The following is a 72089-nucleotide window of genomic DNA, read 5'->3' on the forward strand; positions in this document are numbered from 1 at the left end:
CCTGCCCAGGTCGCAGGCACACATCTCCAGACGACTGCTGTGCAGTGCGTTTACCAGGCCAACAGGGTGCGGGGTGGAGGTGGGGGACAGAAAGCATTAGCAGCCATGGCCACGCTAGGGTGAACTATTTATCAGGACATGCAAAAATGAAGCCTTGGAAACACAAGGCCAGGACCATTACCAGACTAGAACTATTTCTCAGCAGGAATGCCACTTAAATGTGATGCCACCGGGGCACTAGATGTGCAGAAACCGAGAAGGGGAAATGGAGCAAGGAGCAAGTGCGGGGACAAGGGTGGGACCGTTCTAATTCCTAACTTTGTCCAAGACTGGCTTTGCCCCCGAGAAGCCCAAGACGGCAGGACCACGGGTCGGATATCACCTCGACGTACAATCTCTCCCAGCCCGGCTCTCGGGTTTTACCGCTCCTTTTTCTCGAAATCCCCTCCAGGGCCGAGTCTAGAACTCCCCCTACGAGCTCATCACGTGCATAGCTCAAACTTTTCAGACTCTGCCGGAGGCCTGCGGTCCAGGGCGCCGGGGTGGTTTTTAGGGTTTTCTTTCTTTCTTATTTCCCTTCTTCTTCTCCACAGTTGATGATTTTCTGCAGAAAAACGGCTGCGGAAAAAGAACCTATTTCATTTCCACTTCCCATCACTGCGATTTCCACATGGATGTGACGTTGGGCCCAGCTCCCGAAATGGCCAGGTGACTCACGAGGGGACACCCCGGGGCGGGGCGCAGGAGTTTCTCGGCCGGCCGGCCAGCGGGCGGGGCGGGGCGGGGCGCGGCGGCCGGGCGGGAGGGGACCGCGCGCGCTGCTCGCCTGTCGCGCCCCCTGGCGGCGGCTGAGCCGGAGGCCAAACTCTCAAGTCACGTGACTGGAAAGTCCCTGATGGAAGGAAATCCCCGGCAACCAGTACAACTGAAAGGGAAAAAAGGAAACTGCGCAGTCTGCAGCCTCCGTGGCGGCCAAGTGCAGAGACCTGCGAGTCCGCGGGGGCGGAGCAGCGAGGGTAGCCGCCAGCGGAGATCACACCCCCGGCAGCCGCGAGTCCAACTCCGGGCTTCCATGGGGCACCGTCTCTGCACGGCCCCGGCTCCGACCCCTGCCAGCGGCGCTTGCCTGTCCTGACCCGGACTTGGGATTTCAGCAGAGAATCGCGCGGCTCGGAGAGGTAAGCGCCGCGCCTCCCGGCGCGTTCTGCCCGCCGCGGCCACGGGCTGCGGGTGCATATTGATTGGGCAGCGATCCCCGTGCTGGCCCCGTCTTCTTGGCATCGGTTTTGCAGCGGTCCTGGAGGAGAATTTATTGGCCGTTTGTTCCCATTCTAGATTTTGAAGTGCTGGGAGTTGTGGTCGCCGCTACAGATGTTGTAGTGACAGCCCTGCATTTCTCCAGCCAACTGTTCCTTTTAGATTATGCAGAGAAAAGCTGCAGCGGACTGGTGGAGAGTTGACTTTCGGGCCCCTTGGTCGGGTGGTCGCTGGTGCTTTACTCCTTTTAGTGTCTTTTTTTTTTTTTTTTTGCAATCAAGCGTTGCATGCCCATGGCCACGTAGACCTTGCAGAAGCACTGTGGCTTCTTCCTGGATTGTGCGGAACCAGCCCAGCAGGGGCTAAGGTGTCACAGGGGCAGCCAAACTGGGCGAGGGTTAGGGACTTCAGTCAGCCGCCTCCCCAGCTTCCAGGGGTCTGTGCAGAGGCATCGGGTCAGGACTCAGGCTCCCTCTTTGTCAGTTGCAGAAGTGTAAGGGAAGTGGGCGTGTAGAAGTGGGTTGCTAGCCTACCTTTGGGGGGCTCCACTTTAGCAGCGATCTGCAGGCCCCTACCCCACAGTCATTGTCAGCCCGGGTCGTCCCACATCCTGCCACCTGGCCTCTCAGGAAAACAGTGGTATTAAATAAGAAGGGAGCTCGGCTCTTTTTGAGTCCCCTTTGTTGTTTTCACTTCTCCCTGCCTCTGATCTTTCCTTGGAAAGCCAGTCTGGTCAGCTGTCTCAGGGCAGCATTTTGGGAAAACCATTCTAGGTTAAAGAGTCTTCTGGACCACAACCCTGATGACTCAGATTATTGGACTTCCAGTGAGTGCTGCAGTCTTATGTATAAGGTGCTGCTTTGATTTTTTTTTTGCCCTTCTTACGATTTTTGAATTTTAGGAGGGGTCGTTCCCAAAATTTGGATTGAGGTACTTGACTAATCCGTCAGATGGACAAAAATGTTTGCCTGGAGTGGAAAAAAATAAAACAAAGGGGAGAAGAGTTTGAGTAATGATTAACTTATATAGAATCTCATTTGTGACAAAAATTGGGAAATGTATTAAGGCAGTGAGGTAATAGATGTAAAAACAAAATGTTAGGGCTAATATTGGGGAGGGGTTGCACATAAGGACATTATAATCATGTATCAGAAAAAATTTATTCTTCAATCTTAAGTGTGGAGAAGCCTGAGAACTGGAAACTTGGGCAGCGGATTTTGATTTCTTTTAAGAAGGCAACTTTGCAGGTTGTGCAAGGCTCAATCTAGCATGAGATCCCACTGGGCTATGGAGTCTTGACGTTTGCATGTCTGGTACACTTTAACAGCTCTCACCATTTTAGGTCTTTGCTGAAAAATCTTTAGGTCCAGAAAAGAAAAATGCAAGAGTCAGTAAAGCAACAAGAGGCAACACCTAGTTTGTTTGAAATCGTTCTTCTCCCAGTCTGTATCCATCTGAGAGCGGCAGTGGTGGGAATTGGAAGGGGCAAGTAGTGGAAAATCTGGCTCCTAGGCAAAGCTCTGCGCCTTCATGGCCACGTCCCTGCTCAGGACCTGTACCTCCATTTCCTTAGCTGCAGATGAAGGTGGTTATGTGACTTCGAGGAAGGGAATAAGGTCATTGTTTGTTTTTAACCCCAGCTTCAAGTGTGGTGATTGACCTTCATTAGGTGGTCAGGTAGCATTTGTTGGCTGCATGGATGAATGAATGACCTAGTGAAAGAGACTTTGCTGTGTCATAAAGGAATAGTGTATGTGGTATTTTTGTCCCTTCATTGTGTCTGTAATCCTGCGTTGTGACTTTGCCCAATTCGATCAGCCAGGAATGTCTAGCATTATAGGAGAGAGCACCATTTGACCCAGAGAATGATTTCTCCCAGGCTTCCCTGAGCGATCAAGTGAAGCATCCTAGTCCAAAGCTACCACCATTAAAACTCCTCAGGAGCCACCCTCAGGTCATCTCATCCAACCTTTCTCCTGTGAGTGGGCCACAGGAATTTAGATCACCTTATTGATGGCTTTAAGAGCCTAGACCCATCCAGAAGTGGTTTCCCTAATGTCTGGGTTTCTTGCCCTCCCTCTTGCACAGGTTTAACTTTTTATCACCTGGCAAATAGTATGATGCAGGAGTCGCCTAAATAATTGCTGCGAAACTCCCTAGAGAATATCTTTGTGCTCTGAAACCATTTCTTGTCTTGTTGGAAGTTGTGATGTGTGTTGAGGCTCCCGATTAAGGGCTGTAGTGAACAGGAGCTGCACCCTGGAGGAATACTACATTATATTAATTTATATCATCCCACGCTATTGTCATGGGTCATAGATTCTGTCCTTGTCCCCACACTTCTTTCATTTGTCTTGGGTTGTCTCTTGGCTGAAACTTCTTTCCTTGTCTGCTTCCAGATTTTCATTTCCTCCACCAACTGAATATTCTTAATGATTTCTGGGTGTAGGGCAGGGTGGAAGTGCATCTGTTGGTACCTGGAGAGTACTAATAAAATTTGATTGTGCCAGGTATGATGGCACCTCAGTGTCTGTAGCTAGTTGAGATGCTGAGCTAGGAGAATCATTTGAGCCCAGAAGTTTAAGACCAGCCTGGGCAACATAGCAAGACCCCATCTCTAAAGAAAAAAAACAAACAAACAAAAAATAAAAATTTTAAATACTAAGTAAAAGTTTGGTTGGCAGTTGATTTGAAATAATTGAGCTCCAGTGTGTGTTATTAAAAGTGTAGAGTTTGTTTCTGTTGTTGTTATTCTATTTCTTATTGTATTGTTGTAAAGTCTAAATGATTGAGGCTAAAGAAGAAACACCAACCAGCAGCCTAGATGATAACATAAGATTGCAGGATTTTCTGTAAAATATTTATTGTCATTCCAGCATAGGGAGGGAGTGATAAATCAAGACTTTACTGGAGAGCTAGGATTGCTTGGTGGTGGTCTTAAGGGAAGAGCTCTTATTGTGCCCTTAATTGGCATTCAGTACTCCCCAAAGCCAGCAGCTGCTCCAGTGTGGCATCAGAATGCAGTGACAGCTTAAGTCAGTGTTGAGGAGCAGTCCCTGTTGCTGATAGACAGGCTTGGCTCCCTGACAGACGATACTGAAAACACAGGTTATCCCCCTCCTCCTCAGTACCCACTCCCCGCCTTCCTTCTCTTGTTTAGACTAATCTTTAAAAGTGATGTAACTTAAAACAGTCCAGTGTGAGTTAATCTTTGGGGCCAGCTAGTATCCTGGGAGTAGAGGTGACTAAGATCTTGTGCCTACAAATTAGGGTAATGACAAATCAAACACTGGGGTTTCCTGCAGGCAGGTATATAGGAGTGGGGTCAAAGTCAAGCTAACGGAATGGGTTTTTTCCCCCTCCTCGTCAGGTATTGGAGAGCACAATGGCTGAACAACTCCTTCCCCAGGCCTTGTATTTGAGCAATATGCGGAAAGCTGTGAAGATACGAGAGAGAACTCCAGAAGATGTTTTTAAACCTACCAATGGGATCATTCATCATTTTAGAACCATGCACCGGTACACGCTGGAAATGTTTAGAACTTGCCAGTTTTGCCCTCAATTTCGGGAGATCATCCACAAAGCCCTCATCGACAGAAACATCCAGGCTTCCCTGGAAAGCCAGAAGAAGCTCAATTGGTGTCGAGAAGTCAGGAAGCTGGTGGCTCTGAAAACAAATGGTAAGACTTGCTCTTTTGTGCTTCTTTTTTTTTTTTTTAAGACAGAGTCTTGCTTTGTCGCCCTTGGTAGAGTGCTGTTGTGTCATAGCTCACAGCAAAATCAAACTCTTAGGCTCCATTTGTCCAGAGGATGGTTTCCACTGCTGGGTCTTCCATTCATGCAGTTTTTTTTATAGTGCTAGCCCAAACTCATCTTGCTCAGATTTAGCATAGACATCTAAGTATAGAATCTCATGTTTATTAGAGATATTTTCTAATTGTATCTATTAGAGCACAGAGCACATTAGGGTTTAGGGAATGTATTTCTAGACACCATGCCCCAGTTAAGTGATTTGTTTCTAACTCTTGTGACTATTTAATCATCTGTAAAATCCCTTTCTCTGGCCAGTAATGGAAATGTTAAAAGGCTTGAAGTTGGAAAGGAAAGCATGGTGTGAAAACTATTACTGTTGTTTGCCATTGTCATTAGAAAATGCTTGTGATGTTCTTACACCTCTTGAATTGGTGGCATTTTATGGGTTAACCAGTGAATGGCAGTTAACGATGTGGGGCTCCTTTTGTCTCCCCCTCCCTTGCCTAGGTTCTGTTGCTTGGGGTCCTATAATATGAAATAGAAAGATATTGGAGATTTTTAGCACAAACTGTAGACCCCTCTACTTCATTACTTTAAGGGATTCCTAGTCCCTGAAATTCTTCCTGTCTGTGCCTTTCTGTCCGATGGACTTGATTGCTAGGAGCTATATCCTGTTCCAGGCTCTACTGTTTGATATTTTATCATTTGTCTTGAGCAAGAGTGCGGACATCAACAGGAGCATCTGAGCATACTGCTGCATGCAGGTGCAAAACTCTGCTCTGTGGAGGTAGAGAATTATTAGGATAAGCAAGTAGACTGTACAAAAGCCATTAAATGTTCATAGTTTGGGTCAGAGCAGGAATCTCAGCCCTTATCCCTGACAGTACTAAACCATCTGGATCAAAATAATACGCCCAAGAGCAGAAAATCCTTGTTGACAATGATTATGATAAGAAAATTAACTTAATTAACTAAATTGGTGCATTAACGTTGGCTGTTTTTGACTTGGATAACTTAGAATGATTGTGGGGGGTTTTGTTTTGATTCTAAGGGTTCTTGTACATCACCTCAACATCTAGTGTGAAACAGAGACTCTTAGAAACATAAGTAGAAAGGGGTAGCTGCTGTCTGCAGTGTTCTTGGCATTAAGTTAAGTGATGTGGGAAAATAGGTAGTTGGCGTTAAGTCATCCTCAAGCATTTTATGTGCCCGACAATTTGAGGTTTTAACCCTCTACCACTTTGTTACAAAAAAGAGTCAACTTCGGGAGATTTGGAAACAGAGATTCTCCTGAATTAGAAATATGGTAGAAAGTGGAAAACCTTGTTATCGTTAACAAAATTAACTGACATTTTACTGTATTTCCTCCAGAAAGCAAATACTATATTTCCATAAGAAAAAAAATGGAGTATAAATAGGAAACACTTATTTTGCAAACGTATGTCATTTAAGTCAATAGGGAGTCACACTACAAATTAAACTACAAAAACAAATTCATTTTAATAACATTTTCTGAGATATTTATTAATATTTTCTAAAGAGTTTTAGGCTCAGAATCCTTTTTTTCCCCCACTTTTGAGAAAATTCCTTAAAATTTTGAAAAAGGAAGAACAGACATTTAAGGGAGAGAGGGAAAAACAAATGATTTTTTTTCTTTAATTTTTTTTAGTAACTTTTTTTTTTAAGTCCCCCCCCACCCCATGTCCAAAAGAGGGTTCTTCAAAGGCAGTGGTGTGTTTGGGGAGGGGGTGATTCACAAGTTTGCATTTGAGGATATGAGACTGTGGTGAATGAGGAAGGGAGTAGGTGGCATAAAATTGAAACTTCATGTGAAAAATTCCAGCGTCTATTGGCTGCAGCGATTTCACTTGTATAATGAGTAGCCCTATCCCTGCTCACCCTGGCCACGCCCACTTGGAAAGTCCAGGGTGCCCTTCGCAGTTTAAATGTCTACACACCAGAACAAAAAGTACAATAGCTGTTGCTCAATTGCTAGTCAAATAACTTAGCACTGGGGAATTCCAGATGTTACTTAGGGAATTTTATACTGGTGCATCTCAATAAAGAACTGAAAGTAAGCACAAGAAGAAAAAAAGCCTTATCTTTGCTCTAGATTTTGCAAAGGGGAAATTTCAACAGAATGCAATCGTTGCCACACTTCTGCCAACACACCAGGCTTGAGTGACATTTTTTGTTCATTTTGTTCAAATACTTAGTTTTTTCACGTGTGTAAATTGAAGGGAATACTGCCTTGGATATATATTTGAGGTTTTGTTGTTTTGTTTTTTTTTTAACAATTTGACCATAATTAAAATTTAATAACATTTCAAAATCACCTTATTGTTCTACATACGGAATAGGGTAAGAAACAGTTTAACTTTTCTTTATAAAAACTATTTTGTACTTGTTAAAGGGATTAAAAAGTTAACTTTATTTTTTGTTTTAAACATTCCCCCAGAATGCTTATCGTTTGGAGGTTGAACAAAATGCAATCTATTAAATTACGAGTTTTAACCTGGAAAAGTCACAACTAAATAGAATAAATTAGACCTATTTTCTTCTTGTGTTTGTTTTTCTCAAAATGCCAGCCCTAAACACTAATTTATTTTCAAAGTTAGACATCCAGGTACGGTTTAACTTCTAAAAAAGACTTTACAATTGGTGATAAGCAGTTTCTCAGAAGGCATGTTCAGGGGGCTTGGAGCTGGTAGGCCACAGCTAATTGGATGTTGTCAAGCCCACTCTACAAAGCAGGAGAGGAAACTCCCAGGTTCCAAAGGCTAACGTGGAATGGCCAAGTCATTTGCTGCTGAGTCATAGCCAGACCGTCCCTGTCTGGTAGATGAAGCCCGGCCTGCTTCCTGGTCTGTGCATGCTGGCCTGGATGTTCATCTGCAGGGTTCCAGAGCTAGTGCCACTACCTTCGCCAGCAGTCCAGGGAATGCTGGAAAGGGATGGGCTTTAGATGCCATAATCCAGTGTTATCATTTCACAAAAAAGAAAAAATGCCTAGAGAGCATAAGGAATTTCCCTCAAGGTCACGTGAAGGACTTAAGGGCAGACTGAGCTTAGAACCAAGGCCAAGGTTCTCTGGCTGTGGTGTTCTTGTGAAATGTTATCAAGTGTCCCCTTGACTGAAATGTTAAAGCACCGTAAATTGTTTAGCCCCCTATGATAGCAGTAGGGACAGTTTATTCTAAAAACCTTTGGGAGACTGACCTTAAATGCAGATCACTTGACTTGGCATCTCTTCCCTTCCCTTCTGCCCTCAGGGGATGGCAACTGCCTCATGCATGCTGTTTCTCAGTACTTGTGGGGCATTCCGGACACAGACTTGGTCCTCAGGAAGGCACTCTTCAGCACGCTTAAGGAGACGGACACGCAAAACTTTAAATTCCGCTGGCAACTGGAGTCTCTCAGATCTCAAGAATTTGTGGAAACGGGGCTTTGCTATGACACTCGGGTATGTCTTGTTCCCTCCCAAGCATCTCTTGACAGAGCTCTATGTGGTGGGTAAAGGGTGTCCCAGGCCAGTTCCTGCCCTCAGGGATCATATGACAGACTAGGTTACATGAATGTGGCTAAGCTAGATGGACTGGATGGAAGATACCAGAAACCTCCTGTGGGATCAACCTGAGGCTTTGGCCACTGCTCTCTTCACTTTAGCTGAGGGTCTTCCAAATGGGGCCTTTTCCTTAGGCATTTTTGTTGTATTTCGGTTCTTTGGCCCCAGCATGATTTGCAGAGCCAGTCAATACAATTAAGACACCTGCCTCGCTTGCCTCAGTCACGAGCTTGGAATTCTTGTGTTTGTTTGGATGAGGAGCTTCCATGTTGGGCCTCATGAGGGAGTTTTTTGAAAGCAGGTGCTGTCCCCAACCTCCCCCACTTTTGACTTTGCCTTATCGTGGAAAAAAGTAAAGGAAGAGAATCAAAACGGTGGGGGGGGGGAAGGGTGATCATTTGAATGATGGTTTCAAGAAAGGGGAAAAATCAGCTGAGTTATATAAATGAATAATTGTCAGGTGATGTCAGAATGACTTTTTAACGCAGAGTGCATTCAACCTTTCTCCCCTTAGAACTGGAATGACGAATGGGACAACCTTATCAAGATGGCTTCCACAGACACGCCAGGGGCCCAAGGTGGACTTCAGTATAATTCACTGGAAGAAATACACATATTTGTCCTTTGTAACATCCTCAGAAGGCCAATCATTGTCATTTCAGGTGAGATGCCTGCAGATCACTTATTTTCATTGAAGTGCTTTTCCGCTTTCGTGCTTGGGCTCTCAGGAAAGACCCGCACTATCAAAGTTACAGGTAACAGTAGCTAAATGGCATTTGCAAAAGTCACACGAGGACCTTATTTTTCTTTTCTCCTTCCTTGAACAGACAAAATGCTAAGAAGTTTGGAATCGGGCTCAAATTTCGCCCCTTTGAGACTGGGTGGAATTTACCTGCCCCTCCACTGGCCTGCCCAGGAGTGCTATAGGTACCCCATCGTCCTCGGCTACGACAGCCAGCATTTTGTACCCCTAGTGACCCTGAAGGACAGTGGACCTGGTAAGAAAACTGCCTCAGTTTACACTCCCAGATGTCAGTTTGCTCTTTTGTTCCTTATTGAAATAGTCTTATTTAAGAATACTATTTTTTACTTAAATATATCATTCTATCATTTTCGTGTTTAGTAACAGGAATACAATCATAATACCCCCATGTCCTTTTGTGTATAACTTGGAAAGTACTTTCAATGTGTTAATTGAAAGTAGAGGGTATATTTATATATATCACTACTACTACTAATATAAACACTTGATAAATCGAGGCACACAGAGCCCGTAATATAGTGTCGGGTATGGAGCAGGTAAATGTTGAGTTAGCTGTTATTTAATAGCTTCATGTAGAGTTGGCCCTATGCTAATAAGTGCTTTAGGCATTTTTTTTTGGCATATTTATTTTATTGCATTTCATCCTCATAGCATTCCTGTGATATGGAAGCATTGTAGCCTTATTTTACAGTTGAAGCTAGGAGAGGTTAAGCAACCTGTCCAACATCACATAACTTGATGGTGACAAAGCCAGAATTCAGAACTCAATTCTGGAGCATGGGGATTTAAACCATAAGATCCTCTGCCTCCAGGCTGGTTAATATTCTGTGACCTTCCTGGAAGCAAGTCATTTTATATTAGAGTCTGGCACATTTTGCTTTCTCATTCAAGTTTACAGCTACATATTGCTTTTCTGCATTTTCAAAATTTAGTTATTTTATGTCAGACCTTACATAAGACCACATTTAGTAGGATACTGTTTTACTTATGTAGTTGTTTTTTTTTCCTGTCTCAGAAATCCGAGCTGTTCCACTTGTTAACAGAGACCGAGGAAGATTTGAAGACTTAAAAGTTCACTTTTTGACAGATCATGAAAAGGAGATGAAGGAAAAGCTCTTAAGAGAGCACTTGATGCTGATAGAGATTCCAGTCCAAGGTTGGGACCATGGCACGACCCACCTCATCAATGCTGCAAAGTAAGAAGTTGGTGTTTAGCTCTTTTCTTTTGTCTCCCCACTTCAGTCACATTAGTGGCTGCCACCCCACAGTTCAACAAAAAAGGTTATCTGCAGCCAGCTTCCGCCCATGTGAAATAAATTCAGAGTCTTGCGCAGGCGTGGTTGGAGAGAAATGCATAAGGGAATACTAACTTGGATTTCAAGTGGAAATAAGGAATTTATCCAGAACAGTTTTTCTGGATATCTAGGTACTAGAATTAGAGTCAGCATTATGGTTTTTCAAGGATAGTTTTTTTTCCCTAATTGCTGGAATACCTATTAAAAAGACTAGCAGGTGAAGCCCATGACTTTACCATGCGGAAATGGGAGGAGAGCCCAAGAATACACCTTGTGCAGAAATCCAATCTTTATGTTAAAGGCATGCCTATTTCTGAGCCCTGTAAATGGATAGGAGATGACAGTGAAGACATAAGAGAATCAGCTTCTCAAAGTGGAGGTCAGCAAATTGCAGAGTTGAAAGCAAATAGGCAGCTCATCTGGATGCACCTGCCTCGCAGTCCCCTGGCAGTGAGGGCGAGTGCAGACGGGGCGCAAATTTGAAGTCAATAACAGCAAAATATGGAACACAAGGTTCCAAAGTCATTTGCAGTATAGACTAACCTCAAATGAATGGCCTGAATTTTACTAGAAATTAGATCTCTTAGAAGTTAGAAAATAAGAGTGACTTTTTCTTTAGAACTATCTGTAATTTGGGGTGTACCAAATGGATTAAATGAGTCTCTGATTTTAAAAATAATAGAGTCTTCTTAGGAGACTAACATCATTCAGCTCCAGCTCATGTTAGGACATGTGTTGTACTACAGTATGTTAGAAGTACAAGCTGTTTATGAAAGCCCCGCATTTCAATGAATGGCTATGGAGTTCTCAGAGTGAGTTCTGTGAGCTAATGCTATAAAAATCTTGTGTCGTCTCATGTTTCTCCCTTTGGTCTGCAGGTTGGATGAAGCTAACTTACCAAAAGAAATCAATCTGGTAGATGATTACTTTGAACTTGTTCAGCATGAGTATAAGAACTGGCAGGAAAACAAGGAGCACGGGAGGAAAGAGCTGCATGCTCAGAATCCTTCGGAGCCCGCCATGCCCCAGCTTTCTCTCATGGATGTAAAATGTGAAACACCGAACTGTCCTTTCTTCATGTCCGTAAACACTCAGCCTTTATGCCATGAATGCGCAGAGAGGCGGCAAAAGAATCAAAACAAACTCCCAAAGCTGAACTCCAAGCCAGGCACCAACGGGCTCCCTGGTGTGGCCCTCGGGGCCTCCCGGGGAGAGGCCTGCGAGCCCCTGAACTGGAACCCAGAGGAGCCAGCTGGGGGCCCGCATTCAGCCCCGCCAACAGCACCCAGCCTTTTCCTGTTCAGTGAGACCACCGCTATGAAGTGCAGGAGCCCCGGCTGCCCATTCACGCTGAACGTGCAGCACAATGGACTTTGTGAGCGCTGCCACAATGCCCGGCAGCGTCACGCCAGCCACACTGCAGACCACACCAGGCATTTAGATCCCAGCAAGTGCCGCGCCTGCCTGCAGGACGTCACCAGGACGTTTAATGGGATCTGCAGCACTTGCTTCAAAAGGACTACGGCAGAGCCCTCCCCCAGCCTCAACTCTAGTGTCCTTCCCTCCTGTCATCAGCGGTCCAAGTCAGACCCCTCACAGCTCACGCGGAGTCCCTCCCCACATGCGTGCCACAGAGCTGGAATTGACACCCCATCTGGCTGCCTCGCTTCAGCTGCACGGACTCCAGGGGACAGAACAGGGCCGAGCAAGTGCAGAAAAGCTGGCTGCATGTATTTTGGGACTCCAGAAAACAAGGGCTTTTGCACACTGTGTTTCATCGAGTACAGAGAAAACAAACGTGAGTAAAATGGTCCTCATGCAGCAGCTACTGTCTGGGGCAGGGGGTGGTTCCTGAACTGTAAGGAAAGGGGCCTATCTGAGCAGTCAGGGAGAGGGGTCGGAATCCACCGTGTCTTTCTCCCAGCTGGCACACGGGGACAGTCACAGTGGCTTTGACAGCCACACATGGAGGCAAAAAGCACTATATGATTGCAGCAGCTCCTGGATCTCTTGTCTCAAAAGCCAGAAGTGCCCTGGACATACAGGTCGCAGAATTTGCCTTAGTATCTGGCATTTATAAGACCGAGTTTAACCTCGATTTCTTTGGCAACTTTGGTATACTAGAAAAATTTCAAAATCTGAAGAGGAGTAGCTGGAGAGAGGAAAGTTTCCACTGACATTGTAAGAAAACATTTATGGTTTTGTAAATCTCTAATTGAAAGGAAGGGTGGCAGTTAATGTCTGCTGTGGTCAGTGCTCCATGTTCAAAGTGAGAGGTTTATAAAGCCAAAGATGCTTCACGAGTATTTTAATAATTTCTTTGCTGAATTTATAACAGGCTAGTCTCATACATATACTTAAAGCTGACTTAGGCTGTATTTGGGACTGGCTGATTTCTCCAGTGGCAGTGTCTCTATATCTGCAGGGTGACCCATGTGTGGTACTCACTAGCATCAACTCTCTTATAGATTTTGTCACTGCCTCAGGAAAAGCCAGTCCCAAGCCCTCCAGGTTCCAGAACACCGTGCCATGCCTGGGCAGGGAATGTGGTACCCTCGGAAGCACCATGTTTGAAGGCTACTGTCAGAAGTGTTTCATTGAAGCTCAGAACCAGAGATTTCACGAAGCCAAAAGGACCGAAGAGCAACTGGTGAGATATTTTAAGGCATTTCCCTCCTCCTGTGTGTTGGGGCCTCCTCGCCAGAGCAGTTTCTTCTGACTGTGACAAGCAGGTTTTCTTCCCTGCTGGGTTCTGTCTCCTCACAGTGATTAATTATTTAAGAAAGTCTCCTGGGAGAACCTGGGGGAAAAGTCCATGTCACTGTGGCTCCCCAGGTGGGAAGTACTACTGTCAAGTTCATGTACTTTAGAATTTATTTTAGAGAGGAAATAAAATCAGCCATAGCATAAAAACTCTTTATCCTGCAGAAAGCCAGATGGTGGTCAGAGGCTTCTTTGATAAGTGGTAGAAGCAGAGACATCTAGAAAGCAAACTTTCTTAAATAATTTCTTATCATGAGGAACAAGCAGGCAGAGCTTCCCCAGTGCCTCCCATTATGGCCCATGAGACAAGCCAATTTTGAGCAGATGCTGCTCCTGTTGTCTGAAGAATGGTAAATAAGTGCTAAGCCAGGATTGCAGGCCTCCACGTTACCTGGTTAGTTCCCCCTCGGCCTCCCTGGGGCCAGGTTGGCTTTCACTGGGACAGGAAGGAGCCCTTCTTGGGGAGCTCCAGCTCACAGGCTGCGCATGCACCCTGTTAACCTGCTTAGGCAGATAAAGCTCTTTGTAGAATGCACACTGTCTAATGAGTTCTTATTGTACGGTCCCTGAGAAACATGAGCAACAGTTCTGTCTGTTCCTTTCAGAGATCCAGCCAGCGCAGAGACGTGTCTCGAGCCACACAGAGCACCTCAAGGCCCAAGTGTGCCCGGGCTTCCTGCAAGAACATCCTGGCCTGCCGCAACGAGGAGCTCTGCATGGAGTGCCAGCACCTGCCCCACCGGGCTGAGCCTGCTGCCGAGGACCCCCCTAAGCAGCGCTGCCGGGCCCCCGCCTGTGATCACTTCGGCAACACCAAGTGCAACGGCTACTGCAACGAGTGCTTTCAGTTCAAGCAGATGTATGGCTGACCGTGGCGGTGGCCAGCCCCTGCCAGGAGAGGGGCCTCAAGTTGCCAGACAGCGTGGTGCTGTCCTCGAACCCTCAGCCGCCACTGGAGGGTCAGTCCCCACAGTGATGGGCTCGAGGGTGTCATTGATCAGGGGAGGAAAGATAAGCATTGTGCTGTGATGCTGGAGTTCGGTAACTGGGGAATTGTTCTCAGGGGGCCTTAGAAAACAAAGCTTGTGACTGGCTGTGGTTGATGTCACACTCAGCCCATGCAGGAGGCCGGAAGTGTCTTTGGACTTGGAACGTGAGTTAGGACGGCCTGTGGTCTGTGCACTGCCAGGACTGCTCTGTCATCTTGGGAGAGAAGGGAAAAGACATGCTGTTGGGCAGGTTGGGGATCCCAGAGCCATTTCACCTGCCCTCCTTCAGCATTTCGTGGAGCTGTGAAGCTGAATCCTTACGGCTCCGAGGCCCTCTGCAAGAAGCTCAAGGAAGCTCAGGGAAAATGGACACGTTTAGAGAGTGTCAGCCATTAATGGTGTTTTTCTATCCGTCTAGTCCCTTTCCTGGGGACCCAGCAGAAAAGCAGAACCCCCGCGGACTGTGATTCTGAGGCAGCTGAGTCAATTATGTTCCCTGAAAAGAAAACAAGCTGCTCTTTACCATGTGCACCTTTTAAAAATCAGAATTATTTTAGTGAGAAGACATGTAACTCAGGGTTATCACTGTCTTCACTCCTTAAAAGAGTGGCCTGAACTGAGATGTGTGTAAAAAAGTGTATATATATATATATATATATATATATATGCTATGCCCTTATATTATGTGTGAGGGTTTTTTTAAATTATACTGAAATGCTGCTGTAAATAGGAAAACTGAATAATAATAAACCTATTTTCTGGTTGTTGTTGAGACAATGTCTATATACACAACTTATATGAACTCAACCAGCTGCCTGTTGAAGGGGAGCTGTCCAGTACTTCACTTTATTTATTTTATTGCAAGCGTCAAGGTTATTTAAATGAAGATATTTTTTTCTACTCTGGGGAAAATGCTGAAGCATCTCCTTGAGGCACCATTTTTGCTCTGGGTCAGCTTAGAGAACCAGAGAAGTCCCTGACCACAGTGAGGGAGTTGGCCTTTTTGATCCACCTTGCTGGCCTCCCCGGGAAAGAAGCAACGGCATCAAGGGTAAATTAATTAAAGTCTCACTAAAGGGTGAATTAATTAATTTCTCTTTGTGAAACTCCACCACGTGGTAATAAATAATTGTCTGTGTTCTGTAGATGCCTGTGCATACATACCCTACCTCCTTGGAGAGAAGATGAGAGATGGAGTGGAGGCGAGACTGGGAGCGGCCATGGGGAAAGCTGTGGCCTTCCATGATGGCTTTATTTGCTGTGTTAATGCAATGTCCTGGGAGGCTGGGCAGTGACCTGGCGTCCTGGGCTCCCCAGCATTGGGACAGCAAAACCCAGTAAGCAGGAATCTGAGGAGATGTCTCTCTGTCGTTAGCCGGCAGCTTCCCTCTGTACGTCGTGTTGCTGTCTTACTTTTGCTCTGGACTAAAAGGGGAAATGCGGTTTCCCAGGAAGAAAGCCTGTTATTCTTTCAGTCCAGACTTAAGACCCGAAACTGTTTGTGATACGTCACTCGACATCACCTTTACTCATGTTATCAGGTTTTCTAGTTGGAGCTCTCAATATTGTTTTCCCCGACGCCTATATAATTGCTTTCCAGAGGTGTCAAATAAACGTCAGTGTTTTCATCTGCATCTCTACAAGCGGATCCCCATAATGCTTTGTGTCTGTCAAGATTTTCATTCTTAATGTGAAAGATGTGGAATTATTTATACTTATTATAGAATATATTTGAAATTTGCACATTTAGTTGCCTCCAATAGAAAATTCTGTACTTTTTGTTGGTCTTCTTCAAGTTTTCCTAAATAAATGTAACTTTTCACAAGAGTCAAAATTTTAAAAATAAATTATTTAAGTACAAATTTTGGTGTTTTCTATGGATGAATGCTGAAAAAGATAGGCCCAAATAGTAAGACCGTGCTTCCTGAGCAATGTTATTTTTTGACACACACCCAGGCAATGGGTACATCTGTCATCCACGGTAGCTTTTTTTTTAAGGGAGAAGTAACTTCTTTTTTTTTGTTTGTTTGTTTGGTTTTTTTTTTTGGTTGCAGTTTTTGGCTGGGGTTGGGTTTGAACCCACCACCTTCGGCATATGGGGCCGGCACCCTACTCGTTGAGCCACAGGTGCCACCCCATCCACAGTAGCTTTTTAAAAAATAACTGCCTGAGGGCAGGGGTGTATACGCAACCACAGGCCTCTGGTTCAACAGTGGGGACGCTGAGGCCTAGGTGGGAGTAGAAGAGAGATGTTAGGACCCTGGGCTCCTCCGAAGGTTCCTCCCCTGAGCATTTATAAAGTGAAGAAAGAGAAAGCAAGGAGAAGAAAAGAGAAATAGGTGGGCAGGAAGGAAGACTGTTAAGATGTCCCAGACATATCAAAGTGGCTTGGCTCTGAAATTATAACGCCTCCCACCTGCAAGCCTTTGTACCCAGCTTCCTTCCGATACGAATGTCCACAGACAGGGTTAATTCAGGAGAGCTGGGAAGCTCCCAGAATCCCAGAAGCTCTTAGTTTCTTAAGCTCCCCAGGTGATTCTCATGCTCAGCCAGATTTTAGATTTTAGTTGTTTATAAACTATTTATAATCTTTGTAACTTGTAGAAAACTTTCATATGCAAAAAAGTAGAAAATAGTATAATCCTCCCCCCCCTCCGCCGTCTACCTTCTAGTTTCAACAATTATCAACATATTGCCAAATGCTATTTTATCAATTACTCCCCTTTTTTTGGTTTCATCTCTTACAAACCCCCCCCACCTTCTTTGTGCTGGACTATTTGAAAGCAAATCCCAGGTACTGCGTATTGTGTCCTCAGAGCCACAAATAACTCCAGCATCTCTAATTAATAAGATGGTCTTTTTACATAACTACTATTATTACACCCAACTGAATTCTTTTATTCTTTAATATCATCTAAAGCCCAAGCATGTATCTCTTAGATTGTCTCCTACAGGACAAAGCCCTATTGCTTTTAAATGTTAGAGCTCTTTTATTCTGCGATACTCTCTTTTAATTTTTCATGCTGTTAATTTGTGAGAACAATTGGGTCATTTGTTCCATAGACTCTCCCACATTCTGGATTTGGCTAATCTTGATCTCATGGTGTTATTTAACTTGTTCTTCTACACGTCCCGTTAGGTTCCATGAGGCAAAAGTCATTGGCAGACGGCACCGTGTTTCCTATTGTGTCCCATCCTGGATGAGCCCCGTGAATGATGCTGGCCTGGAGGAATCACAAAGTTTCAAAATCGATCTCCTTTTTTCCCCATTTTCCCTCTCATCCCTCACCCAGCATGAAGAAATTAGAATTTTTCAATCTGCATGATGAACATAAGCATTTGACCATAAGTCATGAGGATTCCTAAAATAGGAAGTGACTTATAATTAGCAAATTATCTCTGACTCAGAAGACCGGCCCCTACACAGGGAAATCGAGCAGGTTTAGAGGACATGGAGGGAGCCAGTTAGAGCTAGGCTCCCACCTAGGGCAGGGGAGGTCCCATCAAGTACACACACAAGTTTATGTTGCAGTGGGCACATACATTTTTTTCTGAACTGGAACCCATGGCTTTCCTCGGAGTCTAAAAGAAATTGACAATTTTCCAAAAAGGCAAAGAGTCTCGGGATTAGAGGGCTGAAAAAAAAAGCTTGGAAGGAACTGGCTTTGCTTCAGCTTGCCCAGATAGTCACTGCCAAAGCTGCAGAATGCTGCCCTTGTACCACCCAGAGGGGAAGCTCAGATCACTCAAACTTGAACCCATTGGATTTCATGCCCACCTCTTCTTTCCGTGCTGTCATCTTCCTAGCCATGTCTGGACTTCCCCCCCTACCTCCCACATTTAAACTCTTAAATGCAAGTCCAAAATGTCTCTCAAACCTGCCTGCCCGCCCCCACTATCCTGCTGCTCCAGCCTGGGCCCAGCCTCCCTCCAACCCTTTGCTCCCAGGTGCTCTTTTGCAGCCTGCTCTCTTGCTATACCTTTCCTGGTTATCTGTGCACATCAGTCACAGACCCGGGCATGCTCTTCCTATAATAACGATTCCCTGATGGCTTTCCGGTGCTCCCAAATTCCAAAGAGGGTGCATGTGACCCGGCAAGGGAAAAAGAAAATAGACCTCTGAGTTTATTTTTTAATCTAAAAACTATGATAGAAATCACATTTTGCTAATATTTGATATATGAATTTATGCGAGTGCTCTCCCACTTTGTCAGCATTAGTGGTTCCCTGTCACTCCGTGCACTATCAGCAGGGGATGAGGGAGGGCAAGGAGGGGGTGCCGGGGGTGCCAGAGGTGCTTTGGCTTTGGCTCACCCATCCATTCAGAGGCAATGTAGATGTGCTGTCTATGAACTCTTTTATCTGCACGCACAAACTTAGAAACCAGATTTTCTAGTCTTTAAAAAATTACCCAAATGAAGGGTTTCAAAGCGTTTTGAATGCATTTGTTGGAAATATTAGCTTATCTGTATGCCTTCCCAACTAATTGACATCAAAGAAGACAGGAACTTACTAAATGAGTTTCAACAAAAACTTTTGCATACTTGATAACTGAGAGTTAAATGCAATTAATCATAAATCAGGAGGCACACCCAATGTTTTTTTCTATCTTCTTGAGACATCTTTTTCAGCTCTGTCATTAACACAAAGGATTTGTTATGGAATGGCTTTATCACAGAAGTTTGGAATGGTTTTTATCACAAAAGTGTTAGATAATTTTTTAACAAAAAGCACATTTATTAACTTTATTATTTTTTCTTACCGAGGTCAAAAGGTGTTTTTACCATTAATAAAACATTGATTTTGAAATATTGCTTACTTTATTTCTATCTCATTATTTTAAGATTCTCATTTTGTGTAATTTTTAATGCTCAATATAATAGTGCATTAGAATTGATTTAAAATAATAAATTGTGAATGCATGTTCCAAAATATTTTTAAATGGTATCACAGCAAAAGGATTTGGAGTCCAATTTCCAACATGTTATGCAATGCTCCTTATAATTTGAACCAACTGAAGTATTCATTCTTGTCTCCTGCCTCTACATACATACACATGTGTATACATACACACCCATAGGTATGTTGTATATGATGGCTTCCTAGTCTCTAGGAAAGGACATCTTTCTGGTCTCAGGACTCTCAAAAATTAGTTAGGACCCCCAAGAAATTTTGCTTATGTGTATTACATCTGTTTACATTAATTATTGTAAAAATTAAAACTGGGAAAATGTCAAAGCACAGAAGACACAAGCAAAAACTCCACCGGGACAGTGACATCATCTCCTGTCACAGAGCCTCTGGGAAACACCACTGCACGTACGCTCTGGACAACCTTTCTGCCATCCACGTGCCTTCTTTTCTCTCCCTTTACCAGAATCCAGTAGAGTTCCTGCTTTCTGTACTGCACTCTCCCAGATATCCTGGAAAGCATTTGATATTCTGTGAAAGAAATATTTAGGTTTAAATCCCAGCCCCATTACCTCTTAATTATTCAACCTTGACCAAGTTGCCACAGGTCTCTGAGTCTCAAGCTCATCATCTGTAAAATGCTCAGTAATGTGTTAAAATATACATTAGGGAACTTTTCCACTTCACCCTACCAGAAAATGCTCTTTTTATCAATAGCACAGCTAAGGCTCTCAACCTGGGACATGTTTTATAGAATCACCCAGAGGATGCCAGTACAGTGGTGCCAGTACACGGAGGTTCTCATCTGTAAGTGGCCCAGGATGACCCTCTCAGATATGAAATTATTTTTTAAGTTTATATCTTTAAGTGAATCTCATATGTAGACAAGGTCTGGAATCACAAGTATTCCAAAGAGTACGTTTTCACAAAGGCAATTGGGGGGAAGGGAACACAATTACAGCACACACCTGGGTCATCAGAAAGGGGAGGTGGCTTCTTCTGCAGGTCACCAACTCTTCATCTGCACCTGCACTGGGTAACATTTATTTCCATCGTGAATGTACTTTGGCATCAAAGTGGCACAAAGCCTCACTATCCCAAAGGCAACATCAGATTATCTGAGATCAGAAATATGTTCCTGCATTGACAATTTACAAAGACCCAGTAATTACCGAAGAGATGCAAACACCTGCACTCTCTGGTTAGTGCCTCCTCTTCTAAGAGACACACTTTGTGGGAATGTTTACTGCCCAGATGCCTGATGAGCCTGGAATCAGATTTAGGGGACCTAGCATGGGGAGCTTGGTCTGTCTTCAGGTCTCAGTAGGTCTTATTCAGCAAGAATCCTTCCCAGTACTAGCGCCACATATAATGCCTGGAATGGGCCCTGCCAATGTCCGCCTTTGAGACCCACCCTATTCTTTGTGTAACCATGACCCAGGATTCTGTTAACTCACAGACTGTCTCTTCTGGTGACTTTGTTACTGAACTGATTTATTATTTAATCTCCTCAGAGGAAAATCTTGTTTCCATGTTACTACCTCCCCAGAAGTCAGTAACTTTGGAAATCTTTAGTTTGTTAGAATGAAATTTGACATGTATAGTTTCAAATATTGCTGGGATGCTTTATTACAGTAAGAAGGACATCCAGCTACCGTCAGACTATGCAGTCATCAGAAGTGGTAGCATAATTTAAGTCTGAAGAAGCACCACAAACCCAAGCATGAGTTTCCCAGTATTTAGAAACTCGGAGTCCTGACACGGCTAAGAAATGAGAGTCGGTCTCTCTTGCACGGTCCCATTCACCCACCTCTTGCTTTTAAAATAGTACTTATCGGTGTGTCTGGGTATTCTATCATCTTTCCGTCCTATGATTCAGTGAAATTCTGCTCGGGTTTTAGAGACCTGAACTTTACTCAAGGGCCTACCCATGAAACCTTTCAAGTTCAGGCTGTCCCACACCCCCTCACACCAACAGATTTATGAGGGTGAAATCAATGAGCATGTTGGTTAAATACTAAACTAGTTTCCTGAATATATAATGCTTCTCTGTGAATTCCAGTTTTATAGATTTTCCAGTAGAATAATGAGTCAGGAAATAGAAAATAGCTAGCATAATCACACATTTCATGATCCTCTTTAGAAGGCTTAAACTTTAAAATGATTTAAACTTAAGGTCAGAACATTTAAATATGTCCGGTGGTAGTTTTATCCCTTCTGGAAGATTTAAAGATAGTAATAAATTTGTGGTTCTTAAATGAGATACTTTGAAGTAAAAACAATTATCACAGGTATTACAAAGGAACAGTCCCTTTTACAGTAGGAAAAAAATAAACAGGAGCAGTTTCAAAGAGTAGAGAGGAAATTACTGACACAGAGGCCTCTGGCTCTATCCGAAGGTCAACTCCATGGGCCCAGCACAAGCTGCCCTCAGGGCCTACAGAATAATTTGTGGGTCTGTGAAAAATGTGCCATAATTATTTAACCACAGAGTTTAGAAGCATATTACTTGGACCATCTTTCTGCTTCTTTTGTTCTCTATGTATAATTTTGTATTTTAAGAAAAGGACAAATTGGTATTTGACATCTGAGTAAAGACACTAATGTCTCTTCCACTACTGAAATATGATCAAAGATTATACTCAATAATCAGAAAATTTGCTAACAGTTGTTACGATAATGTAGTACACCTGTATTCCAGAGCATCGGGTAAATAGATGATTCTACTATAAAATATTATTTAATGCAAATGAAATAAAATGTACAGAAAAAAAATTTTAAATTAAAAAAATTTTAATTAAAAAAAAAAAGGAGAAGAAGGGTTAAAATTCTGTTCATTTGGAACCTTTTGAACCTGACAGCTGTTGTAAAACCCTCAGACCCATCACTAGAGTTCTTCTCACCTGCTCCACCCAAACAACTTTGTAGCTGTTCCTCTCATTTTCACTCATAAGCTTTATAAATCATCCTCTACAGTGCAGTTGGGGCATCTTTTTAAATGTCCATGTAACCATGTTCTCCCCTGGGGGCACGTTGAATACCCTAGATCTGGAGAAGTTCAGGGTCAAGGACTTGAAGTCCAGGTCCCTACATTCTAAGCAGCACTTCACTGACCATAGGACTTGTTCTTAATGGCCCTCGACAGACTCCCAACTCAGTCCAAGTGCCCTAGTGTGGCCCACAGGCCCATTGTGATGTGGGCCTGTGGTTCTCTGCCTCCGTGTACACCCACTGAATCCAAGAATGCCACAACTCCTGACCCAGAGTTTGGTAGCTGCTTTTCCTAGGTGCTCCCATTAAACCCTGTGCAACTTTTGTCACTATTTTGCAATTATTAACTTGTTTGTCATTAATTTCTTAGAGAAGTTTTACTTTTCTGTGTCTGAAATGCTTAACCCAAGGTCTGAAGGGTTAAGATGGTATTTGAAGTGTAAGGTGTTTATTAGGGATCAGAATTTCATGTTTTTCCCATTGTCAGCCCTTTCTACCTCCAACTATGGATGGAAAAGGGTTTTTTTATTTGTTTGTTTTTTTGAGACAAAGTCTCAAGCTGTCACCCGGGGTAGAGTACGTGGCGTCACAGCTCACAGCAACCTCAAACTCTTGGGCTTAAGCAATTCTCATGCCTCAGCCTCCCCAGTAGCAGGGACTACAGGTGCCTGCCACAACACCCAACTATTTGTTGTTGTTGTTGTTGTTGGCAGTTGTCATTGTTGTTTAGCAGGCCCAGGCTAGGTTTGAACCCACCAGCCTGGGTACGCCCTACCCACTGAAATACAGGCGCTGCCTGGAAAGTTTTTTAACATATGGGTAGTTCTCTTTTGTGATCACCACTGATAGATCTCAACTGGGAGTCATGTCACCTTTGACTGGAAGGCTAATTCAGCATGACCATACTAATTTGCAAGATGTACAAATATTCTTGTGAAGATCCAACTTTATTATAAAGAGGATTTGGGGGACATTGAATTTCTTAGACAAGGTAGTGCCTTAAATGCTAACAGCTAGTTGACCCACACAAGGTAATTCTAACATTTAAGAGCACGGCCAGGCATGATGACGCCAGCCTATAATCCTAGTACTCTGGGAGGATTGCTTGGGCGGGTGGATTGCTTGAGCTCAGCAGTTCGAGATTAGCCTGAGCATAAGCAAGATCCTGTTTCTACTAAAAATAGAGTAGTGGTACATGCTGTAGTCCCACCTACTCAGGAGGCTGAGGCAAGAGGATTGCTCAAGCTCAAGAGTGTGAGCTTGCTATGAGCTATGATTCCACAGCACTCTACTCAGGGTGACAGAGTGAGGCTGCATCTCAAAAAAAAAAAGATATAGATTTAAAGAGTAACACTTTGAAGATTTCCTTTCCTCCCTACTCAGGATATTCTATTCTTCACTTGTTTCAAAATATCTCACCTTCCCCCAACTCAAATTTCTTTTTTATGTTTTAACAACAGCTGTTGAGTACCTTTTACATGGCAAGCCTTGGGTATACAACATAACCAAGACACAGCCGTGCCTTCCAGAGCTCCCGTCTAGAGAAAGAAACAAAGGTCAATGTCACGATTACCCCATGGGGACAACATGACAACTGGTCAAAATTTGATTAGGAAGAAAGAAAAAAACCTCTACCTTAGCAAGTCTAAGTGGAAAAGGATTTAAAATAGGAAATGTGACACTAGGATAAGTGGGAGAATTCTGAAGGCAGAGCAAGCCCAGAAAAAATTGCCACTGACTTTCAAAATGTGTGAAACTAAAGGAATAACACTTTCTTCCTAAACCCACTACCTATATCGGTCACCAGAGGATAATGACCCTTCTTATTCTTTTTCTTTCCAAATCTCTGGTGAGTTCATCTCAGATGGGAACTCTAGACAAACACTCTGCTAGAAATGGCGTTTCCAGGCCTTCAGCCCTGACAGAGGAAGGAGTGCTCAGAAAGCTTCACGCAGGTGGTGGCAGCTAACACTGCCCAGATCGGGGTAACTTCCCCACTTTGAAGTAGCCAAGTCATCTCAGATCTGCAGGAACACTGTAAGGATATGTATTTTGACATAGCTAGAAGAGAAGATTTAAAATGTTCCCCCCAAACAAAGAAATGATGAACGTCTGAGCTGATGGAGAGCCTAATTACCCTGATTGGATCAGTATACATTGTATGCCTGTACAAAATAGCGCGTGTATCCCATAAATACGTGCAATTATTCTGTTTCAGTATAAAATTACATAAAATTAAATCTTAAAGGAAGGAAATGTTGCACAGAGATTTCCCCTTGATAAGTCTGTGCCTAGCTAAGAAGCATATTCTCACATACGGAGTTGGCCTTACCTACAAGAAACCAGGAGAAATTTAAAGGAGGGTTCTCAAAGATCTTTTACACCTATGGATTTTTTATACTACTAACTGAAGAATATCTAATATTTATACCTCTTGAGTAATTATCTGGGGATTAAAGTGTTGTCTTGGGAGGTCTTAACACATTAATCCTTTATGCTAGAAAATTGGCTGCTTCCTGAAATGAATTGTAAGGTCTGCTCAAAGTGTCAAAGTGAAGGTTAGCCAACCCTCTCAAGCTCTATCGAGTGGAAAGAACACTGAAATAAGAGACAAGGTTTGCGTTCAAGTCTATTGATCAACTATATGAACATAAATCCATCATTAGACTTCTTAAAGCCAATTTTCTCTTCAGTGAAATGGAAATTGATTATGGCAAGCATTCACTCCAACCTCACAGAGTTATTTTAAGATTCAAAACTATAATAGGGGCTGGGCTTAGCGGCTCACACCTGTAATCCTAGCACTTTGGGAGGCCAAGGCAGGAAGCTTACTTGAGGTCAGGAGTTCAAGACCAGCCTAGGCAACATAACAAGACTCCATCTCTACAAAAGAACACAAAAATTAGCTGGGTGCCACCTGTAAGTCCTGCTACTAGGGAGGAGGCAGGAGGATAGTATAAGCCCAGGGTTTTGAGGTTGCAGTGAGCTATGATGCCACTGCACTCCAGCCCTGGTGACAGAGCAAGACCTATCTCAAAAAAAACTCGAATGGGAAAATACAGATAAAGATGTTTTTGTAAACTATAAATGTTGTAAAGGTCAGAAAGATACACCTAAAAAGTCTGCCATCTTGGCAAGGGAAACATGAGGATAGGAAAGCAAACCAGATTTAATGGGGAACTAACCTGAACTGGAACCTAAGATGGACAGCTATATTTTCAAGTTACTGTGTCACAAGGGATATAGTAATCTTGACATGGTATCAGAACCCAAGATTACCAGACAGTGGTGATTTTCAGAATCAGGCATTTGGCGGAGTTGATGAGAGTCTACCTAGAATGACATACCAGACCATAATCAAAGTCTATGCAGTCACATCCCCTGCTGAGTATCTTGGCATAAGGTAGGCAATCAATATATTTTTATTGACTTAATCTACTGACCAACAGAATACATGAATAAATATTTAGCAATAAGGAATCACATTGTCAAGGCTCCAGAGAAACTGAGTGCAGGCCACGACCTGGCTCCGGGCCTGCCTGGGGGAATTTCAGTGTTAATCAGGACAAACCGTCCAGTGATAGGAGCCGAGCAAGCTCAATGCAGGCCAGGAAGAAGAGAAAGGATGCAGCTCAAAGGGGTGGGAGCCCACCCAGGCACAACAGCACAGATCCAATCCAAATTCAAGGTTGTACCTCTGAGTGGGGTTGTGGCACTTGATATACTTCAAGTCTTGGTCAGGCCAGCTGGCTCAAGATCAGGATGGAGCTAAGAATGAAGGCTGCAGGTGCAAAAAGCCTAACAGGAAATGAAAATAGGTACTAATATATTACTGTACTGAGTTATAAAACATTAACCACTGATCTAAAAAAATAAGAACTTTTACTTGGGACCCAAAAGGAGTTTAACATGAATTTATTTGAACAATCTGCTTAATACGTAGCTATTAAAATTCCAGTTATTGAAGAAAATTTAATGGCATAGGGAGTGCTAATGTTGTAGTAAAGAAGTAGCTAAAATAATACAAGCTACTGTGATCCTAATTCTGTGTGAGTGTATACGAGTGCATTTGTATAGCTATAGAGAGAGATAGAGAGTAAATTGGACATACCTTTCAGAGAAAGAAATATAACAAAATATATTTAACAATATTTTGTGGATGGTAATGCTATACATTATTTCCTTTTTTTTTTTTTTTAGAAAAAATGATGTTTTTTCTTTTTTCTTTTCTTTTTTTTTTTTTTTACAATTTTTGGCTGTGAGTTGGTATTACTTTTATTATCTTTTAAAAAATTATTTTCTTAAGACCAATTCCTCATATTATCTCTACAAGTCCTAGAGAAAGAAGAAACACTCCACATCTCATTCTGTGAATTCTTATGACCTTGCTGCTGATTTTAGACATGAATAGAATGAGAAAGGGACATTATAGATCCAGCTCAGCCATCAATAGAAGTACTACAAACAGGAAACAAACTATTAGAAAATCAATCCAACTGTATTTATAAATATATCAGTAATATACCAAGAGGTAGCTGGCTGGAACCTAGAATACCAATGTATTATAAATAATTTAGTTTAGTATTGGCACATGGACAAAGTTTTGGCAGAACAGAAGAAAGAGGCCAGTCAAGAGAGTGTAAAATTTTATCTCAACAGTCCTGACTTGTATTTTTTTGCTCATCAGAAGGTGGAGCATTGCCTCAGATGACACATGTATACATGGAAATTTGTCATGTGACATAGGTGTCATAGCTGTACAGTAGAGAAAGGAAGGAGTCTTTAATCAATGGAGTTGGAGAACTGATTATAATTATGCATGAAGTTTACCTTAGAGTCCTTGCTCTCACCACATTCAGAAATCAATTCTAGATAGAATATAAAATGTATATGTCAAACACAAAATTTCAAATCCCTGAGAATATACAGGTTAATATTTTCTGACTTGAAGATAGAAAAATTTCTTAAGCAAGACCAAAGAGGACATCCTAAGATTGATAAATTTGATAAACAACTATACTCCAGCACTCACCTCCCCAATGCTAAAACTAGACTTCATCACATTTTTCAGCAAAATAAACATACCTTCTGTAACCAGCAAACATCTGCTGTGAAGGAATTATAAATAACAACACAGTTCAGTATAGTACCTATTTTTAAAAGCACGATTAAATTAAAATAACTATCTGTCCATAAAGAACTATCTTTACCCCAGTTCCTGAGAAGGTTGTGTGGAAAAATAAAGTGCACAAAGGTTAAGCATCAGAGTTTCCTTGGTGAAGTAAATGTTAACATCGTTAAGAAAAAGTTGAGACCGATTTTCTCTTTTAACAGTGGGAACATACTTGTAACTGTAAAACAGAGTCTATACTTTTTTTCTTTTCTTTTTTCTTTTTTTTGAGACAGTCTCACTTTCTCGCCTTGGGTAGAGTGTCATGGCATCATAGCTCACAGCAACCCCAAACTCTTGGGCTGAAGTATTCTCTTGCCTCTGTCTCCTAAGCAGCTGGGACTAGAGGTGCCTGCCACAACAACGCCTGGCTAGTTTTAGAAACGGGGTTCGCTCTGACTCAAGCTGGTCTCAAACTCCTGAACTCAAGCAATCTGCGTCAGCCTCCCAGAGTGCTAGGATTACAGGTGTGAACCACCATGCCTGGCCCCAGAGCCTGTATTTAAGTGTTTTCACAGAGCATCTGTGAAATGGATTTCATGGACAGGATCATATTGATTTGTGATGGCAAAATCCAAATCTAATAAGATATCGCCCAGAGAAGGTAAGAAGGTGAGATGACTTCTCACTTCCGGTCTGGATGCCAAGGCCCAAACTCTCCTCCTTAGAGGAGGATAGTTGTCCAAATATCTTTCAGTCTTAACTCAGATTTGTGTTCCTTATTCCTTTGCTAGTGAGCAGCCTTTGGGCACTTTCTAGAATGTTCTTTCACATGCTGGAGATAATAATAATGAATTTCACAGAGCGTGGCCCTTTGAAGATTCCCTCATTCTCTGCTGGGATAAACATCCATCTCAGGTAGTTTTTTTTACAGTTGTATTGTCAATGCAATAATTCACCCTCCTCAGCTGAGGGATCCAGGTAAGGTTTGGTCAGGAAGAGTTTATGCTGCCTGTTAGCGGGAAGCTCACCCACTAGAAGTGAATGTCCAACAGACATCATCCTGACAATGTCAGTCGGGACTGAAAAAGATAGGGCATCTCATGGTTGTTGCGCAGCCAACGGAGCCTCTTTTAGCCCTCAGTATCACTAGTGGTCAATGGGCTTCCCTCTGGTCATGTATGTTGTTATATAGGTAAGTCCTTCAGGTTTTGAAAACCCAAAAAGTGGGTGAGGGGACTTGAAATTGAATTTCATATTAGACCCTTGTCTCAGAAATTTGTAGGGCAGGAGGATCAGAACAGTGCCCTAGAGCCCTATCTGAGGATTATTGGAAGGCACTGGGACCTCAACCAAGCTCAGTGGAAGAAATTTGCCACCATTCCTAAGCCCAAGGGTCTTATGCTCTGGGCATCTACAACTGCTTAATCACACAGGTTTTCTCATTCCAGGCCTAGATAAGGCAGTTACATTGAAACTATTGCATCACCTTGCTGCAGTCTTGCGCGATTAAAAAGATATGCTGGAAAGAGAGAGGAAGGAGGCTGGTTACAGAGTTTAAGGAGTGTCATTTATGGTAAAACACATTTTTCCTTTAGTTTGTAGTAAAATCAATCATGGGTGGCGTAATTGCTGCAACACGCTTAAGTATTGGTTTGATTTCTCCATTTCTAGATAGTGTTTCCCATTAGTTTTTTTTTTTTTTTTTTTAAAGCAGCCTCAAAAAAACCTAAAACAAAGTTTTGACTGAGGGCGGGTGAAGGGGACATGGAGTATGACAGTCACTTTTGTTCCAGTGTTAATTTTCAAAAACTCCGGATGTCTAATATTGAAAGCCAGTCCAGAGCGCTTAAAGAACTTGCTACCTACCCCTCCTCCAGCCATGGGCTGAATCACCGGGGGTTAAGGAAAGTCTGGCTCACAGCACTATTAATTCACTACTGTGATTTCTTTCTGTTGCTAAAGGGGAGCTAGCGAGGGGGTGGTAAGTTGAGTGGGCAGCCAGGAAATGTGATCTTTTTCTTGGTTCCTTGTGATTGGAGGAAATTCTGTCTTCTCCTTTTCGTTCAAAAGTTTTAGTAACATAACCTTTTTTTATTTTTTATTTTTTTTGGTAAAGCAGTTTGACTTTTGTTAGTGGAAGCTACCTCAAATCCACCTCTTTGGGGTTGTAAAGCCAATTCACTTGATAGAACCATCAAACAGAGTCCATCCAGATGGTGTGCCCAAATAAAACCCTGACCTCGGGAAGAGCCGGTCTCTGCCAGTCTCCCGTCCTTGTGTAATTTAAGGCGTCACTTCTCAGTCAGCTCCAGACCTGTTACCTCGAATCCCTTTGACTTTGAACTTTATCTTCCTTTTCTCCTTTATCTACTTGTGATGGGAGGTGATTAATATCAACAGCTATTGCCTGAAGATCCAGAGTAATGCCTGGTAATCAAGACTGAAGAGACGGACAAAATGCAAGTTATGAGTGACTATCCCAGGCCAAATGGGCCATAAGAAAGTCTGATGGTATACAGCAGTCATCACGAGTTCTTCGAATAAAAACATACTCCTCACACTTGGGAGCAATATTATAAATAATGCAACACTAATTTAATGGTAACCTCAGCATATTCCAGATCAAAAGACGGGTTTTGATTTCTGTTTTTATTTTTAAAGCTCTTCACTAGTGAAGTATAATATTCTAATAACAATAAAACAAATATATATTTACTAGATGGCAGTACAGGGATTTTTTTGATACAATCAAATTTTGTCCTAACAATACATTAAGTATTAGCCTCACTTGTTAAATGAGAAAACTGAGACTCAGGAATGTCACTCAGCCCAGTTTAAAAACGTCACCAATCTCTCTCAAAAACCCAAGCTGTACTGTCCCTCAGAGGAACCTATAGACTGCTCAGACTGGTCCCGGTAAAGTTTTCTCTCATTTTCAATGTTTTTATTCTTTAAGGAAAAAAACCCATAAATAAATATGTAATACCAAAAAAATTATAACACAAAAATACAATGGATACCTGTATACTCACCGTCAGACATTAGAATACCTTTGAATTCCCAAGTACCTGTCCCCAATCTAGGCATCTTCCTCCTTTCCGAGGACTTGCGATTTAGCGCATGTGAATGAGTCATCTCCCCAATTAGAAAGTTGGCTTCTTGAGAAAAGGACTGTTCTGGGTTTATCATTCCTTCATCATCCTTTTTTAGTTTTACCACGTAAGCATTTATCCCTGACTAGTGTGCAGTTTGATTTTGCTTAATATTGAACTTTCTATAATTAGTCCTTTGTGACTGGCTCTTTTTATTCAACATGATCAATGTTGATGAGTATACTGTATAGTTCTTCATTTTCACAGCTATTTGCCACATTTGTTTCTTCATTCTCCCTTTTATCTGTGTTGTTGCTGGTTTTCGCCTTTACAGACAAATGGACACTCTTGTCCAAGTCCCCTGGCACACACCTGCCGACATTCCTTTGGGGATATATGCAGGAGGAAAATCTGCAGCAGATTGTCTTAAAAAAATGATGTACATTCTTTTTTAATATATTTTGAAAAAAATTTATTGTTTCTTTCAAACTGTTCTGCTTGCCATTCATTTTTAAAAATAATTTATAGGTTGCCTTTATGTATTTTAATCACTAATTTTTTTGTTAGACCTATGTTACGAATATCTTCTTCAAATTTTCAGGTGGATTTTCACAGAGAAAAATCTGACTTCCAACATTGTAAAATTTAAAATTATTTTCCTTTTAAGAGCAAAATCTTATTTAAGAAATATTTTCCTGGCCAGATTACAGTGGCCTGTAATCCTAGCACACTGGAAAGCCAAGGCAAGAGGCCAGGAGTTTAAGACTAACATGAGCAAGAGTGAGACCCCCATCGCTACAAAAATTAGCTGGGCATGGTGGCACATGCCTGTAATCCCAGCTTCTTAGGAGGCTGGAAAGAGGATCACTTGAGCCCAGGAGCTGGAGGTTACGGTGAGCTATGATGCTGCCGTTGGCACTCTGGCCCAGGCAACAGATCAAGACCCTGTCACCCTATAAGGTAAGGTAAGGTAAGGTAAGGTAAGGTAAGGTAAGGTAAGGTAAGGTAAGGTAAACATTTTTCCTCCCAGAGGTCATAAAGTTACTATCTTGTATTGTCATCTAAAAGTTTTTAAGTTTTGTTTTGCATATTTAAATTCTTAATAGCTCTTACATTGACTTGGGGGGATACGGTAGGAAATAGAGAAGAATTTGATTTTAGTTTTTTCCATGAATTCAGGAGAGCCACCCAGTCTGAAAACAGACCAGCTGTGTTCAATAATTAAAATGTTACAGTCTTCTCCATAACATTCTTGCTCCTATTTTGAAAAAAGTTTTTCTATGTACCTCATGTTTTTAATTGCTTTTGTGACTACTGTCTTTTTTTATTTAATTAATTAATTAATTTTTTAGACCGAGTCTCACTTTGTTACCCTAGGAAGAGTGCCATGGCGTCACAGCTCACAGCAACCTCACACTCTTGGGCTTAAGAGATTCTCTTGCCTCAGCCTCCCAAGTAGCTGGAACTACAGGCACCTTCTACAATGCTGGGCTATTTTGTTGTTGTTGTTGTTGTTGTTGCAGTTGTCATTATTATTTTAGCTGGCCCAGGCTGAGTTTGAACCCGCCAGCCTTGGTATATGTGGCCAGCGCCCTACCCACTGAGCTACAGGTGCCACCAGTCTTTTTTTTAAATTTGATTTCTTTTTATAAATTGCTTTCCTGCTATATAAAAATGCAACTGGCTTTTATATAAAGACTTTGTGTTTAATAAATCATCTACAGATTTTTTGAATTCTCCATGAACACAACTATATCATTTGAAATGTGGTTTTCAAGTTTTGTATTTAAAGATACATTAAAGACCAAGAAAGTATTATTTTACCACTTAAATAAAAATTAATTTCATTTTTATATATTTATTTCATTCTTCGTCCATATACATAAATTTTGGTCTATTTTCTCATTTTAAATAATATTTATTAGTTGTAGAAAACTTAGAAAATAGGCATAACAAGAAAATCAAAATACCCATAGTCCCCTCACACAATTTAATAAAATTCAACATTTTTTAAATCACTTCCCATGTGACCTTAATGCACTATTTACTTCCTATTTTCAAGGATTTTGCTTTCTGTGGAAGAACTGTAAATGTTTTACTCTTGAACTCATCAAGCTTTTTTCTAATAAATACACATTTTTTAATAAGAATGAAATCACGTTGTGCATGCCATTATATGACATAATGTTATTTGCAAACCATATATACAATATTTTTTCATATTACTGAAAATTGTTCTGCAACATTGTTTTTAATAAATACATTGGATTTTCCACTGTATGTATTATAATTAATTTATTTTATTCTATACACACTGTATTCAATATTTTTGCTATTATAAATAGTTATAACTTCCCGCTATTCTATGATTATTTCCTCAGAGTAAAGTTCTGGAAACAAATTTTTAAGTTTGTGTTTTTTAGAATAGTCTTGCCAAATTGTCTTCTTGCAGAAATTTTGTTCTAATATGGACTTCCACCAACTATGTGTCTGTTCTCTCACACACACACACACAAATACGCACCTCCTCCCTCCCCCCACAAGACTCTAAACTTGAATCATTAAACGGAAACAAAAACTTCCTAAAAGTTTCACTAAAACTACCTAGGAAAACTTTGCAAAATTACCCACCCTAGAAATTGCTACACTCAACCCACTGTATTTTCAAAAACAAAAAAATAGTGTATTTATTTTCTGGATACTTTTCAGCAAGATGAATAGCATAGAAAATTTTATTTTTCTTTATAGGGTAGAGAGGACTTATTTGTTTTAATTTTATTATTTCAGATGGAATCCCTTCGTGTTTTTATTGCTTTGCTTCTAAATATAAATATAAGCTCGGTGCTGTCTGTGGTCACACGGGGGTTTTTGGAAATAATTTTAACTTTGGGCATACCCTGAACGTGGGCAGCGCCCACACATTGTCATCTCAGCCCCCTCTTACCCTTTTGGGAAATCCTGATACCCTCATGAGCAGATATGTTTTTTCTACTTTATTTTACCATTCTCAAATCAATTTGGGGTTTCCTTATATCTCCAGCCCAACTTTAGCTTACACAATTTTATATTGAGAATACACGTTCTAGAATATTGCTTCTCAACTCCGGCTACAGATTTACTCACTTGGGGAGTTTTTTAAAAATATCCCTATCTGAGCCCTATCCCTGAGATTCAGATTTAATCTGTCTGGGGCATCACCTCCTATCATCAATTGGTGTTCTGATGAGGGTTCCACTGGCCAGCATTCTAGGTGATCAAAAAGGCCTCTCCAAAGACAAATGAGGCTGGAAAAAAGAGAGGAGCCTGGGAGGGGGGGAGGGGGGAGACCCACGAAGCAGCAGTGAAAGTCTCTCTCTCTCTTTGTGGTAACATACGGTTTTAAAATAGGAGAAGGTTAAATCATGTTGGTTTATGAAAATTAGATGATGTGAGAATTTCAATCCCGTGTTTGGTTTGTGCTCAGTAATCAGCTTAACAAATCATCAGTGTCTTCAACAAAAGATGTAATTTTCTAGTCCATTACCTGCCAGTTTCCTTCAAAGAAAAGAGAAAAGGAGGAAGGACTGGAGGTGGGATAAAGGAGAGGGAGGGAAGAGACAACCAAGTGAGGACAATGCAAGGAGAGAGGAAATGAGAAAACCCCGGAGAGGGAGCAGGTAGGCGCTGCTGGAGGGACAGGGCTCAGTGGCAGGCAGGGGACACCCTGTGAGGGGCAGGCAGAGGAGCCTGCTGAACACCTGCCGAGTGAGAAATCAATGAGAAAGAAAGAGGCCAAAGCAGGGGAAGACAGACAGGAAAGGAAGAGGAGGCCCACAGAACACAGCCTGGGGCTCAGCTCAGACAGAAAGACCAAACAAAATGTAGGAAACCAAGATTGCGGTGATGCTCCCACTTCTGTGGTGTGAGTGGATCTCAAAAGATCTGGTCTTTCAACCCCCACTCTCAAACAAGACTGCTCTGACTTAAGACAGTAGGTGCTCATGCTAGAACTCGCCTCCGTGATCTATTTATCTCACTATTCAGTTCTTTCCTCAATGCTCTTCTTCTTCACTGAAGTCTACGCACTCATAAATTGAAACTAAACAGGAGTTTTCTACTCTTGTACAATATTTGCATATAGTTTATGTATTTGCCGTAGAACTTCCATCTACCTTAATTCAAGTGGTAAGAGGGAAGGTGTGTCTTTAAGGGAAGGGTAGAGATCAGAAAAGCTTGCTTCTGCCAGTTGGCGTCTTCCTTACTCCCTCCGGATGACCTAAGAATGCTTTCACTGGCATACGCAGAAAAACCTGTTTTCAGTGGTACTGTTTAAAGCAGTTTGGAGGCAGGCACTTCCAGAAGTCAGTAGATGGCTCAAAAACTGTCATGCGCCTAGGCCTTACCCATGCTCTGTTCAGGTGTTTTTATCCTTGTGGTTTTGCTTTGCGGTTGTAAGATTTTGTCCTCAATTCAGCATCTCAAGCAGGAATCCAGGGCAAAGGCAAGGTTCTGTTTTTTTAATCAAAAACCAAAATAACTTTCCCTAAAGTCCTCTTGCAAATCTACTCAATGGCTCATTCACCAGAAATGGCCGTCTTCGACTGCAAGGGAGTACGGGAAGGACCCCGTGCCTGTTCGCTTGCCTACTGGGAAAAAGAAATGGAGAAGAGGGCCAAGGATGGCTTTGAGGAGGCCAACCCACCATGAGTTGGATGCCCCGGTCCCTATTATGACTGAGGTCTCGTTCTGTGCTCCCTTCCCCTTCAGGCCTTAAAGCCCAATTTCCATAGTATATTCCTTTTATAGAATTATAGGGTGTCTTGGGCAGGCACACTGGTTCATGCCTGTAAGCCCAGCACTTTGGGAGGCAGAGGATTGCTTGAGCTCAGGAGGTTCAAGACTGCCCTGAGCCAGAGTGAGACCTCATCTCTAAAAACAGCCAGGCGTTGTGGTGGGTGCCTGTAGTCCCAGCTACTCAGGAAGCTGAGGCAAGAGAATCACTTGAGCCCAAGAGTTTGAGGTTGCTGTGAGCTATGACACCACAGTACTCTACCAAGGGCGATGAAGTGAGACTCTGTCTCAAAAATCAAACAAAGGAAAGAAAGAAATATAGGGTGTCTATAACTTTATGGACATCCTATACAAGCCTGTGAAATTTTCACCAACTGCAATAGGGCTGGCACATCCATATATATTTTGAATATTTTTCCCATGCTACCCATTCTGTGTCTTCTCAGATGTATTATTTCACAGATAGAGACTCTCGGGCCCTTGCCTCTGCCCTGGTATCTAACACTTCACAACTTGCGTCTGTGACACAGCCACAGCTGTCCTGGCTGTCGCAGTGAGCAATCCATCTGCAGAGTGTTTATTGCTTTCACTGGTTAAACTATTTGTGCACAAGTCCTGTAACTTCTTCAAAATCTTCCCCTAGCCCTATCATAGTATTTATTTTTTTAGCAACATGTAGGTTATTTTCTATTCCCATTATATTTTCCTATAAGTAAACAAAAGGTTGGTTGTTTTTACTGTGTAAAAGTGCCTTTTATGAGCTCTTGATGCTTATGGCCCACTAACGAGTCTTCCGTGACCCCCATGCTGGGTTTTGAGCCCCTCACCATGCACCCCTGGTTTCCCCATGTCCCCATTGTTTAGTCACTCATATGTGGGTCCTTCCAAAAGTTTTGAGATATACAAAAATCGAGAAGCGGACAGAAACAAACGAAGCCATCCCTGCAACACCAGTCAGCGGAGCAAGTTGAAATTTGCACCAGTGAATCAGATAGGATGCTGTCAACTGTGTTTCTTAGAAGTGAAATAATGGACCATAGCACTATCTGTCTCAAAACTGTCATAGTGACCTATGTACTATACACTCCACCATGAACCCCAAGTGCACATGCTGCTTTCGCCTTATAATCCCCTGAGCCCAGCACAGCCTCCACATTTGAGCGGGACCTCCATGCAGAAACTGGGCAATGCTGACTTAACTGAAATGAAGTGAAAGGGTCTGAATTGCCCTGTGTGGTGGTATGACATTCAGCTGATTTGCAGCTGAAACACCCAGACCAGGTGCCATCTGTAAAGCAAGTCCCTCTGTAGCTTCAGTTAGCTACAGTCTCTCAACAGACAGTTCTTTCAGAATTAAAAAAAAAAAAAAATTCTCCTCTCATCAAGTCAAGCAGAAAAACAAGTAGATTTAGGAAATGAATGAAAGTGAAGATTGATGGCTAAAGCTGGGTTCCTTTTTGGCATCTTTACCACTCATTTGTGCTGGGGAAACACCTTCATGCCACAAAGCAGGTCCATTGGCAGGACGACAGGCAAGAAATGTTAGCGAAACAACAGAATCTTGGAGCCAAATTGTCTCTATCCTGCCCCTTGAGCTCTTCTTCTCGGGTGGCCCTGCTTTTCATTTTAATTCATTTACTGTTTAGAGCTTCTTCAAGGGCAGGCCCTGAGGGTGTACTGATGAATTTGTCCAGCTCACACAATTGCTTCCTTTTTTGTCTGTCTACTTATACCTGCTATCATTTTTGACTCTCTCTTAATCAAACTCTTTGAAATTGAATTGAACTATATCCAAAAGCCGTCATCAGTATAATTGAAAATCTTGCTTCTTGCCGAAAGACTTATCGGATTAATCCTGCCCAACTTTCTGATCACCCCACAGTGTATTTCCTCAGCATTTACATCCCCAGCTTTCCTCTTTCAACTTGTTAGTGGGACAGTAGGCTTCTTGAGAAAAAGAATGTGCTGTGTTGTGTAGTTTTTAAAGATCTATTTAATGACATTCCTCCCCTACTAATGTGCTCACCTCTCCATTGGTATAAGCAAACAATGGCCTTGCCCTGGACCTAAAATGACACCATCATAGACCACTCCTGACCTGTAAAAATGTTCCTGGTTCAGTAGAAGGTCACTTGTAGTCTTCGTGCGGAACTTACATAATGAGCCACGTGTTGTAAACACTATGTACTCCTAACTCCCTGTGAGGATATCGAAATACATTCACATACGTCAGTCCCAGTGACGATGAAACGCACTTTACTGGAGATTGAGGATGCTCACAGAGAAATTAAAAGCTATATTTGAAATTTAATGTAATAATTGGGTCCCTCTTCCCTTAGTATATTTTTTCTCTTCTTTGTTCTTGAGGTTTCCTCCAGCACCAATGTAGTGTTTATGAATTCATTGGACCCAGTGACTACACACATACTAAGTGAATATGCCAGGATTTGAGTCAGCCAATGTTAGGACAACTTTTTCCAAAGTAGTGGTGTCCAGTCCACCAATTTAGCTTCTTTACTCAGGGTCTGCGGACAGATCCAGGGGTCCCCTAAGTAAAATACATATAGTCCTGAGAAAAAAATGTATTTAATGATCAGGAGAACTGGAATTGGAGAGGAGATTAAGCAGTCATTGTGCTGGGGTTTTTATACACAGGAAGAGATGGGGCAAGAAATAGGATGAAGAGGGCTCTTTTATACTAGGAGTTTCTTTGGGCAAGCATTTTTGAATGGATACATTCAAACACCCTACTCTCTTGCTAGCCTCCTCTGTTGAGTCTGGAGCAGCTAATAGAGTAGCCATGTAACATAGCCCTAGCCAATGAGATACAAAGAAAAGTCTGTGAGGGGGCCTCTGTCTCTTTCTTGGGAATAGATGGGAAAGGTGCAATCCTCTTCCCTCTATTTCTGTGTAGAGTGTACCTGTGATTACCAGCCATGTTTCTATCTTAAGCCCACAAACATGAGGACAGACGAGCAACCCACTAAGAATTATGGACCTCAAAGCAAAAGAGAGGACATATCTCTGATGGTGCTGCCAGACTCCAGTCTCTGCCTCTGGGATCTTGGTATGTGCCATAATTTAATGCATCTTTATTATGAAACAATGCCTAATTCACAGCTTTTTCTAGTGTCACATTGGTCTACTCTTACTCGATTGCAAATACATCAGCCTACGATGTGAGTCAGTCTCTGTTTTTGTTATAGTTGTGGGTCTCAATATTCTATTCTCCTATAACTATTTAATTTAAAAACCATTTCTACCCAGAAATGGACATGAATTTTTAGAGCCGAAGATAAATTTTATATATTTTTTTTTTTTGTAGAGACAGAGTGTCACTGTACCACCCTCGGGTAGAGTGCCATGGCGTCACACGGCTCACAGCAACCTCTAACTCCTGGGCTTACGCAATTCTCTTGCCTCAGCCTCCCGAGCAGCTGGGACTACAGGCGCCCGCCACAATGCCCGGCTATTTTTTTGTTGCAGTTTGGCCGGGGCTGGGTTTGAACCCGCCACCCTCGGCATATGGGGCCGGCGCCCTACTCACTGAGCCACAGGCGCCGCCCAGCACCTTTGTTTCAATTTGAAATAGAGCACGGTGTTGTGGAAAGACTATGGTTTTTGGAATTCGAATCTCACCTCTGTCACTTAGAACATAATTAAATTGGGCATGATATTTAACCCTTGTATACTTAAATTTCTTCAAGTTGAAAATGACAAAAGCAGCAATCTTGAAGAGCAGGTATTAGGATTAAAAATAATGTCTATGAAGTATACGGCATACAAGGGACGCTGATGGAATGAATGTAGATGTGCATATTACCTTTGCACAAAAACTAACTCAAAAATGGATTGTGAAACACAAAAACATAAAACTCCTAGAAGAAAATAGGAGAAAGTCTCAGATTGGCAATGACTTTTCAGATATACACCAATAGCAAGACCCTTAAAAGAAATTTTGATAAATTGAACTTTATTAAAATTAAAAACTGCTGCCCTATGAAAGATACAGTTAAGAGAAAGAAAAGAAAATGCACAGATTTGGACAAAATCTTTGCAAAACACCCATCTGGCTCAGCGCCTGTGGTTCAAGCGGCTAAGGCACCAGCCACATACACCTGAGCTGGCGGGTTCGAATCCAGCCTGGGCCCACCAAACAACAATGACGGCTGCAACCAAAAAAATAGCCGGGTGTTGTGGCAGTCGTCTGTAGTCCCAGCTACTTGGGAGGCAGAGGCAGGAGAATCGCTTGAGCCCAGGAGTTGGAGATTGCTGTGAGCTGTGATGCCACAGCACTCTACCCAGGGCGACGGCTTGAGGCTCTGTCTCAAAAAGAAAAAACAAAAAAACAAAAAAAAAACACCCATATGATAAAGGACTGGTATCAAAATTATGCAAAGAACACTTAAAACTATAATAAGAAAACAAACAATCCAATTATTTTGTTTTATTTTATTTTTTTTAAACAGAGCCTCATTCCATCACCCTGGGTAGAGTGCCATGGCATCTTCATAGCTCATAGCAACCTCAAAGTCCTGAGCTCAAGAAATCCTCCTGCCTCAGCCTCCCAAGTAGCTGGGACTGCAGCTGTCCACCGCAATGCCTGGCTAGTTTTTCTATTTTTAGTAGAGATGGATTCTCCATCTTGCTCAGGCTAGTCTTGAACACCTGAGCTCAAGCAATCTACCCACCTCAGCCTCAAGAAGTGCTACGATTACAGACCTGAGCCACTGAACCCAGCACAATCCAATTTTTTTAAATGGGCAAAATATCTGGACACCTCACCAAAGAAGTATACAGATGGCAAGTAAACACAAGAAAAGATGGCAATGTCTCAATATCGTATATCATCCATCAAGAAACTGCAAATTAAAACAACACTGAGACACCACTAAATGCCTACCAGACTGGCCAAAGGTCTTGGTCTGTACCTCTGTCTTAGAGCACCACTTCCAAACTCAACATGGGAAACATGTGCCACTAGACAGGAAGTGATGCCTGCTGGGTATTCTTCATTTCATGATTTTGGTCTTGGGACCAAAATAGGCTGGGCATATATTATGGTTTGGCATTATTTGAAAGCTGGGAAGTTGCCCAATGCTTTTAGACATTTCTGTCCAAACTGATCCAAATAAAATTAAAACCACATGGCCAGCCAGAGTAGGGATATGACACCCACCTTTTTTCTTGTATTCCTTTTGAAATAAACACAGGAGCCAAGCGTGACAAATCCCTTTGCCAGAACATTTTTAGTCTAGTTGTTTTGTTTTGTTTAAAGAATTGCTAAGGACATTTTGATACTTTATGGCGTTTTCCTCCCAAGAAAAAAGTTTTCAGATTAGTAATACTTTTTTTTTACTAATCTCAGTCTTAGCCACTAAACCACAATCAAAGGGTCTAGAATAAAGCCAAAGACCCTGTTATTTGTTATTTGTTAGGCTAAAAGGGGGATTTTGTGTGAGTGCCTTAATTGAGTTGGATACCCTGTCCTATTGAAGTTTGAAAGCCGGGAGTTTCCAGAATACATGCTAAACTTGATTTGCCTGTGTTTTTGTTAGGTACCAGCCAAAAGATCTTATTTATTTGTTTATTTGTGTAAAGAACGAGGGATTTCAGCATAGGCCTCTGTCCAGGGGAATTCATGGTTCAATAAAAAGTAAGCCCCAGCAACCGCTGGTGTTTCTCCCAGGCAGTTTCTCCCTGGGTTTCCTCCTTAGAAAAGGAAAACATCTTCTATGAATGAACTTCAAATGAATCCTTCCTTTTAAGATGAAAACTTAAACATAGCTAAAAGACACTCACTGGTTTGGGAGGCGGAAGGGAGAGGGTGGGCCATAGGAACGTATATGTGATTGGGGCTCAGGTGGACTAGTCCTCAGAGACGACCCTGCAGGCCCACCCCTAGCAGCCCATCCATGGCAGGGCTCCCACAGGACTTGGGGAATGTTGTCTATAAAGAGTACACGTTTAGGTTTCTAGGTTACATCTGCACCAGGCCAGTGCTGGGCAGCACTTCCCAAGCAACAAAAACACAAAAACACCCATCTGTTTTTCAGTAAATAGATTTATTTTGTGAAACCTTGAACTCTCTAAAGTGCAGGGCCTAGACAATTCTTACACTAAATAAATACATGCCATCAGTCACCCAAGTCACCAAAGGTCTCCTGCTCAGAGACTTTTTGGAAGGGAGCAAGTGGCCAACACTGCTCCCAATCACTGAGGGAGTTTTCTGATACTACAAACTTCCAGCTTCTGCACCTGCTCTTGTTGATCAGCTCTCTTGGGGTAAGTCTCACATGTGGACATTGGTGTGAGGCTGGAAGCTGAGGCCGTGTGATTTCAGAGGCTGCCCACTGTGTGTTCTGTTTGGATGCTCTGTGAGTAGCAGATGAGCCCACCAGGAGGTGCCTTGCCCCTGGTGAGGTACCAAGGAGAGAACTTTTCTTCTCTAGTTTACCTTGGATGGTCCCAGCCCCAACCTTTCTAATTCATTTATCATCTTACTCTCTGAAAAACTCTGAGCACAGGTGCTCTTCCACTCGTGCTTAATAAATTAATCAATTAAGGCAATAGATTTCTTACTTCACCCTCCAGGTCCCTGGCTCAGTCTTCTCCATCAGAACCTGAATAACTAAATACACAGTATTTTTTAAAAAAGCACCAAAACCCTGAAATTTCTGAGGAATCTGAAATAATCTCCTAGGGGAAAAATAATAGTTCTCATAATAATTCCTGTGATGAAAACTCGGGAGCCCTGCCAAGGGACAACCTGGTAGGGAGAAGCTGAGCACACTCAGACTTTAAAAGGTTCTTCTATGTAAACAAACATTTTATGTGAAGGCATTTTTAAAATTATATTTAAGAAGATCCATCGGCCGGGCATGGTGGCTGACATCTGTAATCCCAGAACTTTGGGAGGCTGAGGCGGGAGGATCACTTGAGGCCTGGAGTTTGACACCAGTATTGGCAATATAACAATACCCTATCTCTATAAAATTTGTTTTAAAAGCTAGTTGCGAGGCTAAGGCAGGAGCATTGTTTAAGCCAGGAGTCCGAGACTACAATGAGTTATAATGATGCTGTTGCATAGCAGCCTGGCGACAGAGAGAAACCTGTCTCAAAAAAAAAAAAAAAATCTCTTAAATACTGGATTACAGAAATGGAATATTAAGCAGGATAGTTTTGACCTCATCTAGGGAAGAACAAGAGGTACCCGCCCTGGGGCTGACAATACAGCAGCCGGCAGAGTTGTGTAGAACTTGAGACGCTCAGCCCTGACTGCCATGCATTCTGGCCTCTGAGGTTCTAGCTCTCCCCCATGGATAACTTCTTGATGCTGCCGTGTAGAAGATACAGGGTTTTGGGATTCACAACATGGCCCGTGACTGTGGGCACCTGAGAGGGTTCAACCACAAAATTTAATTGTGGAAATCATCTCATAGGTCAAACCATTATCGAATAGATGGGTCAGTTGTGGTTCTGCCCCAACCCTGAGTGACTTTGGGGTATTAGTAAATTCATTCATTCATTCACATGCTTATAAAGTTGCAGTTATGTGCCAAAGTGTGGCTAGAACTGGGAATACAGCAATAATCAAAATAAAGAACCTCAAGCCCATGCTCAGTAGGGGAAAGAGATATTGAACAAAGCATCACAGAAATGCATATGAGGAAATACGTGGGTCTCTACAAAAGTTTTGAGACAGACTATGTTATGGTCCATTATTTCACTTCCAAGAAATGCAGATGACAGCATCCTTTCCGATTCACCTGGGCAAGTTTCAACTTGCTCAGCTTATCGGCGTTGCTAGGAGGACTTCATTTCCTTCCATCTGCACGGATTTTGCATTTCTTGATTTTTGTGTATCTCAGAACTTTCATAATTACCCACATCCAGCTTACGGTAAGGACGAGGAAGGGATGTGTAACGAGGGCGTCGCTCCTTTAAACAGGGGTCAGGGAGGACTTCTTCGAGTAATCAAACTGAGACTTAAAGGATGACGAGGCTTTAAACACACAAAAGGGTGTGGGAAGACAGTGAGACGAGCACGTGTGAGGGCTGCTGCTCAAGGGTGATGGCATTTGGAAAAGCGGGCCTGGGAGTTAGGAGGACAGTATTTGCCTCACCGGGATGCAGATGATGGACCAGGGGGTGTAAGCCAGACACAAAGGGAAAGGAGAGGGGTGATGGATGACAGAAAAGCGAGTGAGCTGGTGGTCTGACCAAGGCTGCTGAGGTTGGAGAAGGGATTCCTAGTTCAGTGGTGTCCGAGGCTGGCAATGGCAGTGGATGGCTGAGAGGGAGTGCAGGAAAAATGCATCGGGAATGAGGAGGTGGTGAGACAGAGCCCATTGCCTGGATGGGCGTCTGGATGTTTGTTTCTTACAAGGATGGAGACTGTTCCAGGTGCTAAAATCTTCAGCAAGTGAGGGGCATGACTAGAAGGCTTGAAGACAATCTCCTCTCTTCTCTGGGGAGTCCCTCAACATTCATTCAGTTTCCTGAAGTCTTTCAACACGACAAAAAACACTAGACTTCAAATCAGAAGACCCAAGTTCTGACCTCGTGACTGTCTAAATGTGCCCCTTATCTACTCAGACGTGTCACTCTGAGCCTCATCTGTGAATTATACAAATGACTCTTGGAAAGTTGGGGAGGGGACGACATGCGTCCCTAGGGAAGTACATGAGAATTTCTAGAACGTGGTTTTCAACCCTCCTCACACATGAGAACTACTTGGGGAACTTTAAAAAATTATAAGCCACCCATGAGATTCTGAGTTTGGTCTTGGTTGGGCCAGGCTTTTGGAATTTTTTGAAAGGTCCCCTAGGTCACTGCTGGGCAGTTTAGGAACCACCACTCAAAGAAAATGTATGTCATTTGAGAAGCATCTTTAGCATACACTGTTAGGATATAAGCCCCATGTTTCTATTTTGTTCACAGAAATTACCCTACTGCCCAGACAGTAGGCATTCAATAAGTTGTGTCTGGGTAATACTATGACTACAGATCAGAGCAGTGCCCCAGGGACATAAATAAAGTCAAAATTGTCCCTGAATTTCTAATTCAATTACTCAATTCTGTGATCAACCCTGGATGACCCTACAGCCCCAAGCATAATTCTAAAAGATTGAGCGAACTCATAGGGCAACCTCCTTCCATACATGTGTGCCTCTTGAGTACACACATTCACGGGCCTTAATCTCACGAGGGGGGTGGATTCAGGGAATTTATTTTCATCACAGCCACGGGGACATCAAGGCATCTTCCCTCCTCTGCTCCCATTATACCTTGAGCAAGTCATGTCCCTTAGCAATCACCTAGTCTAGAGATGGTCTGTTTCTAAATTTCCCTGTGTGTCCCCTGTTTAGAGGAAGTTCCCTGAAGCCCAAGAGTCTTGTGTTTTCCTTGTAATTCCAGCACACATCGATGGTGATGATGATAATGATGACGACTCCCCTAGCTTTGAAACAATATGTTATCACTTACTGAATAAATCTGAGTCCTATCTGGGACACACTGGGGATTTTTCTCTGCTGTATTTCCCCTCCAACAGAGAGAGAGAGAGAAAAAAAAAAACAGGATTAGACTATAGAGCCAAATCTAAAATGTACTTGTAACCAGTGAAAGGAAAACTTAGATATTGAGCTGATACTTCTTTGGGATAAACCTAAGGAGGAAGGGGTGAAAGGAAGTTTGGTGGGCTCTGGCTCTTAAAAACTGGCCAGTGGGCTCAGGTTACTGGCCTTTCCCAGCCTGTTTTGGGGCTATCAGGGCAACCAAACAGCTTGATGATGCCTGAAAGGAGGAGCACGCTTGTGGGGTCTGTAAATGCAAACTTGTCCAGTCTGTGGCCTCCTATAAATAACGGGAGAATGGGAATTAAGAAACACAGTCTCTGGTCTTCTCATTAACCAGCTAAGCATTATGGAAAAGCCACTTAACCCTCTATGGGCTCCTCTTTTCATCCATAAGAGAAATGACTAGAAGCTGTCACCCTTATCACAGTGTTGTAGTGAAAACACAAACTATGTAAATCCCCTTAACAATGAAACCTTTCCACACCACGTGAAGTGATGTACATGCAAAGCTCTGCCCACATGGGGGTGGGGATGCCCAGGAGATTGCTGCACAGGCAGGGCCCTTGGGAGCAGCCCCCAGGGCTAGCGTGGAGCCTCAAAGTCAGCCTGGCTGAATGGGTTTGCCACCTGTGTCATTTTAGCTCTAATGGTGCTAACTGTCTCCATAAGAGCCTCAGGGAAACAGGAACTTTCCAGATACTGTAAGCACTCCCTCCCTCTACCAGCCTAGAGGGAGCTCCTTGTGCCAATAATCAGAGGCTCCTTGGAAATGCTGACTTACCTCCAAGGAGGCTGCCAGACCTCCTGCCAGCTTTTCCTCCACCCCTGACCATTTCTCTCCATCACTCTTGACAAAATTTAAATTGCCCAATAGCTGCTACTCCTAAAGAACCATTTCTCCTTCTTCAGAGAATCATCCTTGACCAACCAGCCTTGCAGCCAGCTCCCTTTTTACCGACCCCCTCCCCTCAAGCTCCCTAAGGCACTTCACTTTCCTTCTCTAAGTTACAAGGCTCCTCCAGAGTCCTCTCAGTCCTACCGTTTGTTCGAGAACAAAGGCTGCACCCATGGTACTCTAGGTATTCTCGTCCGGGGTCCAGGTGGCACATTCCATCTTAATGCTGGGACAGGATCTTTCCTGAGTTCCTTCCACAGTAGAAAAAAGACGCATTCCCTTCTCTTCCTGCTATTGTATTCATTTAGATACTGCTAAGCCTTCTACACTAAATTAGATAATTTTCACATAGAATGGACTTTGAGGACTAAATAAGTCTTCATCCTTGTTTTGGGCAAGATGGGGAGTGAGACTGGGGAAGCACTTACCTTGGGCACAAAATCTAAGGAGGTGGCCAAAAACTCAGTAACCAAGATAAATAGTATTTTAATGCTGATTTTAAAAATAAAAATGAATGCAAAAAGTCCATGATGATCAAGTAAGATGATTTTAAGTAAAACTGAGCTCCTATATCTGAATTTTCCTTTTACGGTAGGCTCTCGTGTGGCCTGGCCCCAGCACTAGCCTGGGGGCTCTGTTTCTGGTATGTTTTCTTCACGTGAGTCTCCCCTGATTACTCTGACTGCTTCACTGTCCGGATGGAGCCACTGCCTCAGACGGGGACTTCCCTAAGCGTCTCCCATGTGTCTTTCCCAGCCTTCTCCTGGACTCAGCCCTCAGGCGCTTAACAACAGCAGCCTGTTAATATTTCCTGCCCACATGCCAGACACTGACGTAAGATCTTCATATTCACTACGTCAGGTTATCCTCACACTTTCCACAGGTACCAATGAAGCAGACCCAGTTTTATGTGGTACCACTGAGACGGCGTCAGAGCTGTCATAACAGCCCAGGTGACAGAGTGAGCAGCAGAGCCCCCTCCTATACCCCTCTGCACTGCTCCTCACCGCTGAAGTCCTTAGCCTTTTTTTCTCTTGCCAGCCATTGGTCCCACCAATATTCCCTTCCCAGCGCCTGATGGCATTTCCCATTAGGAGCTTCATGTTGAATTAGAAGTTCCATTGAAACTCATCTGGCGGAGGCAGCTGGAAGGGGTCTTAGAAAGTATTTAATCCAAAGCATTTCAATCCCTCAATCTGCAACATAGGACACCGAGTCCGGGAAGGGTGACGGGATTTGCCAGACTATTGATAACACCAGCCAGAGCACGTGCTCCATGGTTCTGCCTGTCCTCCCCTGGCCAGCAAACGCTGGCCCCTGCCCCCTGGGAGTTTATCACCGGTCCCCAGGCTGTATAGCTCATTCCTGAAACTGCTTCAGTATCTTGCCCTTCGACCCAGTTACTCCCTACTCCCCAGATCACTTTTTAGGTCTGAGGGGCTTTGCTGGCATTGTAGGTGGCAGTCTAAAAACATAAACAAAAATGTGTCTGGCTCAAAATAAAGCTGTTGAGCTAGGAAAACAGGGAGAGGTCTGGGGTCCAGTTTCAGGAGAAAAGTCACCTCAGAACTTCATGGTTCTGATTGGCTTCCATTTATACTTTTGGGTACAGAGCCCCATCTGTAGACTAAACTCCAGCTCTGCGTGGTGAGGAGGGGCACGGTGCCAATCTCAAAAACGTCTCTTTACCCTGACCTGCCAGGGCCAGTCCTCCTTCCCTGTGAGAGCTGCAGTCCCAGCCCTTTAAGCCAACAGATGGGGTGGACTTATAAGGCATCGTTCAAATGCACCTAAATTCCCTTTCACTCACTCCCAGAAGCTCATCAATAGATTAGTTGGTCAACATCTTGGAATGTGTCTTGGAAAGGGATGGGATAGATGAAAGAGAAGTTTCCATGAGAAGAAAGGAACTTAGGGCCCAAGCTAGCCTGAAAGGGCCTGAGTACTCATTAAAGACCGGCAGGTTTAATTGCTGCGTTGCCACAGATGACTCCTAGATTCTACCTCCAGGGAAAGGGAGTCTGAGCTTTACCCAGAAAGCCTGCCCACTGGTACTATTCCTGCCTGTTCTGCTGAATGATTAGCAAATTGGGGGAAAGAATCAGAGAATTTGTTATAAAATATTCTATGGAAACTTGGGGCCAGAATCATAACAAAAAAAATGGCCATTTCATGTCGATGATGGAGACAAGTGAAAGAGACATATTTAAACATCTGATGCAAAACTATAAACACTGACCAGAGAGTTCGACATTATTTGTCTAAGAGAAGAAATGGGAGATGAGTAGCCTTCTTTATGTTCCACTTTTTTTTTTTGAGATGGGATCTTGCTATGTTGCCCAGGCTGGACTAGAACTCCTGGGCTTAAAATCCTCCTGCCTTAGCCTCCTGAGTAGCTGGAATTAAAGGCCCATGTCATTACATCTGGATCTTCCATTATTTATTTATTTATTTATAGACAAATAATTAGTTTCTGTGAATCCTTCAGCAATTCATAGCAAGAAAGAGCTGTCATGCTATCTGCCACAGGCTGGGGCTGCTGAGAGAGACAGCACATTAAAGTTGCACAGAAAGTCATTTTTAGGGAGGACAGGAAAAAATTAGAAATTGGTTTGGGCAGACCATGTGCCTTCCCAAATGCAAAGTGAAGTCCACAGTCATACCCTACCTCCCTCTCTCTTCACCTTGCACTCCACTGGGTAGTCAGACATGCCAAGTGACTCCTGCTGAACCGGAAGTAGGGGGCTGTCATCTTAACCTCTGTGCAAAACCCATCTTTGGAAACAAACTTTTCCCTATGGGACTCATACATTTTAAAAGGATTTTTTTCCCTTTAAAAACAACACATTGATTTTTAAGCAAAAATGCTCATTATAGAATTTATTTCTTTTTTCAATTCTATTTTTGCAATTTGTGTAACTGATATTCTAGGAGGCGACACAGAGATTCCTGTGGCTAGCTGATGCTAAACCAAGCCTTGAAGATTCTCACAGCCCTGGGAGAGCACACTGCCAAGATCTGGGATTTCTGTCTCCTTTGTGAAAACCACAATATAGACAATTTGAAAAGTGAAGAGAAGCCTGAAGAGGAAAAAAAAAATCCTTTACCATTTTCACTACATTTTGATTAAAATGTATGTTTTGTATTTTTGTCAATGCAAGTGTTGCTTCGTACATTTTTGAAAATATCTGGGTTCCAAATTGAACTTCAGAGTAAATTAGGTCATTGCAATTTTGAGGACTTGTACCATGCTGCAGATGGACTTTTAAAACCATAAGGCAGAGAAAAAAAGCTTCTAAATATAACAAACTTCCCAAAAAGGCAATCTCAAACCTAACTGAAGTCATACTATTTTTGAAAGTGGAAATCCCCGTTTTCACCACACAACCCCATGGTGCAGCCATCTAAGAATTCAACTTCTGTGCCACATCAGGACAAGGCTCATCCTCTTCCGAAGGCCACCGTTAGTCCTCTTCCTGCCACCCACAGGGTCAGTAACAAGCACGATCGGTTAAACGTGACACCCGGCATAGGCGGCCACCTCGGTGGGTGCCAAGTCCCGGGTGTTGGTATGGCTCCCCTTAGTGGATATTTTCCTTTGAACAGCTTCTTTCAACACTTATCTCAGTTCTGTGCTAGTTCCTGGACTTTTACCAATTACTTCTTCATAAAACAGATTGTATTTGCTCTAAAAAATAAAAAGAAACTTGCATTTTGGAAAATACATTTCATATATGTCTTTCACCTTTACCATGGCCTGAGGAGAAATGTAACTGTTTCTTTCTGTACATTTTAAACATAGGAAAGATAAAGATCCCTTTATTTAAAAAAAAAAAAAAAAAAAAAAGGTACTACACTCTCCCTCAAAGTTTGTTTCCACATTTCCAAGTTCAGTTGAAGTGGGCTATATTTTAGCCTGCCTTGGCCACTTTTGTTTTTCCTTCCACCATTCTTTTTTTTAGAGATAGGGACTCACTCTGTCATCCAGGCTGGAGTGCCTTGGCACAATCATAGTTCGCTGCAGCCTCAAATTCCTGGCTTCAGGCGATCCTCCTATCTCAGTCTCCCAAAGCGCTGGGATTGCAGGTGTGAGCCACTGCACCCGCCCACTTCTGCATTCCTTTTTTTTTTTTTTTAATTTTTTTTTTTTTGAGACAGAGTCTTACTTTGTCACCCTCAGTAGAGTGCTGTGGCATCACAGATCACAGCAACCTCAAAACCCTTGGGCTTAAGCGATTCTCTTGCCTCACCCTCCCAAGTAGCTGGGACTATAGGCGCCTGCCACAACACCTAGCTATTTTTGTTGTTGTTGCAGTTGTCATTGTTGTTTGACAGGCCTGGGATGGGTTTGAACCTGCCAGCCCCAGTGCATGTGGCTGGCACCCTAACCACCTGGCCTGCTTGATGTTTGTAGCATCCAAGCAGAAACCGGCACCAGGACATGCCCCTGCCCCTCAAAGCAAAGTCCCTCCCACTCTCCTCCCTAGGCCACTGCAGCAGCATCCAAGTGACCAGGGATGTACACAGGACCCCAGCAAAGCAAAGTGCTCTGTCATCTACTTCTACACCATTTTGAGACATTGTTTCTTTTTTTCTCATTTTGAGACATTGTTTCAAAATGGTGTGAAAAAAGTGACTTTTTGTACTACTAAGTGTGGACACAGTACAATATTAATGTTTCAAAAGCCCCTAAGCATTGAGAGAAAATACTTAAAAATCACATTTTACCAGACCGTAAACAGAGGCTACCTGCAGCTTATTAATGTTCTTCATTGTAATTGCTTATTTTGTAATGTTGTGTATTTCTATTGCTGTTGTCAGATTGAATTTGTGATTTATTCAGCCTTGGATCAAGAAATGGAGCCCAAGTCAGTGAGCACAGCCTCTCAGTCCACGCTGGGTCCCTCTAAAAATTAATTACTTTTTCTTTGTCATGTAGATAATTCATGTTAACTGTGGAAATTTTGGAAAATGCTGCAAAATCTCGAGAAGAAAATAAGATTACCGATAGATATTACCTTCCCTTAATTGTCGTTCTAAACATTCTTCTGGCATTTCTTCTATGCCTTTAAACATGCATTGCCACCTCGCCCCTCCAGTTGGGAACATGCTAGCCATACTGTTTTATAATGTCACTTTTTTCAGTTGTGATATTGTAATTATCTTTCTATCATTTAATTTTATTCATCTATTAATTTATTTGTTATTATAAAAACCCGAGAAATAGCCATGGCCGATGTTATCAGTCCCATTTTACAGATCAGGGAAACAAGGCACAGAAGTCATAGAGCAGCTCAGCTTAGGTCTCCCAGCTGCCAATACAGGGCTCTTCATTTGTGTCAAATTAAAGTGGCAGAAAAGCAAAATTTAGAGGCATCAATATTTCCCTGCAAGGACAAGCAGCAATGATGATAGGTCATTGCTAGAGTGACTTTTTTGAGAAGAAAAAGTTAGATAATATTTTATTATTATAGCAAAAATGACAGTAATTTACAAATGAGAGAAAATACAGGGTTTTCAAGAACTTAAAGATATTTGGGAAATGTTGGTGAATTCTCATACATCACCAGAAGGAGTATAAATTGGTACAAACACTTTAAAAAACTAGTAAAACATAATTAACATACAACTATTCTTTTTTTTGAGACAGAATCTCACTTTGTCGCCCTCGGTGGAGTGCTGTGGCATCACAGCTCACAGCAACCTCCAGCTCTTGGGCTTAGGCAATTCTCTTGCCTCAGCCTCTCAAGTAGCTGAGACTACAGGATACAACTATTCTGATACCCAGCATTTCCAATGCTAGGTACTTACTAAGAGCAGGTTCAACAAACTATGGTCAGCAGATCAAATATGGTCTTTGTAAATAAAGTTTTATTGAAACACAGCTACATCCGGTTGTTCATGTATTATCTGGGACTACTTTTGTACTACAATGACATAATTGCATAATTGTGACAGATGGAAATCACATGACCTGTAAATCCCAAAAGATTTACTATTGACCCTTTACAGAAAAAGTGTGCCACCCTCTGCCTAAGAAAATACATGCTTGCATTTATAAAGAGGCATTTATAATAGTTTTATACACAATTGTGAAAAACTGAAACCACTCAAATGTCTGCCAATGGTAGAACAAATAAATATTGGTATATTTATGCAATGGAATATTACACAATGGTGAAAAAAAACAAACTCTTGTTACCTACAAGGCTACATCTCACAAGCATATTGTCGAGGGAAAGAAATCAGGCACAGAGAGCACCTACAAAATAATTCCATTTATGTCAAGTTCAAGAACAGTCAACAATTAAGCCATGGTGATATAATGTAGAATATTAGCTACCTTAAGAGTGGTTATTGGCTGGAAAGAGCTGTAAGAGAAGTTTCTGGGGGCACTGGCAATATCCTGTATTTTAATCTTGGTGATAGTTAAATAGATGCATGTGTATTTCAAAACTCATCAAACTCTACACTTAAAAATATGTTAAACTTTAACAAGAATTAAAGGAAACTTGCCAAGTATGAGAAATGTTCAGAAGAAAGGGTAAAAGGAGTACCAGAAAAATCCACCATAATGTAGAGCGTGATGTTTACCACTGTATTATTACAGAGGCCACTGGACAGAATGATGCATTAGCATTTTTATTAGCAAAATTAATGCAACAGTAAGAGATGTGCACACATTAACAAGAGATAAGTCTGTTAGCCTCCTAAATGGTCCTCACTGAATAATATGAAGGACACAAAGCCTTCTTCAGGAGATGGCAAACTCTTTGGGCTCTGAGGCTGCCTATGGAAGGTTCTGACCATGAGCAGAGGAAAAAAACACATAAGAGATGAAAGAGGGGGCCAGATAAGGAAACTTGATGATGCTATTCAAACTACCCTCATTTCAGGCAACCTCTATGGACTCACAGCTAATTCTATGGAAAAAATAAGGAAATAATTTGCCAAAGTCTCTGGGCTCTGTGAGCATGCATGATCTATCAAAAGTAGGACTCTCTTTTCAGTAACAGGTCAGCATACCCTGTCAGAATTGAATAAATGAATGAAGAAAATAAGTGGAAGGAACTTGCCAGGGATGTCCAACCTTTTTCTTCTGTGCCACACATTGGAAGAAGAAGAGCTGTCTTGGGTCACAGATTAATTACACAACTGCTACTGAAAGCTGATGAGCAAAAAGGAGGTCTCTGTATAATTTTTGCAATATCCAACACCACAGATAAGCAAAACAGTCGTCATATAATCTGCATGTGGCCCAGAGGGTGCAGGTTGGACACCCTGCAAGGGAAAGAAGCAATTTCCATCCATTCTTCCATTGACTTCTGAATAGTATTTGTTTTCAACCACATTGTTATTTTTACCTATTTATAGTTACACCAGCTGTTTCCTCTGCCTGGAGACTTGGTCCCCTGTACATCTGGGGATGTAGCCTTTCCTTCACTTCCTTCAAGTCAGCTCAGATTTCACTTTCCAGAACTTCACAGACTCCCTATTTAAAAGGCCAGCCCACACTTCTATCCCAGTACTGGATTTTCCTGGGCCTGCTCTGGCCCCCCACATTATCCACTTCATTTATCTGTTACGCCCCTTGTCTATCTCTTCCCCAGGAAACTGCCAACTCCACGCAAGCAGAGGCTTATTCCTAACTTGTTCACTTCTGCATCCCTAGCTAATGGTAGGCATGAAATAAACATTTACTTCACGAATAAGTAAATGCAAATGGCGGTCAATCATCCTTTCTGCCACTAGTATTTAGGATGACTGTGTTCCATAGATTCCTTCCAAAAAGACTGCAGTAATTGGTACTCCCAACTAGTAATATATGAGCATGCTTATTTTCCCATATTCTAATTAGCATTACATGTCATCAGTCTTTTTAATTGTAGGCTATTTACTGAGCACAAACATATACCACATTGATTTTTAAATTTCATGTGTTTTTTAATCATTTGCATTTACATGTCTAAGAATTATCTGCTTTTCTCTTTTGGTCACTTTTATTTGGATTCTTTTCTTTTTTAATCTTGAGGGATTCTTTTATAAATTCATTCCATTTCTTATCTGTCAGAAATAGTATAAAAACTTTATTCCACTTTATCTTTACCTTTGAAACATTTGACTTGAAGCATTTAGATGCATGTCTGCTCAAAGAAATGAAAAATATGAGTGTTCCTTTTTATTGTCCAAATGAAATTAAAAATGTTTATTTTCTAGCCAAAGTTTATGATGCTTTTATGCAAAAAAAAGGACTGTTTTTAAGGATTTAGACTCTTAATCAAATGCAGTTGTAATTAGCAGCAAGGACAGGAAACTGTCAGCTGATGACTTTGTACACAGCGTCTCTCCTTTCCGGAACAAGGAAAAAGAAAGATAATTGCTGGCTTGAAATAATTTAACCTGTAGCAGAACTCTTTCTTTTGTTGTTGTTGCAGTTTGGCCGGAGCCAGGTTTGAATTCACCACCCTCAATATATGGGGCTGGTGCCCTACTCACTGAGCCACAGGTGCCTCCCTGTAGCAGAACTCATTATAAGTCAGTGATAAGTGACAAAGTTTTTCTTTTCCTTTTTTTTTTTTTTTAGTAAAACAGAAAACCCAATTTGTCTTCAGGGTAATCAAGCCAAGATTCTATGAACAACGAATCATAATTTCATAAAATAATACATGCCATTTGTATGCTTATCATTTTCCAAGTACTTCCATAAATATTATCAGATTTGATCCTCAAAAACAAAACCATTTTTCAGGAAAGTAAACCAGAAGTTTATAAAAGCTACCTCTGGTGACCAGGATCCCATGTGAATTCTGTGACAGAGCCAGACCCATGGCTCCTGTGGGGAGTTTCTATTCCACTGAATTATTCAAAGTTTCAATACATAAAAAATGTTAAAGTAAGAAAATGATATTAGAATATGAAGTTGAAAAGATTCGGTCTAAAATAGATTCATCCTTTTTGTTCTAATAAAAATTTAAAGTTTTTGTTTATCTCCTCCTGTCTTACAAAAAAAAAAAAAAAAATCAGCGACATCTACCTGGTGCCTATTGTTGCCCCTGGTAAGTATTTACAATTCGTGGAATACAAGTCAACAGTGTCAAGAGAAAAAGGCTTCTGGCAAATCTTACTCTATTCTTTTACCACCCAACGTGATCTGTATGTAGGCTATAGTACAAATTTCCAAGGTAGGGCTCGTTTATATAATCTGAAACACTTTGGGCTCTCCTAGCTTTATACACCAAGCTTAATTCCGCATCCACCCACCTCTTCCTGACTCAGCTGGCCTTGCCATTCTTAATTAATTCCACTGGTGCCTGGTATTTTTAATCTTTTATGCCACCTGTTTCCAAATACTCTTTTTATCAAGGCCTGGATGGGTTACCATGCCCTTCAACCCTTACCGTTTTGCTTCTTAATTCCTGATTACTGCATTTCAGAGTTTGGTTTCATTGAGTAATGGAGTGGAGAGCAATTCCAACTTTCCCCTTATTTCAAATAATTCTGGCCTCGGGCACTTCCTTAGTATTTAGCCTGAGACATGAGATGACCATGGTCTGCCAAATAAGACAGCTGGCCAGCGAGGTCACAGTCTGGAGATCAACTTGTATCAGCATTGCCTCTTGCCAATAAACAGAGGACTTCAGGCAGTGTGGGGGAAAGGTTCAGAGAATTACAGTGTTGTTCTTGGGCCATATATAATGATGAGAATTTTGGCTTAAACCCTGTGTGGCACTTGCTGACACAAATTTGTTACAGAATATCCATTTTTCTGCTGGTAATACTCTGCCAATAAAATAAAAAATAAGGGAGCGTTTCTGAGGGTGCCTACAGTTACTTTCTACTAAAACAGTCTTCTTGCATAACTTGTTTTTCTTCTAGAGAAATTTTGTTAACCCATATGTTTCTGAATTGTAGCTTAGTTCAATACAACTCCAAGGGCAGCAGCAATTTCTCTGGGGTGATAGCATAGCAAGAATGTGGAAAATAATATTGTAGTCTAAATACCAACTTTATGGCTCATATCACTGTATCTTTCCTCCAACTAGGCCACTGTCATCTGCTTTGGAACTTATTGTCAAAGAAAGGGGCCATATCTATTTAATTTTCTTCACCTAATATCTGCCCAGGACTTAGAAATATTATGTAATGACATTATTTGAATATTCAGTCATAGGGCCTTCTGATTTATCATTTTGATTACCAGGCTTCTTGTTGTAAGCAAAAATAATGGAATTTATAGTTTTCTCTCTCCTTACAACATCTTCCCTACCAATATCCTTTCCCCCAGATTTAATGAGGTATGACTGATAAAAATTGCATTTATTTATGGTGTACAAAGTGATGTTTGAGATACATACATATTGTAAAGTGATTACCACAATCAAGCTAATTAACTTATCCAGGTTTTATAACTTATCCAGATGTGTTCCTCTTTTGGAAATATTTTCTACCTCTTAATAGGTTGTGTCTTCTCTCTGTTGACCGTGTCCTTCATGCAGAAGCTTTCTAGTTTGATGAAATCCCATTTGTCCATTTTTTCTTTTGTTGATAGTCAAATAATCATTGCCCAGGGCAATGTCAAGAAGCATTTTCCCTGTATTTATGTTTTCTTCTCATTGTTTTACAGTTTCAGTTCTTATGTTTAAATCTGTCATCCATTTTGATTTTTGTATATGGTTTGAGATGTGTTCCACTTCATTCTTCTGCATGTGGATATTCAGTTTTCCCAGCACCATTTATCTTTTTTCTACCATGTGTTCTTGATATGTTTATTGAAGATAATTGACCATAAATGTATGGGTTTATTTCAGGGCTCTCCATTTTGTTCAATTGAACAATTTGTTTGCTTTTATGCCAATACCATACTGTCTTGATTATAATAGCTTTGTAGCATGTTTTGAAATCAAGTAGTGTAATGCCTTCAGCTTTGTTCTTTTTGCTCAGGACTGCTTGGAATCTTTGAGGTCTTTTATAGTTCATACAAATTTTAGGGTTGTTTTTTCTCTTTCTATGAAAAATTCCATTGGAGTTTTGTTAGGGATTGCCTTGAGGGTATAGATTGCTTTAGGTAGTATAGACATTTTAACAATATCTATTCTTTCAATCCATAAACACAAGATAGCTTCACTTGTTTCATCAGTTTCTTTCATCAGTGTTTTATAGTTTTCAATGTACAGATATTTCATCTCCTTCATTAAATTTATTCCTAAGTATTTTTTATGCTATTGTAAATTGGATTGTTTTCCTTCTTTTTTTTTGCATTGTTTGTTGCTAGCATATGGAAACACTGCAGATTTTTGTATGTTGATTTTGTATTCTGCAACCTCATCAAATTCATTTTTTCTAACAGATTTGGGGTGGAATCTTTAAGGTTTTCTATATATAAGATTATGTGATCTGAGAACAGAAATAACATTACTTTTTCTTTTCCAATTCAAATGCTTTTTACTTTTTTTTTCCCTTGCCTAATAGATCTGGCTAGGATGTAAAGTACCACATTTAAGTGGTAAAAGTGAGGATCCTTATCTTGTTCCTTAAGTAGGGGTGTCCAACCTGCAGCCCATAGGTCACATGCAGATTATTTGAGGATTATTTTGCTTAAGCATGGTGTCAGATAACACAGATCTTTTCTTTTGCTCATCATCTTTTATTAATGTTTGTGTATATAACGTGTGGTCCAAGAGAACTCTCATTTTTCCTACATGTGGCCGAAAAGAAAAAAGATTGGACACCCCCACTTCTAAACTTAAAGGAAAAGCTTTCAACTTTTCACCATGGAGTATGATCTTATCTGTTGGCTTATCATATATGACTTCTACTACATTGAAGTGTATTCCTTCTATACCAAGATTTTGGAGACACGAAAGATTATTGAATTTGTTCAAATGCTGTATCTATCTATATATTTTTATTCCTCGTTCTGTTAATACACAATTCATTATGTATTGAATTGTGTATGTTGAACTATCCTTGTATCTAAGGGATATATCATATGTGATCATAGCGTATGATCTTATTAATATGCTGTTGGATATGCTATTAATATGCTAGTATTTTATTGAGGACTTTTGCATCAATGTTCATTGGGGATATTGCCCCATAATTTTCTTTTGTTATAGTACCTTTTGTATGGCTTTGGTATCAGGGTAATACTGCCTTTGTAAAAAGAAGTTTGGAAGTCTTCCTTCTTCTCTGATTTTTTGGAAGAGTTTAAGAAGAATTGGCATTATTTGAATATTTGGTAGAATTCACCAGTGAAGCCATCAGTTTCTGGGCTTTTTTTCATGAGAAGGTTTTGATCACTGAGTCAGTCTTCTTACTGGCTATTGGTCTATTCAGATTTTGTATTTCTTTATGATTCAATACTGATAGGTTTTATGTTTCTAGGAATTTTTCCATTTCTTCTAGATTATCCAATTTGTTGACATATATTTGTTCTTAGTAATCTCTTATTATTCTTTGTATTTTTGTAGTATCAGTTGTAATGTCTCCTCTTTCATTTATAATTTTATTTATTTGAGTCTGCTTTAATTTTGTAGTCAGCCTAGCTAAAGTTTTGTCAGTTTTTTCAAAAACCAACCTTTCATTTTATTGAATTTTTCCATTGTTTTTTCTAGGCTCTATTTCATTTGTTTTTGCTCTGATGTTTATTAGTTATTTCTCTCTGATGACTTAGGGCTTAGCTTGTTCTCCTTTTTCTAATTGCTTGAGGTATAAATTTAGGTTATTTATTTGACATTTATCTAAGATTTATGTATTGTATATTAATTAAAAATTATTGTAGCTGTAGTTATATATTTATATAGTTGTAGTTATATACTTTAAACTTATATACTATATAGCTATATATAGTTATATATAAATTATATAGCTGTAGTTATATACTTTAAACTTATATACTAAAGTTATGTGACACCACCATGGTTTTAGAGTATTTTAACTGCTCTCTGTAGCATTTCTTGTCAGGGAACTCTAATGGTAATAAACAGCTAACAGTTTTTGTTTGCCCAGAAAAGTCTTTATGTATCCTTCATTTCTGAAGTACAATATTTCAGGGTATAGTACTGTTGGTGGGTGGCTTTTTTTCTTTTAGCATTTTGAATATGTCATCTTTCTCTTTCCTGTCCTGTAAGACATCTGCTGAAAATCTTCTGATAGTCTTATGGAAGTCCCCTGTAGGTGATATGTTGCTTTTTTTCTTGCTGCTTTCAAAATTCTCTTTGAGAACTTTATTATAATGTATCTAGGCGAATATCTCTTTATATTTAATCTATTCCAGTTTCTCTGGATAATCATTTCCTTCTCCAGATTTGAGAAGTTTTCTGTTACTATTTCTTCAAATAAACATTCTACCCATTTTTCTTTCTCTGCTTCTTCTGAGACATCTGTAATAGGTATACTCATTCACTTGACAGTGTCACATCAATTTTCTTCACTCTTTTTCTGTTTTCTTTTTTTTGAGACAGAGTCTCACTATGTTACCCTCAGTAGTCACAGCTCACAGCAACCTCAAACTCTTGGGCTTAAGCAATTCTCTTGCCTCAACCTCCCAAGTAGCTGGGACTATAGGCACCCACTACAACACCCGGCTATTTTTTTGTTGCAGTTGTCATTGTTGTTTAACAGGCCCCAGCTGAGTTCAAACCCACCAGCCTCACTGTATGTGGCCGATGCCCTAACCACTGAGCTATGAGTGCCAACCCTCTTCACTCTTTTTCGTTTTTTCACTGTAACTGGGTAATTTTAAAAGATTTGTCTTCAAGCTTACTGATTCTTTCTTCTGCTTGATAGAGTCTGCTATTGAAGCTCCCCATTGAATTTTTCAGTTTAGTCACTGTGCTTTTTTTCAGTTCCAGAATTTCTGTTCAGCTCTTTCTTATTGTTTTTATTTCTTTGTTGAACTTCTCATTTTATCCAGGTGTTATTTTCTGATTTTGTTTAATTGTCTGCATTTCATTTCAGGTCCCTGAGCTTCTTTAAGAGGATCGTTTTTGAATTCTTTTTGAGCCAGTTTACAGATTTCCATTTCTTTAGAGTTGGTTACTGGGAAGTGTGTGTGTGTGTATGTTTTTTTTGTGTGTGTATAGTTTCATATTTTCTCCAATATTCTTTTCTGACATTTTCTTTTTTAATTCAATGAACCTCATGACTTTTCTCATCTTCCACTTCTTTCTTTCCTTATGAGAAACAAAAAGAAAACTCCATAACTCTAATATCTCAATTCCTAGTGGAAATTTTACCAGTAACCAGGCTCATTTTTTTGGCACTAACTAGGTAGTCTCTATGCCTCTTCCATTCCACCTACCCTAACTCTAACATCCAGATCAAGCTGACTTCTTGTCTTCTGCTATGGGGTATGGGAAATGAAGACAGAGGCTGTGTATAATTTCTAATCCCACCTAAAACCAACTTGGTTTTAAACTCTATAGTAAGTTTCCTAGTATTTGCTTAGTATTTCCTAGTGTAATAGCCTATTAAAATAGCAAAAGAAACAGGATAAATGCTCTTTTTCTTTTCCTTTCTTCGTTGAAATTAAGTGTAGAATTTGAAGGAGTTGACCTTATGTGACCACCAATAAGTCATCGGTTTTACAACTGAGACTTTTCTGTGGTTTAGGGGGACTCCTCACACATCTCCTCTAAACCTTATTTTAGAAAAGGGGACTATAGGGATATTCTGGTTATAACACCTCCCACACACACATACCCCTTCTAGAAGCTACCAATGTACTATATCTAGAAACCTCAGACAAATCTGAGAAACTCCTGATCCCACACGCTGCCCAGGTTTCAAGGGTTTTTATAGGTCAGATTATGGCATAATTTCCATTCACTCTTTCGACTGTTTGGGCTTAAATAAAATCACTAATAAATATCAGATCATCTTGTGCTGTCTTCACTTTCCCAATTGCTCTCATCCCTGCACTTATAGGAAATAAGCCAGTGTTTCCAGATCTAGTACAGGTGCTCCCAAGACAATCTGAGAAGCCAGAATCCCCTAGTAGACTTTTCACTGAAGAAATTTCAGGAACCAAGAAAATAAATGCCCCAACTAGTTGTTGGGAGCAATTAAATGACAGGAAGAATACTGAAATAAAGTATATCAGTACATATAGATAATTTTTATATAAATTCATATTCAGAAGACTTGGGGAATGGAGATTTTTATTTAATTATTAGTTAAAATATAGCTTATTAGTTAGAATATTGATTTGGCTGCAGTAGCCATGAGACTCAAAATAGCGGTGGCTTTAAAAACATCCATTTTATTTCTCTCCAATACAGAAGTGCAGGTTGGTGACACAAGCTGGTAAATTAGCCTCACAATATTGAGGTGGCTTTTTTAGCTGTTGCTCTTTCATCCTCCACAACTGATTTCCATCTGAAAGTCCATACTAGCTGGTTTCATTCCCATCACCACACCAGCTTCCCAGCCAAAAGAAAGAGCACAGGGGATGGGATAGCACAGGCTTTCCTTTACGAGCACAGTGAACAGTGGCACATAGCACCTCCACTCACAGTCCACTGGACAAAACCAAGTCCATTGTTATACCTATCTTCAAGGAAGTGTACAAAACAATATGTTCTTGTGAAAAGAAAATGAGTATTGGAGGGCAATTATCAATTCTGCCACAGCCTACTTCCCAAGGATTAGAATACAATGTCTATAATGAACATAGAGTGTAATTCCGTAATTAACTTCCAATCCCTTCTTACTAAGATTATTGAAAACTATAATATGATTTCAAATATATTTTTCTTAATCTTCTTACATGGCCCACAAGTTTTACACTCAACATTGGTCTGTAAAGATAATCATTTCTTTCTTTTTTTTTTTTAGAGACAGAGTCTCATTTTGTCACCCTCGGTAGAGTGCTGTGGCATCATAGGTCACAGCAACCTCCAGCTCTTGGGCTTAGGTGATTCTCTTGCTTCAGCCTCCCAGGTAGCTGGGACTACAGATGCCTACCACAACACCTGGCTATTTTTTGTTGCAGGTTGGCCAGGGCCGGGTTTGAACGCGCCACCCTCAGTATATGGGGTCAGCGTTCTACTCACTGAGCCACAGGCACCGCCCAAGATAATCATTTATTTACCTATGCTTTACATACTTTTATACTAAATGCAGAAACTTTAGTCTCAGGACCTAAAATTTCTAGACATTCAAATTTAGGACTCTTCATTAACTAAGATTCTTCTATAGATATTGATAATCCCAATTTGTATTTAAGAGAGCCACTCAATGTGTGAACTTTAAGGAGTCGATTTGGAGAGTTGGAAATATTGTGCAGTTTAAGTCAGATTTCTCTGTATAAGCTCAACATTTTACTAATTGCCAGATCTTAGCGTTTACTCTCTGCAATACGTATTTTTGGTTTTAGGTAGAGGAAGAGGGAATAGAAATATCTCCTTGCAAGGTTATTATAAGGATTAAATGATCCATTGCATAATAAATGTCTAGTAGAGGGCCAACCTACTACTATATAGCAAATGCTCAATTAATACTAATTTGTATTGCTTGAATTCTTTGGGCACTTCATAAAATTTTTGCCATAGCCCTTCATCTAGAAATGATTTCTCCCATCCCGCTGCTCTGAATCATGAGAGGTTGAAGACAGCCCTGATATTTTGGTCACTCGAGCATCATGTTAAAGTGGTATACTACCTAAAGAATTTTTTTTCCAAGAGTGCAGAAGTCATTTGCTTTTGAAACTAAACTTTACCATCCCTCACAGTCCCCCCTCCAATGGTACAGAGATGGATGTTGCTATCTAATTTGTTTTCATAAAGCAAAGGTTTTCTATTTAGTTGTTTCATGCTGACCATGAATGAACTAAATGTGCTTAAGGCCAGATTATCCTTATTTCCCAATTTATGTCATTTCTAATGTCCACACCCTCTCCCCCCAAAAACAATTCAGGTAGCTTATAAAGATTCATCTAGTATAGTATATTTATTTAAAGAAATATAAGACAAAATTAGAAAAATGAAATAAATGAAAAACAAAGAACAGGGCATAAAGGAAGCCAGCCATGAAGTGAGTGACCAAACGCACACACCAGAGATCACAGACACCTCACTCTGCCATCCGACTAGACAGGGCGCTTTACAGTCCTTTTTGCTAGGGCTGCCGTAACAGAGTATCACAAACTGGGTGGCTTATACAATAGAAATTTGTCGTGTCACAGTTCCAGAGACTGGAAGTCTGCGATCAAGGTGTTGGCTGGGTTGATTTCCTGCCTGAGCCTCTGAGGGAAGGGTCTGTCCCAAATCTCTCCCCTTGGGTTATGGAAGACAACCTTTATGTGCCCAAATGTCCTTTTCTTCTAAGGATACCAGTATTATTATATTGAAGTCCACCCTAATGGCCTCACTTTAACAAGATTACCTCTATAATAAGGTCGCCCTCAAGGTATTGGCGGTTAAGAATCCAACAGACACTACATAGGGAGACACAATTCGATTCACAGCATTGACTAAGCAAACTCAGAGCTTGTTGTTTGTTTTATTTTGTGTCTTTTTAAAAAATTTTTCAAAAGTTTGCTTTAGGACTTGATAGGCTATTAGGGTAATCACTTAAATATTAATTATCGTATGGAGGACTGGAGAGAGGTGAGGACTGGAGTAACTAATACTTTCTTCCACAATGTTCCATAGCACTCTCTGGAGTTCATGATTATTTCTGTATTTTGGTAGTTTTCATAGCAGTTTTGCTGGGTTCAATAATCTATCAAAATATGTATAGAATTTGTATAAATGCCTTTTCACAACTCCAAAGAAAATGTCTCAAGAATCTGTCTGGAAATCTAAAAGGGGAAAAAATATTTTTACCTTTTACAATTTTTAAATAAGAGTAATAAGACACCACAGTGTCTTACTGTGGCAGTAATGCCTGAACATTTCTTAAGAGAGCAAGAGGTGGGATCAGAATTTTAGAGAAAGGAGGTATCCAGTATCGTTTCCTTTCTTGTTTTCGGGAGAGAGAACAGAGCCCAGAAAGATGAAGTCTTCTGACTCCCAATCCAATATTCTGTTTATTATACTTTTTAAACATATACATGTATATATTTCTTTTTCTTTTTAATTATCAGACCTAAATTGAACTGCTTCAAATACTATCAGGGACGTGAGAACACAGTACATGTGTCTCATAATTCATAGTCTTTGAATTTTAGAAAGACTGCTCAGTAGAGTATGCACCATACATCCCATAATATCTCCCCGCAGAGTCAAGAGGAGCAGCTTCTACTCAAACAGACTAATATTTCTGCAGAACAGTGTGTGAATGTTCACATTATATGCAATAACTAAGAATCATATATCAGTTCAGGTTACCTTATGGGTCAGATTTTGCCTCCACAATGAACTATGATAAACTTCCAGTTTCAGAGTCTTCAGTACTTTTTAGATTTCAGGATTCAGGATAAGAGTTTGGTGGTTCTGCTTCCTCTACAAGTGAAATTCTAAAGCTTGGTTTTGCAGAAACACCGTATGAGGCGTCCCAGCCCCGAAGCCCTGAATCAGATTCTTTGGGGTGTGGCCTGGGAGCTGGAATTTTTGACAAACAACCCAGATGACACTGATGCAGAGGGCTGGGAAAACACTTCAAGAAATGCTGTCTAGAGCCTGGTGCTAAAACATGGGAAACAGGTGGGAACCTCCACTGGACTATTTTTATCACATGCCTCTCCCTTTGACATTAGTTTGACCCCTACAGCCACGTTTCACAGAATTTTCTATGACATTTTGATAGGAGGTTGGTGTCCAGAGGGCATGAATATGTGAAGAATCAAAGGGACAGGAGAGAAAAAGCAGAAAGAGGAGGGGAGAACTGCTATTCTAAACTTAAGCCACAGTCGGTCATCAGATTATGTCACATGAAGCCCTTCTCCTCACACAATGGGTCAGACTTTGGGACAGGTTCTCATCCAACCACAGTATAGTTCTATACCAACTAGTGTTCCTTTTTGGGTAATTCTTGTTTCTCCCCATACCTCTTCGCATTCTTTTTTTTCTTTTTCTTTTTTTTTTTTAATCTTCTTTTTTTTTCTTGAGGAGTGGGCACTAGCTACTGAAGATTCTTAGCCCTTCTAGGCTGCAGCTCCATCTACTGGAATATTAGGAAATTAGCTAGTTTCCTCCGGTTCTTTAATATAGATGATCCTTTTTGTGTAATAAATCAGAATTCACTATTCAATAATGTCATTTGTACTAGTGGAAGTTACTTGTATGTTAGCTAGAGGTAAGCATATGTTAGAAGTATCTGTGCAACCCCATCGCAAGGCATTAAACTAATCTGCCAGGTTGAGAAGGCTTTAGAGTTAAATAGGTTAACACCCAGTGAAATTTCCCTCATATAGCCTGTGCTTGCGGGAGATGAACTGATCTTCCTTACAAGAGTCTTCTGCCCAGCCTGGGCTCCTGAGAAGAGCCCTGAAGTGACTCTCACTGGTTTTGGCATTCAAATTTCCCTCAGATAGCCTGTGCCTGCAGGAGATGAACTGACCTTCCTTACAAGAGCCTTCTGCCCAGCCTCGGCTCGTGGGAAGAGCCCTGAAGTGACTCTCACTGGTTTTGGCCTTAGCTATAGGTAATGAGTTAGACATAGCATTCTGTCTGGGTATCTCAAGGTTCTTTTGCAGACTATTCATGCGTCATCTCCTATTCATTTCTCTGCAGCACCCATTTCTCCCTAATTCACTCCTTTGCTGTACTCGCCCAACCTCACGCTCACACCCCTCCTCTTCTGGGCATCTCTCTCTCAAGATTTATCTCTCTGGTTCGGTTGGTGTATGGAGGTTTGGTTACCTTGGGAGATGTTTCTACGTTAACGTCTCTGTTTGGAAGGCTTTCTGTAGGCAAGCGTGCATCCCTGTGGGAGAGGGGAGAGGCGAGAAGGTAGTGTTTATGTTTAGCTATTTCAGTGCTCACATGTGGGAACATGACAGAGGCTATTTTTAGCCTGTCTGGCTTCTATGGAAATGGAGAATTTGCATAACGGAGGGGAGGAAAGAGGGTGAGGACAGAATGAACATTTGTGGAAGTGAGAATGAGCCTGATCTGTAAGGTGGCTTATGAGAAAACCGGCATTAGAGAAGCACCCTCCCCAATGTCAGGTCCACGGGAGCAAAGACTTCACCTGCTTTGCTTCTGGCATCTGCTTGGGGGCTTCAATAGGGCCTGACCCACAGCAAGTATGTGGGAATGAATGAATATTATTGTTGTGATGGTGACTATTACATAAAAATGGTACCCTACAAGTACCTAGAACATTGTAAGTTGTGGAGTGTTTAGGAACATCTGTGATGCCACAATATGTGACGAAGTAGGGAGGAGTCAAAGTTGGCCTTGAGGGTCAGACTGAATGGTTTGAGATGGAAGAAGCTATTGCAGCAATTCAGGCTGCAGGGAGGGGACCTTCATGACTCGTCACAAATGTTGCATTGGCAATCCCAGCTCAGCTCCTTACTAACTGGGTGACCGGTGCAAGCTTCTCTTCTCATGTCCCTGGATTCTTCTCCTACATGACCTACAAAGGTTAAGGCTCTTGAGCACTCTGACCTGAGGGGCCTTCTCTTCTCTGTGTGTATTTTCACTTCCAGACCAACAGTCCTCAACGCCATGTATATGTGGATAATCCTATATGTTTACCTGTAGCCAGATCCCTCATCCAGATTCATGTATTCGCTGACCTCTTCTAATTGATCTCTACTTTTTCTTTATTTCAGATTAACGTGAGGGTACAAACAATTAGGTTACAATGTTTGCATTTGTTAGGTAAAGTCCCTATTGTAGTTGTGGCCCACACCCAAGACATGTGCCATATACCCTTACATTGTGCCCATTAGTCGCGAGCACACCAGTCCCCTCGTTAACCTCTTCTAATTGACCCCTGCTTTTGGCTGCCTGGTCATCTTTTTTTTTTACATGGCCAAAACGGAACTCTTGATTGCATGTCATATTTCTTTGTCTCAAAACCTATTTCTGCTCTAGTCCTCCTAACTCATTGGTGCTGCTGTGCACCCAGGTCCTTAAACTAGGAGCCTCTTTCTGGCTCCTGCCTTCTTCTTATGTTCCTCCACATCCCCCAGCCAGGCACAAAGACTCCACCCCAGGAACAGGCCCCTGTCCTACGGTATCCACCCCCACTCACCAGGTCCGACCGCCACTGCTGCAGTAGCTCCCATCTGGCCTCCCCTTCCTCCCTTACACTCTTATATGCCTTTCGCCACACTGAAGCCAAAGGGATATTTAGAACTTTAACGTAGATCAGTCATTGGCTGCTCAAATTTCACACTAGTCAGCCTTCCCACTGCTTAAGAAAGAACTCCCAGCTCCTTGGCACAGTGCGGAGCAATCCCCGGCTCTCCCCCACCCCCTACCCCACTTTGCTGAAGCCCCTGCCTGTCTTTCCGTCTCTCAATCACACCAGCTCCTTCCTGTTTGGAGGCCTTGGTGCTCTCTCTCAGTTTTCTCAGGGTTGAAAAACTTTCAACCTTTCCTATCTCTGATATCTCAGCTTAAAGGTCACCTTGCTCAAGATGCCTTCAAGAATTACTCGACCTAAAGTGAGCGAACCACCTATTACTCTCTCTTACCAGATCTGTTGTTTACTTCGCAGGCCTCTTCACAGTCTGTAATGATTTTATTTGTTGACTTGGTTTTCCACTTGCGGGTTGTAAGTTCCACAAGAGCCAGGATCCTGTCTTCTGTGCCGCTGAATCTAAAGCTTCTAGAAAAGCACCTGAGACATAGCAAATATTCAGATGAGCCTCCACAAGCCTCATTTTCTTATTCTGTGACTTAAGGATAAAGATACAACATACCTCATAGGGGAGTCATGAGGATTAAATGGGAAAATACAAAGGCTCAGTAAATGTCAGCTAATATGATTACTATACTGTTACTTTGCTGTTAATACTGTCTCCTTATGACTAATGTTACTACTGTCCTACCACATTACTGACACTACCATCATAATTATTTTGGTAGTGAATTTTAACTACCTGATAAGGGTTGCTGAAAAGAATAATGGCAATACTGGTGGAATAGTATTTTTCTTTTCAATATTATTGTTCTTTTCAACAATCCTAGTTGAAAATTAACTATAAATTATAGACAAGGGAATAAAGACCATAAATATAAACAGCATACTCACAATTACTTAGCTAGCATAAGAATCATAAGAGTAAAGAGTTACAATTAAGTACATATCTTAAGCCTGGATAATTGAAGGAAATGTGTTACCAATAGCATAAATAAGGTTTTGGGGCAGAGGTGGCTCCATGAAAGTGAACTTGTGCTGAATGGATAGCTGGATATTCAAGGCAAGATGCCTCGTGAACTATTGGACACACAGAACTTTGACTCCAATGAAAGGTCAGCCAAGTGGAGAGCTGAGCATCAACACACTATCTCTCCATTGTGATCACAATACCACACATATCTGGATACCCAGAAAACTGTACAGATTGTCTGTTAGCAGAAACACACATACTCGCACACACTCCTTGGGACTGAAAGATGCTGCAGGGTCTTTGAATGGGCAGCACCCTCTCTCTAATTTCCCACCTTTCTGACCCCTTTTCTCCCCATGACACACTGGCAATTCCTTCAGTCTTTTCCATTCCTAGACTGTATCCTGCAGTGACCCACACCCATGGTGCTCGCTATGAGGCCCTTAAGAATACAATTAACTTCAGGACTTAAAGCCAGTCTTCACCAGCTGACCTAAGATCAGGCCCAGGTGTTGTGAATTTTTCAGAATAGAACAACAAAAACCACCACAAAAAAACTCTTTCTCTTATATTGCTGTCTCTAAAAAAGATGAAATTTTTATAGCACTTACATCCCAGGTACTATCCTAAGTACTTTACATATATTAACTAATTTCTTCTTTATAACAACCATATTTGAAATAGAGATGCAGAGCAACTAAGATGCTTGCCCCATGTCACAGAACAGTTGTGCTTTGGTTAGAAAACCAGTAGACCCGGAGAAATGGGAAAGAGACCCTATAAGGAGATGGTGGTTAGAGAAGAGAACATTCACAATTTAAGATCCCAAATGGGAAATAATTCCCTGGGATCTAAAACTCTTAGGTCATTTAAAAATATACAACATGGGGCGGCGCTTGTGGCTCAGTGAGTAGGGTGCCGGTCCCATATGCCGGAGGTGGCGGGTTCAAACCCAGCCCCGGCCAAAAACCACAAAAAAAAAAAAATATATATATATATATACAACATGAAAAATGTGAGCGCCACATCATCTCTAAAGCTCAGTGATGTTTGGGGGAAAAAAAGACAGACACTGCAGCTTCCCTGCCATAGCTCAGCCAGCCACCTGGAATGAGATTTGGGGCAAGCTCCTCTATACAGTGGTTCTCAACCTTCCCAATGCCGCGACCCTTTAATCCAGTTCCTTATGTTGTGGTGACCCCCAACCATAAAATTATTTTCGTTGCTTTATGGTTGGGGGTCCCCACAACATGAAGAACTGGATTAAAGGGTCGCAGCATTAGGAAGGTTGAGAACCGCTGCTCTATAATCTCAAGGACTCATTTTCCTCGTTTATACAGAAAGAGGCTTGACTAGTAAACTTCTGAGGATTTCATTATACTTGAATTACTCCAGCAGCTTGTTAGGCTGTTTTGCTGTACATCGACACCCGTAATAATATTCTCCTTTAAGTGTGAGTTTCTTTTTGTTACTTCCCTGCCCCCAAACACCCATTTGATGCTTTCTCTCACCCTGTGTTCCCCTCCCCCTCCAAATGTCTGTGACAATCTTGATATTAGAAATAGCCACCTTGTGGGGAAAAACCTCAAGGTTCCCATTTGTTTTCTAGCCTTAAACTAGCAAAAGAATTTACCGGTAATCCATGTAAAGAGAGAGAGCCTTATTAAAACCAAAAATAAGCGGCTCATGGGAAAGCTTCTATGCACTTGAGCATGACTCCTTATCTGTGTCAGCCAGAAGTTGTCCTGACTTAGATTTTCATGCATTTTAACCAAATTAAAGTATCGCATCACCATGACAAGTTTCACAATGTGTATCCCAGAGTTGCCTTCTCCTTTTTTTCTTTTACCGAGAAGTTGAGCTTCAGGTAAAATTTTAACCTGCAAAGGGAGAGGGCTCGGTTAGCACAGGGTCAGCTGACCTACTTGTTTCATTTTAAATGAAACTAACTTTTTCTCTTAATTCTCCCTCCTTTTCCCCTCTCCCCTACTCTCACCTACTTCCTGGAAAATGTCATTCAGGTCAGTGTTCTTAGATGCGAGATGGATTTTATCTTCCAGACAGGGTGATGTAGTGTGTGGGACTGCAAGTGTCTGTACCTGCAATGTTAGGACTGCAAGTGACTGTCCCTGCAATGCTTAGACATTTGGGTTTGCTAGCAAGTACAGTCTAATGACAAAATCTCGCAGCTAATGCACATGCCACAGAATTTTAAGTTGCTTAGTTACCGTTGAGCTCGGTTATAAAAGTAGAAACTACTTATTTGAAAAGAAAACCACCATTTGCAAATGAGATACACGGACATGCAAAGAAACTGTTATGTAAAAGTGATGCCATTCTTGGTAATAACACTTATGATGATATGCTTTGTACATATCCTTTGTAATAAGCCTTGAAACTCTGCAGCAGGAGATCAGATACTCATTCATTCACTGATTCGGTTGTTCAGTTGTCCTAACTTCGAAGAGGGGCAAAAGGCCAGACTGCTTTTTGAGGGAAGCAGACAGGTAGTTTGAGGAAAGATCAGGTATTTGCAGGGCTAATTGCATGCTTGGACCCGGAAGGTCAAGAAGTCATAGGCAAGGGACTCAGAAGTGACCATCACAATTTATACAAATGATTCCCACTAGAATGAAGAACACGAGAGTTCCAGAAAGTTGACAGATGGACAGGGAGATGCTATTTTCAAATCAAGCCAACAGGTGGCCGTCACTTGCAGGCTTGTTAGAGCAGCATATTCCCACCTGGTCAAGGAGCAGAACTCACATTTAACATCAAAATGGCTTATAGACTCACCTAATTGTCATCCTCTTTATATCTGTTAATTGAGAAATATACGACAATAAAAATCAACTGGGGATTAACAGAGCTTTGAAATAAATGTATATGCTGCTAATTCCACTAGTGCTGGGCCAGGTTTCAAAGTATTGCCTCTCAATTCCAAATTCCTTTAGTAGTTGCGCAGCAGATGTGGACTTGGCCTTTGAAGCGTTTCCCCTTCACGGTGAGCGTGTTGAGCTTTGTTAGTCGTGGCCGGTGGGATGAGCTTGCAGGAGAAAGGGGGCTTCTCTTTGTGGTTCTGGGGGGCTCCTTTTTGTTCTCCTTGCTCCCGTTGCACAATTGGTTGGTGGTACGGGGGGTGGGGAGGACATCAGTACACCCTGCCCCTCCCCTATGCCCAGAGGCACAGTTCAGTTGGCCCCATCAGTGACTATTTGGCCCCATCTTGGGCCCATGACTGCCTTCTCATAGCCCTACCAACACGTCCCCAGCAGTGGTCTGACTCTGCATCTAACTATCAGCCTCCGTTTGCCCAGCAGCACGGGCCAGCTCTGGTCCTGGCAGACACACATCTCCTCTGACGTCTAGGAGCTTGTCAGTACACCTTCTGCAGCAAGGTCTGAGCCCAAGCTGGAGGGGGACAACGGTCTTGCCAACTTGTCCTTCCTTGGACTCTTAATCCTGGGATACCCTTTAAAGTTCTATTTATGTTTTTATAGTCATTCTTCCATTACCATTTAATAATTCTTCATATTAAACTTCTCTTGTTTTATATTGCTGTGTGGTTTCTGTCTCTTGGTTGAACCTAGACTGAGAAGAGTTCATTTGGAAAAACAGCAACACTGTGCGTGCTGGACAACTCACTCGTGTAGGAGATATTCCTTCTGCAGACAATGTCTATAGCGAAAGGGTTCCAAATCCCTTGCAGCTGCTGCCTGCTGTTCTCCAGGTGTCCATGTCACCCTCAGCAAACCCCAGGGTAGAACTAGACATGTTGGCAGGAACAAAGGCAGAATCCTTGCTGTGAAGATGGAGCCTCGGCGTCAGGGGGTGAGATGAGCAGTGTGGGGTGGGGACAGCCTGGAGAGCTAGGGAGCCTCGGAATTCAGAGGTCAGCGCAACTCCTTTCGATCCGGAACCTATGAAAGTCACAAAAACTCTGAAGAGGTAAAAAGGAGAGGACTGGGGCTGTACTGGGTCAGAAATGGCTAAGAAACTGGACTGGGATGGAGCCTGCAGCTGGAGAGGAGAGGTAACAGCAAACCCAACAGTGAAGCTCTGAGAGGGCTGGGGAGGGAAGAGCAGACACCAACATTTGTGAAGCACCTGTTTGACA

The 72089-nt window shown here is 41.6% G+C and overlaps 1 protein-coding gene across 2 annotated transcripts; it reads left to right on the forward strand.

The window, feature by feature from the left end:
• The first annotated feature begins 893 nt into the window (after positions 1-893).
• On the forward strand, positions 894-16241 carry TNFAIP3 (TNF alpha induced protein 3). 2 transcript variants are annotated; one of them, XR_008380209.1, is made up of 10 exons: positions 894-1178; positions 4628-4937; positions 8283-8473; positions 9090-9237; positions 9403-9573; positions 10354-10534; positions 11512-12431; positions 13102-13283; positions 14002-15436; positions 15532-16241. XR_008380209.1 is itself a non-coding variant. In XM_053591889.1 (9 exons), the coding sequence occupies exons 2-9, from the start codon at positions 4643-4645 to the stop codon at positions 14263-14265; spliced, it is 2352 nt and encodes a 783-aa protein (XP_053447864.1). In that variant the 5' UTR covers positions 894-1178; positions 4628-4642; the 3' UTR covers positions 14266-16241. The 2 variants fall into 2 exon arrangements, 1 of the variants encoding a protein (XP_053447864.1); XM_053591889.1 differs by having other exon boundaries at positions 14002-16241.
• The last annotated feature ends 55848 nt before the right edge of the window (positions 16242-72089 follow it).

The sequence above is a fragment of the Nycticebus coucang genome, chromosome 5, assembly GCF_027406575.1.
Source record: "Nycticebus coucang isolate mNycCou1 chromosome 5, mNycCou1.pri, whole genome shotgun sequence".
NCBI lineage: Eukaryota > Metazoa > Chordata > Mammalia > Primates > Lorisidae > Nycticebus > Nycticebus coucang.

Coding starts and splice junctions, on each gene's coding strand:
- TNFAIP3 (XM_053591889.1), top strand. CDS start 4,643: ATGGCTGAACAACTCCTTCCCCAGGCCTTGTATTTGAGCAATATGCGG. Junction 12,432..13,101: donor CGAGTACAGAGAAAACAAAC/GTGAGTAAAATG, acceptor ACTCTCTTATAG/ATTTTGTCACTGCCTCAGGA. Junction 13,284..14,001: donor AAAGGACCGAAGAGCAACTG/GTGAGATATTTT, acceptor TGTTCCTTTCAG/AGATCCAGCCAGCGCAGAGA.